Source organism: Macrotis lagotis, chromosome 1, assembly GCF_037893015.1.
Source record: "Macrotis lagotis isolate mMagLag1 chromosome 1, bilby.v1.9.chrom.fasta, whole genome shotgun sequence".
NCBI lineage: Eukaryota > Metazoa > Chordata > Mammalia > Peramelemorphia > Peramelidae > Macrotis > Macrotis lagotis.
Genome location: NC_133658.1, coordinates 850,281,522 through 850,350,588, shown reverse-complemented (window position 1 = coordinate 850,350,588; position 69,067 = coordinate 850,281,522). Strand labels below are relative to the sequence as shown.

At 38.8% G+C, this 69,067-nt stretch overlaps 2 protein-coding genes across 2 annotated transcripts; one reads left to right on the top strand and one right to left on the bottom strand.

Moving 5' to 3' along the window:
* The first annotated feature begins 24,685 nt into the window (after nt 1-24,685).
* Nucleotides 24,686-52,553, top strand: GNL2 (G protein nucleolar 2). Its single transcript, XM_074217567.1, has 16 exons — nt 24,686-24,917; nt 29,736-29,820; nt 30,738-30,832; nt 33,506-33,645; nt 40,826-41,010; nt 42,455-42,521; nt 43,963-44,121; nt 44,861-44,974; nt 45,836-45,964; nt 46,905-47,009; nt 48,643-48,801; nt 49,012-49,125; nt 50,603-51,045; nt 51,368-51,447; nt 51,945-52,027; nt 52,364-52,553. Exons 1-16 carry the CDS (start codon nt 24,854-24,856, stop codon nt 52,514-52,516), a joined length of 2,175 nt encoding a protein of 724 aa, XP_074073668.1. The 5' UTR covers nt 24,686-24,853; the 3' UTR covers nt 52,517-52,553.
* Nucleotides 52,554-53,251: 698 nt separating this feature from the next.
* DNALI1 (dynein axonemal light intermediate chain 1) lies at nt 53,252-68,501 on the bottom strand. Its single transcript, XM_074217568.1, has 6 exons — nt 68,305-68,501; nt 67,507-67,655; nt 60,603-60,772; nt 56,489-56,667; nt 55,760-55,924; nt 53,252-54,198 (listed from the first exon to the last, which is right to left on the bottom strand). Exons 1-6 carry the CDS (start codon nt 68,383-68,385, stop codon nt 54,163-54,165), a joined length of 780 nt encoding a protein of 259 aa, XP_074073669.1. The 5' UTR covers nt 68,386-68,501; the 3' UTR covers nt 53,252-54,162.
* Between the last annotated feature and the right edge of the window lie 566 nt (nt 68,502-69,067).

Genomic DNA, 69,067 nt, shown 5'->3' with positions numbered 1-69,067 from the left:
GATACAGACAGTTTATTAGATATAGTGGTCAGGGAAGGAAAGAATTGAGGGGAACTTCTATGTGGCACAACTGAGTCACTGGAAGAATAATCCCCCTGGATAAAAGAGATATTAGGAGAAGGAGAGAGTGTGTGGGTTTGGACAAGCTGTATTTGAAATGCTTATTCCAGGTTGGAGATCTCTAGTACTCAGTTGGAGATGCAGGCCTGGAGCCCCAGGGAAAGATAGATAAATCTGGGAGTCCATCTGCCTAAAGATGATCTTTGAATTAATGGAAATCCCTTAGATCACTTGGCTTTCTGCCTGTGTCTCCTATGTCTGGCATTAAGGAACAATCTTGGAGTCAGGAAGATCTATATTCAATTATTCCCTCTAGAGTGTATTATCTGTTTATTCATGTTTTTCTATTTGTATGTATATATGTGTGTGTGTATATAAGCTTGTATTATATATATATGCATATATATATATATATGCTTGTTTCTTCATCTGTAAAATGAGAATAATAGTTTCATCTGCTTTGTAAATACAGGGATCAAAATGAGATATGGAAGTTTTGTAAAACTCAAAGCACTAAATATATCCCTGTTGTGATTGTCATCCTGACTGTGATTCTCCCTAGTGGGGTGGCCTATGACTCTCGTGGAAGGCTGAAAGCCAAAGAAGTGCCCAAGTGGAAGATGGATCAGAGACCTAGAAATATTCATCTACTTCCTCTGTTGAGTCCAACTCAACTTCATGAGCATGCTAATTATGCCACTGAGTCAAGGTCCTCTGTCTTTATTCAGCCTGCTTTGGGCTGTGAGCACTGAGGTGCCAGGACTCAAACAAGGGGAAATAGGGAAAGACTTAAGCCTCGAAAAAATAAAACTACTTCCCTTTTGGAGTCCATTATTTTATTTTATAGATCTGCCAAATTAGAATTTAGGTTAATTGGAATTGCCAGGATGTGGGAAAGCACTCTGATTTTTTGTCTATAGTAAACAGTAGAAAGAACGTTGTATTTGGAGTCAAAGGACCCTTCAGATCCTAGCTCTGACACTCAATTGCCTTGGGCATGTCATTCAAAGTCCCAGTTGCCTCAGTTCCTTCCTATGTAAAAGGAGGGGATTAGACAAGATGCCTCTGAGGTCCATTCCAGCTTTAGATCAATTCCCCTGGCATATAGCATACACTTAATTAATAATAAGAATAAAGACTAACATTTGCATAGCACCTACTATGTTTCAGATACTGTGTCAAGAGACCCTCTATTATTTTCTCATTTGACCCTCACAAAAACCCTGGGTGATTGTTGTTCTATCATTTTTCAATGCTATACAACTCTTCATGATCCCATTTGGGGTTCTATGGCAAAGATACTGGAGTGATTTGCCATTTCCTTCTCTAGGTCATTTTACAGATGAGGAAATTGAGGTAGACAGGGTTAAGTGTTTCCCCGAGTCATCCCTAGAAAATGCCTGAGGCCAGATTTGAACTCTGGAAGATGAGTTCCTGACTTTCTGACTCTGGGCTCAGCCCTATGGGTACCCTTAGCTGCTTACCCTGGGAAGTAGGTGCTCTTAATTCTCCCATTTTACAGATGAAGAAACTGAAGCAAACAAAGGTTCAGTGACTTTGCCTAGGATCCCCCAGCTGATAAGTGTCTGAGGCAGATTTGAACTTGGGTCTTCTTGACTTGTTCCCTTGGCAATTTGGATAGAGAACCAGCTTCAAAGTCAGGAAGATGAGTTCAAATACTCCCTCTGATACGTATTGACTGTGATTAAGGGCATGTTGCTTAATCTCACAGTGACCTAGGCAGTAAAAAGATAATTATCAGAGAAGGTGCTGACTTAACATGATAGAATGAATTTCCTCACTTGGAAGTGTATACTGATGAAATTATCAATCCAGTCCTCCACTATTTGCTAATCTATTTGCTTTCTGTTGCCTCTCATGAAAGACTCCCAAATTCTATGTACTCCAGAATGATTGGATGTCAGGTATTATGGTCCTCTAAAAAGAGAGGCCAGCGGTGCCCATTTTCTCAGGCCTCATAACAGCTTATGATGTGAGGAAGGGCTAGAGCAAGATCCTCAGCTGTCCACACCAGGGTGGGCAAGGATGGAGAAAAACAAGGAAGCATATTAATACCCAAGAAACTGGAGGAGGCAAGAAGTAGCATGGCCTAAAGGAATGATCTATTGATGGCTAACCAGAGGATCTGATTCTGCTAATTTATTACTCCTTCTGTAGCAAAGATCTCAGTTAATATCTAGTCCACTGAAATCTTGGGAAAGAGCGATGATGGATGATACTTCAAGGAGCCAGAATTTTATTGGTGTGGATACAACTTCCAATGATGCAGATAGCAACCTTTCTGTAGCCTAGTAGATGGTCTTTGATGGTACATGATCAATATATATGTAAGTTTATATACAAATATATATGAATATATATGTCTGTATGTGTATGTATACATATACACATATATGTATGTGTGATCACCTTGGACACCATCTTGCTTTTTGGTATTAGGGGAATACACATTAGATTGTGATTTCATTGGTAGAAAGGAAATTCTCTCTATCAATATAGTTCATTCTCTGCAACATATAGGCTGTTGCCTAACTGACTTGTCCAGGGTCACTCAGCCAGAATGTGTCAGAAGCAAAAATTTGGATCCATGTCTTCTTAGATTCAAACCTAGCTCTCTACTCACTAAGCCATACTGCTTCTTTTATTTTAATAGCTCACATTTATATATTTCTTCAGATTTTTCAATGTTCCTTAAAGCAAGTCTGTGAAATCAGTCAGGTAGGATAAGTATGCTTAGGTCTATCACAGAGAACAGAAGTAATATTCAGAGGACAGCTCCAAATCTAACTAGGACCTATGGAGCACTAGGCATATGGTCAGGGAGATATGAGTTCAAATTCCTCCTCAGACATTTACTTAGCTGGGTGACCCAGGACAAGTCATTTAATCTCTCTGTGCCTCAGTTTCCTCCTCTGTAAAAATGGAAAAATAATAGCACTTACCTCCTTGGCTTATAAAGATCAAATGAGATATTATAGGTGAAGCATTTTGCAAACCTTAAAGCACAATATAAATGCTAACTCTCACCAACAACCTGTGTTTCTTTAGAGAACCTAAGTGATCTGGAGATTTACCATTGCCCAACCCTCCTATAGAACTGTGAGGAAATGGAGGCTGGTAGACATTAAATGACTTGCCCAGGGTTCCACCACTAGTAGGTGTTTGAAAATAGATCTGAACTCAGATCTTCCTAATTTTATATCTAGACCTCTTTCCCCTGTACCACCTAGCAGCCTATACTTTGAGGGGGGAGATATCCAGGGAGACTGGGATATAAGAAGATGGCAATTAGGGATTGTGATAGGTTCCCCAGGAGAGTGACTACTTAATTGAACCTAGAAGGAAGTTATGGGATTCTAAGACATGAAAATGAAGAGTTTAAATCCCAGTTATGATGGACAGTCTATGCAAAGTCTCAGAGAAGGAACTTCGGATACCCTTTACTAGATTAGTTTAGATGGAGGAAGTACATAAAGGGAATGACTAGGAAATAAATTTGAAAAGATAAGTGGGAGTCAGACTGTGGAGGAGGAGTTTGTGTTTTATATTCTGGGTGCAGAAGGGAATTAGTACAGGCTCTTGAATTGGGCAGTAGCAAATCCGTATTTGACTCTTTAACTGGAGCAGCTAGGTGGATAGAGCATCTACCTGGAATCAGGAGGACCTGAGTTCAAAAGATATAGTATTCAACAGCTGGGTATGGAGGATGAAAGAAGAGAACAGCTGCAGAGACTATTTAGTCAATAGGAGACTAATACAATAACCCAAGAAAGAGGTGATGAAGTACTGAATTGAGGTGGTGATGGCCAAATGAGTGAAGACATGTGGAGATAAAATTCACAGAACTTGGCAATAGATTGGATTGAGGGGGTAAGGAAGAAGGGAAAAGTTAAGAGATGCTCTGAAGTTGTAAATCTGGGTTAAGGATGGTGGAACTCTCTAAAGAAATAACAATGTTTAGAGGAGGAGTAAGTTGGAGTGTGCAGCGGCTAATGATATGTTTCATTTGGATGTGATGATTTTGAGATCCTAACGGGAAATCTCAGTAAAGATTTCTAATAGATTATTGGTGAAGTTCAGAGGGGGAAAAGATTAAAGTTGGATATTAAGATAAAGTTGATCATTGAGCCAATGGAAGTTGCTAGAATCCCTAAGAGTAAATGGGGTGGGGAGAGAAAGAAAAAAAAGAGAAAGAGGGAGGAGAGAGAGAAAAAAGAGAAAGAAAGAGAGAAAAGAAAGAAGGAAGGAAGGAAGGAAGGAAGGAAGGAGAGGAGGAGGAAGAGGAGGAGGAGGAAGAGGAGGGGAGGGGAGGGAAGGGAAGGGGAGGAGAGGGGAAGGGAGATCCATAAGGAATGCCCATCCATAGTGAGTAGAATATGTGTAATGGTAATGTCACCCTAACCTGAAATGATCTCCTTCCTCTCTGTCTTTTGGAATTCCTAGCTTCATTCAAGGCTTAGCTCAAGTGTCAACCGTCCTACCCAAATCAATTGTTCATGAGTAGGCTTATCTAATATAATAAAAATGACAATTCTATCTAAATTAAATATCTTATTTAGTGCCATATCAATCAAACTACCAAAATTATTTTATGGAGATTGAAAAAAAATAGTAACAAAATTTATCTGGAGGAACAAAAGGTCAAGAATATCAAGAGAACTAATTTAAAAAATGCAAAGGAAGGAGGTTTAACCACTCCAGATCTAAAACTGTATTATAAAGCAACAATCATCAAAACTGTCCGGTACTGGCTACGAAATAAAAAAGTGGATCAGTGGAATAGATTGAGTATGAAAGAAACAGTAGCAAATAACTATAGTAATGTACTTGATAAACCCAAAGATTCTAGCTTCTGGGATAAGTACTCACTACTAGACTAAAACTGCTGGGGAGAACTGTAAAATAGTGGGGCAAAAATGAGGCCTAGACCAAAATCTCACACCCTTTACTACAATAAGATTGGAATGGATAACGAATTTAGACATAGTGATACCATAAACCAAATAAGAGAATAAGGAAAAGTCTATCTGTCAGATCTATAGAGAAAAGAAGAGATTATGACCAAACTAGAGATAGAGAACATTATAAATTACAAAATGAATAATTCCCCTACATTAAATTAATTTTTGCACATATAAAACCAATGCAACCAAAATTTAGAAGGAATACAGAAAACTAGGAAAAAATTTTCATAACTAGAATTTCTGACAAAGGGCTTCTTTTTTTTTCTATTTCTACTTCTACTCTTGTTCTAGAATGTCCTGGTAATTTTCCTTATTTGTTATATCAGGATTCTTTTTTAAATCATAACTTTCAGGTAGTCTGATGATTTTTATATTTGTTTGGGGGTTTTTTTGGGGGGGGGGTTGAAAGGCAGTGGGGTTGAGTGACTTGCCCTAGATCACACAGCTAGGTAATTATTATTAAAGTCTAAGGTCAGATCTGAACTCAGGTCCTCCTGACTCCAGGGCTGGTACTCTATCCGCTGCACCACCTAGCTGAACCCAAAGGACTCATTTCTAAAATATATAGAGAACTAAGCTGAATTTATAAGAATACAAGTCATTCTCCAATTGATAAATGGTCAAAGTCTATGAACAGTTTTCAGATGAAAAAATTAAAGCTATTTATAGTCATATAAAAAATGCTCCAAATTATTATTAATCAGAGAAATACAAATTAAAATAACTCTGAGGTACCATCTCATATCCATCAGTTTGGCTAAAATGATAAAAATGGGAAAATAATCAATGTTGGAGAGGATATGAGAAAATTGGGATACTAATGCACTGTTGGTAGAATTGTGAACCAATCCAGCCATTCTGGAGAGCAATTTGGAACTATTTCAAAGGGATCCAGCAATACCACTATTAGATGTATATGTCAAAGAGATAATTTTTTTCTTTTTTAGGTTTTTTTTTTTGTAGGGAAAATGGGGTTAAGTGGTTTGCCCAAGGTCACACAGCTAGGTAATTATTAAGTGTCTGAGACGGGATTTGAACCCAGGTACTCCTGACTCCAAGGCCTGTGCTTTATCCACTACGCCACCTAGCCGCCCCCAATAATTTTTAAAAAAGGGTAGAAATCCACATGTACAAAAAATATTTATAACAACTTTCTTTGTAGTGGCAAATAATTGGAAATTGAAACGATGCCCATCAATTGGGAAATAATTAACCAAGTTATGGTATATGAATGAGATGTAGTAACATTGTAGAAAATCATGAGTGACCAGATTTTAGAAAATCATGTAAAGACTTACATGTACTGATGCTGAGTGAAGTAAGAAGAACCTAAAGAACACTGTACATATTAACAACAACATTGTGAAATGATGAATTCAAGCTCCTGTCAGCAGTTCAGTGATTAAGGACAATCCTGAGAGATTTGTTATGGAAAATGCCATCCACATCCAGAATAAAAACCATGGAGTCTAAATGCAAAGCAAAGCATACTATGCTCAATTTTTTAAACTTCTTTTATATCTTTTCTTTCTTTCTCATGTTTTTTCCCCTTAATTCTAGTTCTCCTTTCCCAACATGACTAAAAGGGAATATGTTAAATAAGATTGCACATGTACAAGTTATAACTCCCATGAAGAGGTAGGGAGGGAAAGTAGGGTGGTAGAAAAATTCAGAACTCAAAAACTTGCAAAAGGATGAATACTGAAAACTATTTTACATGTAATTAGAAAAAATGAAAAATAATTTTAAAATAAAATTAAATATATGCATTTTGTATAGACTAAGAAGGATTGCTTGTCTTTTCAATGAGGGGAAGGGCAGAAAGAATAGTAGGGGAGAAAAAATGTTAGAAACTGTTTTTAAATGTAATGGGGGAAATAAAATCTTAAATTGTAAAAAATAAAATACAGCTGCGGCTAGGTGGCGTAGTGGATAAAGCACTGGCCTTGGAGTCAGGAGTACCTCTGTTCAAATCCAGTCTCAGACACTTAATAATTACCTAGCTGTGTGGTCTTGGGCAAGCCACTTAACCCCATTTGCCTTGCAAAAAACTACAAAAATAAAATACATATATTTTCCTAATGTAATCATAGGATCATAGATGAAGATCTTTAATGGACCTTGGAAGTTATTGAACAACTTAAACATGATTGTTAATATAGTTCAGTTGTTTCAATTGTATCAGATTTTTTGTGAATCCACTCAGAAATTTCTTAACAGAGATACTGAAGATGTTTGCCATTTCCTTCTCCAGCTCATTTTACAGATGAGGAAACTAAGGCAGACATAGTTAATTGACTTGTCCAGAGTTTCGCAGCTAGTAAATGTCTGAGATTTGAATTCAGGTCTTTCTGATTCCAAGACAGACACTCTATCTACTTCATCACCTAGCTGCCCCTAAGTTACTAAATATAATCCTCTATTTAGGAGAGTAACTGAATTTGAGAGAAGTTAAATTACTTGCCCAGCATCATGCAGCAGTGTCAGATAAAGAATTTAAACCAGGTCTTCTTGAATCGACATCCAGTAATCTACCCACACATACACTCCCAGGCATGCACTGGATCAATTCTTTGTAATAAAGAAAAACAATTAAGCAAAATCAATAGAAAAACATTCATGTCAATCAACAAGCATTTGCCAAATGCTTTCTCTGTATCAAGGACTATGCTAAGTGCTGAGGATATAAAAAGAGGCAAATGATAGTCCCTGCCCTCAAAGATCTTACAATCTAATGGGGAAGAAAATAAGCAAATAAATAAATAGAAATAAGTTATAATGCAAGATAAATAAGAAATAATAAACAGAGGGAAGACTCTAGAATTAAGAAGGGCTGGGAAAGACTTCCTGTAGAAAACAGGATTTTAGTTGGGATTTAAAAGAATTCATGGAGTCCAGTAGGCTGAAATGAGGAGGGAGAGCATTCCAGGTAGGGGCGATAGTCAATGAAAATTCCTGAAACCAAGATGGAATGTCTTTTGTTTTTACATTTATAACCATACTTAATATAGCTCCATAGTGATCATGTTGTGAGAGAAGAATCAGATCCAGATGAAAGGAAACATTAAAGAGAAAAAAAAAGACATAATATGTGCAACAACTTTTAAAAACTGAAGATAATAAGCTTTGGTCTTCATTTAAACTCTACAATTCCTTCTCTGGATATGGATGCTATTGTCTTTGATTATTGTACTGCTAAAATGAACAAGTTCATCACAGTTGATCATCACCCAATGTTGTTGTTAGTGTATACAATGGTTCTGCTCATTTCACTCAGCATCAATTCATGCAAGTCTTTCCAGGCTTTTCGGAAATTCTGTCCCTCATAATTTCTTATAGAACAATAGTGTTCCATCACATACACGTACTACGATTTGTTCAGTCATTCCCCAATTGATGGGCATACCCTCAATTAGATGGTCATAACTAAAAAATGACTCAGCTCAACATTTATTATTTAAAAGTAGAGTGAGTTCTAGATTGGGAGGCCTAGAAGGCCTAAATTTGAGACTTGAAGCTCATGTTCTCTAATTGTTCTGAGTCTTGGATTATTGTGATGATCAGAACTTGAGCTTTGATCTGAACTCATGTTGAGTGGTTTTCCTGCCGTCCCAAAATGAAGGGAAGACATCCAGGACATTGAGCAAGCTCTTTATCCTCTTTGGACCTCCATTTCCTCATCTACAAAACAGGGGTAATAAGTTCTGCACTATCTAGCTCTTCTAAAAACCAAATGTAAAATCTGCTGTAAAAATCAAATAATATAGGAGCGGCTAGGTAGCACAGTGGATAGAGCACCGGCCCTGGAGTCAGGAGTACCTGAGTTCAAATCTGGCCTCAGACACTTAATTACCTAGCCGTGTGGCCTTGGGCAAGCCACTTAACCCCACTGTCTTTCAAAAAACCCCAAATAATATAGATTAAATGATGTATAAATATCATATTTCTCTAATTATTATAATGACATCCACTAGAGGTCAAAGTTGTTATAATTCATTTCTCTCACACCCCATTTATTTTTAAAGAGTTTGGTGGTATCAGAGTCAGACAAGAGGATACATCAGCATTCATGTGGAATGTGTACATACGTGTGAGGGGAGGACTCAAGGATTCCCAAGGTTCATAAAGCAAAAACCCAGGATGTGGAAATAACTTGCTGCTGACAGTTTTCTAGATGGACAAGGGAAGCAGGTGCTGCTGAAGTCCATGAGTACTATATCCATAGGCTCCTAGAATCCCATGATCTACAACTGAGAGGTTTCCTCAAGCCGAGATTTCCTAGGTTTTGCATGAATGGGGACCCCTTTTAATGTCAAAACAATGTCTCTAACCTTCACATAATAGTCCTTGCACTATTTGTAGTTATTGGCTGAGAAAATGGATATTGGTGAAAAGCTACAATGAATTCAATAATGCTTTTAATGAAGTTTTATTTTAGCCAAGTGTTTCAATGAATAAAACGCTAGAATTGGAATCAAGAAGACTCAATTACTTATTAAAGACAAATTACATTGCCTTTTTCAATCCTAGTTTCCTCTTTGTAAAAATAAGGGATAGGGGGTGAAGGAAGAAGTCAAATTTTACTGATTGAGAAAATAGATAACTTTAATAGTATTTTTTCAAATTACATGTAAAGAAAATTTATGACATTCATTTTTAAAAGTTTTGAGTTCATGGGGCGGCTAGGTGGCATAGTGGATAAAGCACTGGCCCTGGAGTCAAGAGTACCTGGGTTCAAATCCAGTCTCAGACACTTAATAATTACCTAGATGTGTGGCCTTGTGCAAGCCACTTAACCCCGTTTGCCTTGCCAAAAAACCTAAAAAAAAGTTTTGAGTTCCAAATTTTCTCCCTCCCTCCCCTTATTCTGCCTTCCTCCCTTTACTCTTTCCTAAAATGGAAAACAATTTGATATAAGTAATATATGTGCAACCATATAAAGCAGAAAATAAATGATTTTTAAGAATAAAAATAATATCGGGGGCTGAACTCAAGGACTTTTAAGGTCACTGTCAGCTCAAAATCTTTGATCCTATGACAATTACAATAGTATCCACATTCATTTGCCAAATAGTCATTTATGCCTATGTGAGATAATATTCAATCCACAAAATCGGTATTTGCTTATTTATCCTACTGTCTTGCTGTAGATTTTGTTAATAATAATTTAAATAATTATGATTAAATCACCTGTAGATTAACCCTCTAACCCTGAAATAACACTGTGAGCCCACAGTGGTCTGCTGATTGGGAACACAGTAAATAGAGTACTAGACTTGGAGTAAGGTTGATCAGAATTAAAATCCAGATTCAGATACCTATTGATAGTGTGACCATAGGCAAGTCACTTATCCTCTGTTTGCCTCAGTTTTCCTCATCCATAAAATGGGGACAAAAATAGCATCTACCTCCTAGTCTCTCTCAGTCTGTCTCTCTCAGTCTCTCTGTCTCTGAGTCTGGCTGTCTATCCATCTTTTGTTTCTGTCACTTTCTCTTCTCTAGTTCTATCACTCTGAACCTAGAAAGTCTTTCCGCTAGTTAACAGGAGGTTAGAGCTAGTAGCAATCTACTAGAGCTCCAACCCAGGGCAAACCTATAGTTGTGTTGCCCAGACCCAAATTGGCATCAGACCTAAAGGGGAGCATTCAGGCTTTGCCTTGGACCAGACATCTGAAAACCTGCAGGTACTCAGCCTACACCTTCCCTGAAATCTTTGAAGAACACATAGAAAGCAACATAGGACCTCAGAGAATATAAATTTGGATCAAATAAGACCAGACATTCCATCCAGAAATGGACAGAACTTGGACCCAACACAAAGTAAGGTAGGAAGGTGGGAAAAATGAGTAAACCAAAAAAACTCACCATGAGGAACTATGTTGCTGACAGAGAAATCCAAGACAGGAACCCAGAAGAAAAGATCTATTACAAAACATCTACAAGCAAAACCTCAATGAACAACCTAGCTTGGATACAAATTCAAGTAAAATTCCTGGAAGAAATAAAGCAAGAATTTTAAAATGACTTTATAAATGAAATGAGTGGACTAGAGGAAAGCTTTTGGGGGGAATGAAAAAATTGGAGGAAAGATTCAAACAGAACAATTAACTAATAGAGTAATACAAGATGTAAAAAAAATCTTACCTATTCAAAAGACTCCTTGAAAATTATAATGGATCAAATAGAAGTTAATGACTCCATGATACAAAAATAAATATTTTTTAAAAAATCAAATAGCTGGGTGGCTAGGTGGCGAAGTGGATAAAGCACCGGCCCTGGATTCAGGAGTATGTGGCTTCAAATCCGGTCTCAGACACTTAATAATTACCCAGCTGTGTGGCCTTGGGCAAGCCACTTAACCCCATTTGCCTTGCAAAAACCTAAAAAAATCAAATAGCTACAGAGGTAAAAGACATCAATAAACTTTAATTTACTTTCCTTGAGCCAGAGAAAGTAGAGAAATTTTTCTGTGTAATATGAAGCAAATCAAAATTCTTGGTCAGAAATCTCTCTGCTAACGAAGAGATCATTGCACACATTAACAACACTGTTGTGAGTTGATCAATTTTGATGGCTACAAGTTCTCTCAGCAATTCAGAGAACTAGGACAACCCTAGGAGACTTGTTATGGACAATGCCATACTCATCCAGATGAAGAAAAAAAAAAGCAAAACAAAACAAACAAAAAAAACTGCACAATCTAGATAAACACTATGCTCACTTTTTAAAAATTTCTCTTATGTTTTTCCTTCCTATCCCAGGGTTTTCTTTCTTTTCCTTTAGCCCTAATTCCTCATATAGAAAATGACTAATATGTAAACATGTTAAACATAAATGTAAGGGGGCGGCTAGGTGGCATAGTGGATAAAGCACTGGCCCTGGAGTCAGGAGTACCTGGGTTCAAATCCGGTGTCAGACACTTAATAATGACCTAGCTGTGTGGCCTTGGGCAAGCCACTTAACCCCATTTGCCTTGCAAAAATCCTAAAAAAATAAAATAAAATAAATGTACATACATAATGTTCATTACTGTTCATTGATGAGAGGAGGGGGATGGGAAGGAAGAGTGGAAGAAAATTATATAACATAAATATGCATGTGAATGAATACTGAAAAACTTTCATAACATGTAATTGGAAAAATAAAATATCAATAAGAAAAGATTCTCTTTGCTACTTGGGAACACAGGTTATCCATCCACTCCCCTCCTCCACATCCCAGTCTTTGTCTAGGGTAGGATTTCATCTTTATCCTAAACCAGCATAGAAACATAAGGGAAGCAGAAGGCCCCTTTAAACCCCTGCATCTTGCTGGGTAGAATCTACCCCCAAGGCAGGACTGACCCTTCTGACAGAAGGCTCTTACTTGCTGGGTATGATTTGAGATCTGGTTTCTGAAACTCACTTTCAGGTCCTTTAAAATCACATTGTTCTCTGGTAAGTCTCCAAGTTATTTTGTTAACTACTAAGTGTTTTCCTAAGGAAAGGAGTAGAAAGAGGTGGGCAGAAGTGCCAGGGGGTAAAAAAAAATTACACAACAATTTTAAAAATCAAAAGGATGATTTAACAGATTAATATCAATTGTAATAGGAAACACACTGATACTGGGAGAGACAGCTTCAAGTGGCCCTCCAGCCCTAATACAAGCTTAAACAATTACCTACAATTTGGACCTCTTTTTTGAGTTCTCACATCAGTGTGTGTTCTGGACCAACTTTCCTAAACCCAAGCCAGGAACCTTAGCTTACACAAACTAGACCCAAAATTAGAGAGCTCTCTAATAGCGCCTTGGAGAACTCATATGTTGGATTTTACTGTGCTCAGAAGGGCCACAGGGATTCTGAGATATCTCATAGTCAGTGAGAGTGCTGCTGGTTATTTTGTCAAAATTTGATCTTAGGAATCTTTTTAAAGAGCTCCTTAGCCGTCATGCAAAGCTGGCCAACACTAATAGAGGCTATTTTCCTCTCAACTTCACAAGCCTTACCAGACCAAATAATAAACTTTGGGAAAAAAAGTCTCAAAAGTCCAGGGTTGAACTCTCTAGTATGTCTTCCTCATAAGTAGAACGAGTATCCCCATGGCTTGACATAGCCTTGTACACAAACACCCCAGTGGCGTGGAAAAACTCAAACGTCCTTGACAGAAAATCAAGGGATGCTGGCCCATGAAGCCCCGATTTACCAGCACCTTGTTATTCTTGTATCTGTTTGCAAATGTAAACTCTTGCCACTTAGCTTTCCTGACAAAGGTTTCTCTCCTCTATTCTCCTAGGGATAAGAAAGAAAAGGGAGGGGGAAAAAAAGAGAGCCCTGTAAACAGATACTGAATATCAGCTTCTCAGCTCTGCAAGGGCCTCAGAGTCTCCTGCCATGGGGTTGGGAAAGTTTCTCAGGGGCATGGCTCCAAGCCCCAGCAGGAAGGGGTCAGTTCATCATCAAATTGCTAAAGGAGAACCATAAGGGGAATATACTGTATGAGTCTAAGCTCCCAGCTACATTGGAGATGTGCACACCAACAAGCTGTCCCTAATTAAGGGCTAATACCCTGATTGTGGAACTCTGCTGCCTAGGAATAAAGACTCTCTAGCTGCAACATAAACATCAAGGCTTTTGGGACAAAGCCAAAACATTTATTTTTTCAAAGTCAGCATGTATGTATTTTAGTCACTACCACAGTCTTCCTCTCTAAGGATTCCAAGACCCTCCAGAGAAAACAAAAGGGGAGATAATTCTCTGGTTTCCCTATTACAGTGTGCTAGTTGTAAGGGTTCAAGTTATTAGAATTACCCAGGGCGGCTAGGTGGCACAGTGGATACAGCACTAGCCCTGGAGTCAGGAGTACCTGAGTTCAAATTCGGCCTGACACTTAATAATTACCTAGCTGTGCAGCCTTGTGCAAGCCACTTAACCCCATTGCCTTGCAAAAAAAAAAAAAAAGGAAAGAAAGAAAGAAAAAAGAATTACCCAAGAGATGCTAGTCATCTACTGCTACTATTGCTGAAACATAATCATGGTCGCTATGGTTGAAGGAATAATAAAAGAAACAATTATAAGAATAATGATAGGGGCACAGTGGATAGAGCACCAGCCCTGGAGTCAGGAGGACCTGAGTTCAAAATCTGACCGCAGACACTTAATAACTACCTGTGTGACCTTAGGCAAATCACTAAACCCCATTGCTTTGCAAAAACTAAAGAAAAAAAGAATAATGATAGCCACTATTTATATAGGGGCAGCTAGATAGAGAGCTAGGCTGGAGTCAGGAAGATCTGAGTTCAAATTCAGCCTCAGACACTAACTGTGTGAACCTGAGCAAGTCATTTAACTCTGCCTCAGTTTCCTCATCTGTCAAATGAGCTGGAGAAGGAAGTCAAGCAAGTCACTCCAGTATCTGCCAAGAATACTACAAGGGTGGTCATGAGGAGTTGGATACAACTAAAATGACTGAAAAATGAACAATAACATTTACATAAGCATAAACTTTCAAGTTTTCTAAATGCTTTAGATATGTGGCATTCAAGGAACACATTGATTCTGACTCTCATTTTGCAGATCATGTGTCTTAGGAGTTGACTACCCCAGAAGATACACTCCTGCATAAACATTCCTCAAACTCTAGTTTAGGAGCCCCCATTAATGTATTTACTAATCAGTAAATCAGTCAAGAGGACATAATTATTTCAATGCAAAGGCATATCATGAAATAATGTAATCAGAAGATGTTACAATAAAATATTATCCCTAGAAACTTAGGGAGCATTCTCTCAAAAACTCATCCTTTGTAAAGGGGAGAGAGAGTAGTAGGCATATATAGAAGTCATAAGTAAAGAGGCACACAAATAGTAAATATGCATAACTTAGGCATCAGCAAGGAAGATATACATATATATATATATCTGTGTATATATATATATATCTGTATATGTATATATATATACATATATATATATATCATCTTGCAGCCTCAAGCCAATGAAGTCCTGGTACTACTTCTCCTGCCTTGGATCTTATAGTCTCTATTTGACGCTGTTCCATGGGTTGCTACTGGGCACTGCTTCGTTGCTTTTCTTTATTTCTTATCCTTCTAGGTAAAGTTTCAATTAAAATCTCAATAAGTGTGTATAGTGGTGGGATTCAAATAAATTAACAACTGATTCTCTGTCCTAATAACCATTTTAAGTATAAAAAATATATACCAAAAGGTAGTTTAATATTTCATGCATTTAATACTCAAATAAAAAAACAATAAAAGTGGTACTAGATTATGTTATATTACTCACAGTAAGCAAACATATCCTTATGGAGCAAAAGTAAATGTGTGACCCCAGCAGCCCAATGTTGTAACATATGCAGAACTAAAACTCATTCTACCTATTGTAACTACTTTTTTTTTCCTATTTCTGGCTTATAAAATGGGCAATAAGATAATCCTCAAAATCTATATTTCTGTAGGTTCACTGTGTCCCAGCTTCCTATTGGTTCACCATTCAGGGAACACCAGCACACTCATAATATCTTGGGGGAATTTTGGGCATAACACAAAGTGGAAACAAATAACTTGTCACCCCCTGATTCTTTGGCAGTTTTTCTCTTTATGCTACATGGTTTTTTTTACTGAAGTTGCAAAAACAAGGGAATCAAAATGTAGTATTTCATCAAAGATATGAGTTTTAAGAAATGAATAACTAAATATTACCAGCATAGTTCAGTCAATTTTTTTTCTCACCTATGGATGGAATGAACATTACTGCAGGAAGTTAGAAAACATTGTTGAGCAGAAGAACATTAAAAGAGTAGGAAATGTAAATTTGTGATTGCCATATTGGGTAGCTGCACTCATTGGGTGAACTGTACTCACCTTGGAGAGAACCTTGTTTACAAGTGCCATTTTAATAACTGGTTTGCCAAACTCAACCTAAAATTAGGTATTGGTTCTACTAAACCAGCATGAACCAGCTGAACTATGAACTATCTTTTCTTACTCTAGGAAACAAGGAACAGATAATTTTCTGTCTCTAAAAGATGCAATGTTTTAGAAAACTCAAATCCATAAATTCTTTACACTGAAATTAGACATAAGGCAACTCTCAAAGTTGCCACTGACCCAGAAATCTCCTTTCTTTGCTAGCAGGTTAGATTCTAAGATCATTCCATATAAGAGATTAAGAATCTTTCATTCTCTAGAAAGAAGGTTGAGATTCAAACAATAATGTCTTGAATACATGCAAGCTTACATATGCTATGGCCAGGTGCTTTTGCTGCAAGATGCCATTGTTAATAGTGAAAAGAAGAGAGACATCCTCTTTCCTACTGGTGTACTCTGCAAAAGGCCCAAGAGAAACAATAAAGAGTGAGTCCTCAGTGACTCAGTTCTTCCAAAATTGACTGCCTTATGCTTAATTTAGACTAAGATTTGCTATCTCCCAAGAACCAGGATCAAATTCTCTTCTCAAATCTCTCCACTAGAGTTGGTTCCCCTGTATTTAAACTCTCATTTTCTCTCATTCATCCATATAAAGGAGTAGGCAAAGTCCCATAACCAGTTTATAACTCTAATCTCTGCCAACCATCAGACATATTTCCTGACCCTAATTATATAAACATAATTACTCAAAGTCTGACAGCCTTAAAGCTACAAATGTACCATTCAAGGAATGGCAAAGTCTAAAAAAGGGGTTTTGCTCCAAACTCTTACATGATCTTACATGCATGATACTTGGACTTGTTTGATCCTCATAATAACCTTGTGATATGAATACCTTTGATATAGTGGAAAAAATAATGAATTCATAGTCAGAGGCCTGAGGTTTTAAATACTGCCTCTGTCACTACCTAGATGACCTTGGGCTAGTCACTTTGTAGGCTTTAATTTCCTTCTCTGCAAAATGAGAGAATAGAATGGCGTCTAAGGTCCCTCCCTGTCCCAAATCCATGGGATTATCTACAACCATCCTTATTTTAGAGATGGGGACACCATCTCCATTAAAATTAAAAGACTTGCTCAGAGTCATAGAATAATAACAAATGCCCGAGAAAGAATCGAATTCCAATTCCAGGTCTCAATGTGCTATGATTCACTGAGTGAGGCAAAAATGATGCTTTGGTCTCTGTAGAAATACTCCATATTTTGTTCTGATCAACCTTTAGCTTTGGGTTTCCTCAAAAAAATAGTGTCTATCTAGTTAAAGTTGAATCATTTTCAATGAGTAGTATTTTATTTTTCAATTACATGTAAAGATAGTTTTCACCATTTAGTTTTTGGCTAGGCAATGAGGTTAAGTGACTTGCCCAAGGTTATACAGCTAAGTAACTATTAAATGTCTGAGGAGGAATTTGAACTCAGTGTCCCCCTCATTCCAGGGCCAGTGTTCTATCCATTGAACCACATAGCTGCCCCAAATTGAATTATTTTCATCCAGACTGAATTCTATTTTATGTGATCATCAGGGCAAACTGGGATGAGGGTCTAAAAAGTGTGGAATATTGCAATTAGCACCAGACTTTTGTGATGTGTTTATTGGTTTTTGCTAAGTTCTTTTCCTTCTTCTCTTCTTCCTTTTAGGAATTCTTTGTCATAAGAAATGACTTTCTGGGAGTGTGTAGGAAAAGACATATGGGGGGGATTTTAAGCAATCTAAAAACAAAATATATTATATATATTTAAAATTATAGTTTCTTGCTACAGAATTATAGGAAATCAAGGAATTGGCATTAGGGCAAAAGGAAAGATTTTAGGGCAAGAACATATTAAATGATGAAAACAAATAGCTAGCATTTGTAGAAGGCAGCTAGGTGGTTACAGTGGATACTTGTTCTGGAGTCAGGAAGATTTGTCTTCCTGAGTTCAAATCCAGGCTCAGACACTTACAAACTAGGTGACCAGCAAGTCACTTACACTTGTTTACCTCAGTTTCCTCATCTGTCAAATATTTGGAGGAGAAAATGGCAAACTACTACAATATTTCTGCCTTGAAAACCCTAAATGGGGCTCTGAGGAGTGAGACATGACTGAAAAACAACTGAACCTGAAGTTTTAGGTTTGTAAAAACACTTTACATATATTATTTCTTGTGATTCTTTCAACAGACCTATTCTCTTCATTTTATAGAAAAGAAAAATTAGGCTGATAGTGCTTACATAGGATTACATACCTAGTAGAACTACAACTGGAAGGGGTCTTAGGTGGGAAGCAACTTGACCAATGGAATAAGTATCCAAAGTCTGAATTTCAAATGAGAATCTTGATTTAGACATCCAGATAGCAGGAAATACTATCAAAAAAAATTTTTTAATTGTGTTAGGTACTACGCCCAAAGGGCAACATAAATGTTCATACCCTTTGATCCAGCAATATCACTCCGGGGTCTATACCCTGAAGAGATGATGAAAAAGGGTAAAAACATCACTTGTACAAAAATATTCACCGCAGCAGCCCTGTTTGTGGTGGCAAAGAATTGGAAATTAAGTAGATGTCCTTCAGTTGGGGAATGGCTTAGCAAACCGTTGGTATATGTATGTCATGGAACACTGTTGTTCTATTAGAAACCAGGAGGGATGGGAATTCAGGGAAGCCTGGAGGGATTTGCATGAATTGATACTGAATAAGATGAGTAGAACCAAAAAAAACACTGTACACCATAACAGCGATATGGGGGCAATGATCAACCTTGATGGACTTGCTCATTTCATCAGTGCAACAATCAGGAACAACTTGGGGCTCTCTGCAATGGAGAATACCATCTGTATCCAGAGAAACAACTGTGGAGTTTGAACAAAGCCCAAGGACTATTACCTTAAATTTAGGGGAAAAAAACTGATATCTTATTGTCTGATCCTGCTATCTCTTTATATACTTTATAGTCTTCCTTAAGGATATGATTTCTCTCTCATTACACTCAATTTGGATCAGTGTACAACATGGAAACAATGTAAAGACTGACAAATTGCCTTCTGTGGGGGGTGGGGTGGGGGAGGGAGTAAGATTAAGGGAAAAATTGTAAAACTCAAAATAAATAAAATCTTTAATAAATTGTGTTAGGTAAAAAAGTGGTTCAATTCCTAAAGAATGTAAACTTCCTGAGAGCAATTAAATCTTTAGCTTTGTGGCCTAAGCCCAGCTCTAGGAATAGAGTTGAGACTTATATAATGCTTATTAATTAATTGATTGAGAAGAATAGGGGGCCAGACCCACAGCCATACCACAAATTGAGCATTATTAATTTTGGCTGATTGCTAACTTGGTTCAAAATTGAAGACAATTCCTAGAGTTCAGAAGAAGCCATTGCAAAGGACTGGGCATTATAAAGGAGAAAGTTAATATGGTAAACCCAAATAGACTACGAAAGAGGAGAGAAATAACCCGCCATATCATCTGGGAAAATGAAACTCCTTGGCAGGACTTCACAACAGCCTGATTCAAAATTTCATAATGAAATTATGTCTCTGATCAAAGACCATATGAGCTCATGAGCTGATTTTTGCCATCCGTGTTTATTCTGTTTTTCTACCAATTTGCAGCATTGGACAATACTTTAACCTTTCATCTTTCTGGGGCTAATCTGTACTTCTGATTCTGGGGTTCAAAAAAGCATTTTGGGGGAGCTTGAGAAAGTACCATCAATCCCTTACAGACCATGAAGGAGTTTTCACAATAATTTTTAAAGGTCTTCTCAATATCAGCATTGGGGCTAGAACCTTTGCATTAGGGTTGAGTTTCATCTCAGCTCTGTCCTTGACCTTGGGGGAACAAGAGAAGGGAATATCTTTCCAGCTTATGTCTGGGATTTGGTCTGGTTTTGCTCTAGGAGGAATGTTTCTGAGCTCGGGTACTAGGTTTATTTATTTTCTTTTGGACACAGGAAAACAAATAAAGCACCAAATCCCCCGAAATGAGGTGCCTCCCTTCATAAAAAGTTATTTGTTTTTACTAAATAAGCTGTAACATAGGCCCAAATTTGCCCTCACCCTGGCCCCTTTCTCCTGCTCAAAAGTTTTATCTCTACCCTGACAAAACACAGGGAATACTGAAAGGTGACTCACCTTTTAGTTTAGGATACAGGGAACAAAGACATGATACTTTCTCAAGAAAAGGCAGAAGGGAGTCAAACTAGGAAGGGCTTTAAATTTCAGACTGAGAATTGGAGGTGCCAGGGATAAAATTCTGAGCCCTCAACAGTTTTTGCTTTGGCTATTGGAACCACCAACTTCAGAACCAGACTTTGCTAGGGCATCTCTTGGTGTGCAGCTTTAAAGAATATCACGTTTTAAAGAATTTGAACTGGAAAGGACCTGATACAGTGCCTCCATTTTATGGATGGGTAAACTGAGTCCCAGAAAATGTCCATGATTTGCCTGTTTCCTAACTTCCTTTGAAGCCTCCGATCTGTGGAGGCAGGATTCTGTTTTACACAGAAAAGGAATGACCTAAGATTCTCTGGTAGAAAGTAGTTTCACACTCATGTAATCCACTTGCCTTTTTCAAATTCAATTCAAAGAGCATGCATTAAGCACTTCCTATATACAAGATATTGTGTCAGATACTGGGAATACAATGCTGCCACCTCTGGCAGCTGTGGTTTTACAACCTTCATGTAGCCGCTGATTTGTTTCTTAGGTTCAATTCTGCACTGTGAAGAATTGCAACTCAGACTCAGGAATGCAGGTTTTGGAAAGAAAATAGAGGTTTATTAAAGGAAGTTACAGTATACTAAGAAAGGGATAGAAAAATTAGAAAGTTTTAAGAGAAGACCACAGGGATTGCTGATTGAATTTGGCCAGGCCAGCTGGCTAGGGTTCAGCAGGAGACTGGAAGGTCGAAGAGGGTGGAGCTCCTCCTCCTCCTTAAGTTCTCTCCCAGAGTCCATGGGAGGGGGTGGTGAAGTGGGAGTGACCCAAGTCCCTCATTGGATATTTTGCCTTTTGGGGAGGGGTCTTTTTTGGCTGCTCTTCCAGGTCTCCCCCGCCCCAAAAAATGAAGCCATATCATACCTTCAAGAAATGTGTGGTCCATATTTTGTTACTATGTCTGTGTTTGTGTGTGGTGGTGGTGGGGAGTGGTAGGTGGATGAGTGGAAGGGAATACAGTGGGTATACAAGTAAATTCTAAATATCAGAGTTTAAGTCTAAAGTAAAAATTAAGTAATACAGAGTAATTTCCAGAGGGTGAGGGTGATAATAGTAGGGAAGAAGTAAGAACCGAAAATGTTTTGTGTAGGTAGCTGTAACTGTTCTATGTTTTGAAAGAAGCTACAGATTCAGAGATAGAAGAAAGTAAGTAAAGCATTCCCTGTCTCAGAGATCATTTGGGGTAAGAAGTAGGAAGATGGGATGTCATAGACTGGGGTGGGCGATCAGTTGAGTTTGATTAAAATAGAGAATGTATGATAGAAAGGAAAAATCAAATAAGAATGAAAAGGTAGGTGGCAACTAAATTGCGAATGGACATCTTGGTGATAGTAGCAAATATTCAAATGCGAACTTTGAAGTAGAGAAAGGTTCCATGTGAACAATAGTTGAACATGGGTCAGTTGGTCCTGAGAGAGAAGCAAGCACCATTCCAGAGGAACAGTGATTGCCTTCATTGCCCCAGGATGATCAAGAGGATAACCCGGATCACAAACAGCATCCAGTGTGGTAAGGCAACTGATCCTGGAGAAGTGGCCATAACTTTGGGAGAGTTCTTTTTACTTTGTGAAGGGCAAGGCCATTCGGGAATGACTTACAAATAAAAATGGAAATGATTCATTCATTGAGTGACAGGGTGTATGAGGATGTTGCATCCTGCTACCTGATGACTACTGTCTGATGTTGGTAGTATGCCATGGTTATTCATTGATATAGAGGAAAAGAAGCCAAGGAAGGTCTTTGAGGATCAAGAGACAGGTTAGAATGTACCTGATTGTGGAATTCTGTTGCCCGATAACACATGCTAGTGCTTACCCAGCATTGATGAAGTGCTGTAGTGCCTTGCTGATATTGGAGGATTCCAAACCAATTTAAGGCCAAGAGACTCCTGCAGCAACCAGATCATCCCCAACAATTCTGTTTAATATAAATCAGGTCCTGGGAGGGAACAATCCTGGTAAATGCATACCCCTTGCTATAATAAATGTTATTTGTTCAACTCATGCCTCTAATCATTTAGTTGGTTGAGGTTGTCCTCTTTGATACTGAAGGACTGATAGTTGTAGTGGTTTTACATATTCAACTGAAGATTTTGCATCTTCTCCTGGAAGGAGTAGAGTCCCTGGCAATGTAGTCATGGGAAAGAAGGCTGGATTTGAAATTAGAGAATTTAGACTCAAATATTGATCCTAACTCTTACTATTTGTCTCAGGAATGTCCTTTGTTGTCACTGTTTCCTTGGTCATGGGTTTCTTTTCTGTAAAATGAAGGTGCTTCACATTGACAAAGGTGATACAAGTTGAAGATAATCAGTGTTGTGTTGTCTGTAAGAAAGGAACATTAACACACTGTTGTTTATGATATGACTTAGTCTAGACATTCTGAAAAGTCACTTGGAATCATGCATGAAAAGTTTCTAAACTTTCCATGTATACTTTGTTCCTGGAATCCTCCCCATAGGCATTTGCTCACAAAGAGTTCAAAGACAGAAAAAAAGTTTCTAGATATTCATAGCAACATTTTATCTGGAAATAATGTTGCTGCTGATTGGTGGAGAAGATTGATGGAAGAAAATGAATGTAATAGAATACTATTATACCTTAAGAAATGTCAAATAAGAATTCAGAAAAGTCTGTGGAAGAATTTTATTACTTGATGAGTGAAGTAAGAAAAATCAAGAGAACAACTCAGTACCTGTCACCTAGTAAATGCTTATATTTATGGATTAACTGGTTAGTGTACACTTCAATTGTAAATGAATACAAAACTAAAAGACAAAAGAATTTGGATCAAATATAATGAACAAGGTGGGTTCTGGAATGATGATGGATGTTAAAAACATATTTCTGTCCTAAAACAGTGAATTAAAATGTATACTTCATGTTCTTTCAGTTATGAACAATGTATCAGATAGTATTGTTTAACTTATTCTCTTTTATATGTGTGTGAATGTCTCGAAAAGTCCTCTTGTATCACAAGTGTCCAGCATTGAGAAGTAACTGCTCTATAAAAACCTAATGTGTCAATGATTTTTTTATTTTTATTTTTCATTTATTTTTCTAACAACTTACAAAGTAGTATTCACCAATCATTTTTTTTTTTGCAAGGTTTTGAGTTTTACATTTTTCTCCCTCCTTCCCTTTTCCCCTCTCCCCAACAGAAATCCAATATAGGTTCTATATGTACAATTATGCTAAACATTTTATATATATATATATATATATATATATGTATGTATGTATGTATTAGTGATTCTTTTTAAAAAGGAAGGAATTGGAAGTGATAATCTCTGAAGTTTTTTGGGCTCTCAGGTCCCTTCCACTTTGGTGTTCTCATTAGTCCCTGCCAGCTAAATTCTTTAAGACTGCCACCTCTGCTAGCTGTGGTTTTAGATCTCTTCTATTACTGTTATCCACCAGTACAGCCTTCATGTAGCCACTGATTTGTTTCTTGGGTTCAGTTCTGCCCTGCAAAGAATCGCGATTCAGACTCAGGAATGCAGGTTTTGGAAAGAAAATAGAGATTTATTAAAGTAGGGGAGCAGCTCCTGCAGAAAAACGGCCAGTGAACCCTATCCAGTTGCTCATAGTGGGAACAGGCCAGCTGAACTGGAGTGGGGAGGGGAGGAGCACCTGGAAAAAGAGACAAGAGGCAGTAGCATGTGTCAGAGAAGTCAAATCAAAACTGCCACCTTGACCACCATCTCTCTTCACAACAGACTTCCCCTGTTGGGGACAGCCCAGTATCCTGAACCCAAAAGAAGAATAGCAAACTTTCAGAAGTAAACCCTGTGGAGGTGTTGCCTGGCAATTGTTTCCATAGGATGCTACAGGTATAGCTACTAAAGATTTGGGAAATACCTTTGTCACCAACCTTGGCATTGTCAAATGTTCCAACATTATAAACTGATACAGTTTTTATTTGTGGAAATGCTGTTAAAAAAGGGTATTACCATCAACTTTGCTACCACACCCTAAGGACCATGAGACCTTCGGTTTTGCAAAGGAAACCTCCTTTGCTCTCTTCCCTCTAGAATGTGAGCACCATGAGAGCAGTCTTTCTATTTGTATCTTGTAACTAGCTCTGTGCTTTATCTGTAGTAAGCACTTAACAGATGCTTTATCCATTCATTCATTCATTCATTCACTCATTCATACATTCGGCATCTGTTAAGCTCCTGCCCTGGGTGAGCCCCTCTGCCGCACAGAGCGGAAGAACAAGGAGCAAAGCGCGCGGCTCCAGCCCTCGCCAGCTCGAGGGGGGTCCAAGGGGGGCGCCCGGATGGAGAAATACACAAATGTGGGAGAAGGCGTGAGGAGCGCCCAGAGTTTGGGTCTGATTTGTCCAACCCGCAAGGGGGAACGTGGCCCGCGGGGGCGGAGCGTGGCCGGGGGCGGGGCGGCGGCTCCGGAGGCTGCGCAGTCGTCAGGTGCGGGGGCGCGCCCGGAGGCGCGGAAAGGAGCGCGATCTGCGCGTGCGCGCGCGTGTGTGCTCTGGCCGGAAGTAGCCGCGAGGAGGAGAGGTTCGGGAAGGCGTCGCGGGCACGCCGGAAGTGACGCCTTTCCCGGCGCGCGGGGGCCGTCGTAGTAGTTGCCAAGTTCCTCACGCCGTCGCCGTTGCAGACCCGGAACCCCAACTTTGAATCTTACTTCCCTCAGGCCCCGGACCCCGACCCGCTGCCACGATGGTGAAGCCCAAGTACAAAGGACGGAGCTCCATCAACCCGTCCAACTCTAGCACCAACCCGGGTACGGGGGAGGAGGGGCGAGGAAGGGAAAGGGAGGCTGGGGGGGGCACCCCGAGATGTCCCAAGCCGGGGGGGGGCAGCGTGGTATTTTGGGAAAGGCCCTGGGCCTCCTGGATGAGCGACCCCGACCTTGGACAAGTCCCTTGCCATGGGGGGCGAGCGCGTGGGGGTTTAGGAGCCCGAGGCCCTGCCTTGGGCACTGTAAAACGGGGGAAGGTGGCTTCAACCTTGTCAGCCCTAAAGCTATGTGCCCCGTAGACCTCTGCTTACACTTCTGTTCCATGAGAGAGCTTGGGCTTGGTGATGTCCAAGATTCTGTGGGAATGATAGTTGGTATCGATTATGTATTAAAGTTTTGGGGGCGGCTAGGTGGCTCAGTGGATAGAGCACCGGCCCTGGAGTCAGGAGTACCTGGGTTCAAATCCGGTCTCAGACACTTAATAATTACCTAGCTGTGTGGCCTTGGGCTAGCCAATTAACCCTATTGCCTTGAAAAAAAAAGTAAAGAAATAAAAAAAAATCATATGTTTAGACTCTAGGAAGCCACCACATTTGCATCAACAGTGACATATTCGGACATCTCTAGATTATGAACTGAACTGAGTAGATTTGCAGAGGGCAGGGCTTTGGAAGTGGTGACCAAACTCTCTAGCTTCCTTCTTGTCGAATATTAAAGGATGGATTGTTTAATATAGTCGCTTAAGTTTCCAACTCAAGGATTTAATAGCAGAAGTAGGAGCAGTATGTGCAAATTGGGAAGGTAGGTTTTGGCTGGGAAAACTTCCTAACAAGAGCTGTCCAAAAGTAAAATAGTCTGTCTCAAGTGGTAGTATTCCTCTTCAGTGGAGATCCTTAAGCAGTGATTTGACGAGCTTGGATCACTGAAGTAAAATTGTATGATAGTCTGTTGAAGATGCTATAGAATAAATTCCTGTTCAGATACAGGTGGGACTAGATGATCTCTGAGACTTCTTCAAACCCCCAAGATTCTCAATTTTTGTGACTTCTAATATGCAAAGTTAGATGGACATCTAAGCAGGATAGGCTGAAGTTTTAGCCCCTTACATTTGACAACATCTTGTACTTACTTTTGATTTAAATTACTCCATGGGAAAAGTACAGTAGATCTGGTCCCTAGCATCATCTCCTTTTTTAGTACCCTTAAAAAAACAACTCAGAAGTTATGGAAACCTGGATCATTTAAAGCAAGAGATTATGATGTTTACAATTGTAGTAAACTTGGTGGTTTTCACTTTTCATATTAAATTTGTTTATTCTGAAGTCAATAGAAACTGTAATTGAAGCATGGCTCTCTCTTTGGAAGAGTTTGTCCAGAAGTGCAGCTTCATTTCCAGTTACAAAATCTTGAATAAGCACTGGAAAGGAACTTAAAGACCTCCTACCTTAAACCACCTCATTTTTATACATAAAATGGATATTCAGTATAATAGACTTGAGCATTTTCAGATCTAAAATGTCAGTACATTCTTGACTTTAAGAAAAACTGTGTAATTTGGAACCATGCCCTAAAAATTTCTAAACTGCATACTTTTTTTTGCACCAAAAAAAGTTTTATTTTCTCTTGGTATTGTGAAGATATCAATAGAGCATGTGGTCTGTCCATCAGTTATCCCTCACTCTTATTACATAACCAGTCCATTTTCTTTTACCTTCATCTGTTTCTTTGATGATACTCTTTTTTTAATTAAAGATTTTATTTATTTTGAGTTTTACAATTTTTCACCCAATCTTACTTTCCTCCCCCACAGAAAGCAATTTGTCAGTCTTTACATTGTTTCTGTGTTGTACATTGATCCAAATTGAGTGTGATGAGAGAAATCATATCCTTAAAGAAGAAACATAAAGTATGAGAGATAACAAGATCAGATAGTAAGATATCAGTTATTTCATCATTGCAACAATCAGGGACAAGTTGGGGCTGTCTGCAATGGAGAATACCATCTGTATCCAAATAAAGAACTGTGGCGTTTGAACAAAGTTCAAGGACTATTTCCTTTAATTTAGGGGTGGGGGGAAACTGAACTTATGCTGAGTGAGATGAGCAGAACCAGAAAAACACTGTACACCCTAACAGCAACATGGGGGTGATGACTAACCTTGGTTCTGCTCATTTCACTCAGCATCAGTTCATGCAAATCCCTCCAGGCTTCCCTGAATTCCCATTCCTCCTTTCTAATAAAACAATAGTGTTGTATGACATACATATACCACAGTTTGCTAAGTCATTCCCCAATTGAAGGACATTTACTTGATTCCCAATTCTTTGCCACCACAAACAGGGCTGCTTTGAATATTTTTGTACAAGTGATGTTTTTACCCTTTTATCATCATCTCTTCAGGGTATAGACCCAGTAGTGGTATTGCTGGATCAAAGGGTATGCACATTTTTGTTGCCCTTTGGGTGTATAAACTGCATACCTTTTGACCTAGCAACACCACTCTTAGTCCTGTGCTCCAAAGACTTCAAAAGAAAAGGTTTTGTAAGTAGAAAAATATTTATGGTAGTGCTTTTTGAAAGAATTAGAAAATAAAAGATAACCTATTACCTGGAGAATGACTGAATAAATTATGGAATATAAATATAACTGCTATAAGAAAGAAAGAAACTGATGGTTTTCGTGAAACTTGCTAAGTTTTATGTGGACTGATGCTGAGTTAAGTGACCAGAAACTAATAAATCAGAATTATAACATCAGCATTGTAAAAACGAGCAATTTGTAAAGGCTTCAGAATTCTAATCAACAGAATAATTGATCATGATTCCAGTAAAAATATAATGAGGAACACTATCTACCTCCTGACAGAGCAGTGATGGATGGATAGCCAAAATAAGACAAACCACTTTGGACATGGCCATTTTGAAAATTTGCTTTGCTTGACTATACTTGTTTGTTTTTCTTTCCCATGGGAAGAGATAAAAAGTAAATGATTGATATTTGAAAAAAGTAAAATTTAATGAAGAAAAGGGTTCTTTAAGAGTCTGGGAATGAAGTAAGAGAGATGGTAATGTGTTTTTTTTTGGAGATTTTAGAGGGAACAGGTGTTTTAATTTCAATACTAACTGAAGACAAAGTGATGATCTTTTGACAGTCTGTTTCTTCAAAGTGTTATATTTCATTGTAAAACTAGCAATGTTTAATGACTGGAAATCCCTGATTTCTCATTGTCTTGAGGAAATTATGTAAGCTAGGGGTGACCAGGCAGAAAATAGTAGAAAGAAATAGTATTCTAAAGTATTTAAAAGCAAATTAACCTCTGATTACATTAAAGAACCTTTGGGAGTTGTCATCAAATGTTAAAAATTCAGTTGTTGAAGCCAGAGTCATTTAATATTAGAGTGGAAAAGAATCATAGAGATCATATAGCCCAGCTCCCTCATTACATGGTTGAGAAAACAGAGATCTGTTTAGGGTAAAGGTTTTTCTAATTCTGGGTGCCGGGCACCACTTTGATAATTTAGTGAAACCTAGGAACCCTTACTTAGAATTATGTAATATTTGTTTTTAATCCCAGTAGAAGGAATTGCTCAATTGAAGTTAAAATACAACGAAAATAAATGTGTAATTTTTTTTCCCATTCATGTTTATAGTGACCCCCCTTTACCCCCCCTCCAAAATAGCAAATGATTGGTGTATCCCAAGTTAAAAATCTATAAGAGAACTAACTGATTTGCATGAGAGAGATTACACAGCTAGTTAATGGGGGGAGAGGAAAGGGTAAAAGCATTTCCACAGTTGCTGCTATATGCTTCACAACAAACCTAGGTGGGTGCTGTTATTATCCCCATTTTATAGTTGGCAAAAGTTAAGTGACATTAGAGCAATTAGAACTGACAGGTCTTCTAATTTTTCGATTCAGTGATCTTGGGAAATTTTCCTCAAATACTATTATTTAATTCAGTCTAGTTTTGGGATGCAAGATCTTAATTCTACCTCTATTGAAGGATAAGAAGGTGATTTAAAACTAGTAGCAATGGAATTTAAGATTACCTTGAAAGGACCAAGTTGCATCAGTTATCAATGTACTTTTTAAAAATTCATATGGTGAAGACAATGGATTGTAGGATGAAAATTTTTATTTCAAAGGAAAGTTGTGTGTGTGTGTGTGTGTGTATCTGTTTAATTGAAGTGCCTGATTGTTCAAGTTACAGAGATGATTGCCAAGCTAGAATTTGCCTTACTTATCATTACCTAAACGGAGGGATTTAAATGGTAGTATTAAACAGCAGATCATGGTTTGAAGCAAAAGTTGTTTCAGTTCATGTGGCTCTAAATAATTATCCTTTCATGATAATATATTTTTAAACTAAAAAGAAGGCTTATTTTTTATTATTTTTGTTTTTAGGGGCAGCTAGGTGGCATAGTGGATAAAGCACTGGCCCTGGAGTCAGGAGTACCTGGGTTCAAATCCGGTCTCAGACACTTAATAATTACCTAGCTGTGTGGCCTTGGGCAAGCCACTTAACCCCATTGCCTTGCAAAAAAACCTAAAAAAAAATCAGGATCTTATTTTTGTTTTTAGGTTTTTGCAAGGCAAATGGGGTTAAGTGGCTTGCCCAAGGCCACACAGTTAGGTAATTAATAATTAAAGTGTCTGAGACCAGATTTGAACCCAGGTACTCCTGACTCCAGGGCCAGTGCTTTATCCACTGCCACCTAGCCACCCCAAGGCTTATTTTTTAAAAGGGTTTAGGCTGCTGTTTCACCAACATCTTCAATTCACTTATCTGGTTGTCATTGGAGTATAAGAAGTGACTTGTCAATTGGACTGTCTGCCATCTAACTTTTTTATGTTGTAGATCGGGTAAAAGGAGCTGGGGGTCAAAACATGCGGGACCGTGCAACAATTCGGCGTCTTAATATGTATCGGCAAAAGGAACGCAGGTGAGCTTGGATGTTACTATATACCTTATCCTTATCTAACCTTAGTGCTTTATGTAAGCCATGCTTTGACATAAATAAAATCTGTATGTTTTCAAAAATTGCTTTGAAGCTTTTCCAGATTTATACTATTATGGTATTAAGTTGAAAGGCAATAAATATTTTTGCTAATTGTCCTGTAGCTGAGAGTTTTTTAACTACCAGATTGAAAAATGGTTTTCTTGAGGCAGAGAATATGGAGGTATTGGTTTAGAACAGCCGAAAGACTTACTCCTTTCTACTCTCTTAATGTCAAATTTTAAAATGAAAAAATTCTGACAATTGGAAAACAGTGGCTGTGATTCTGCTGAGACAGCCTTTTCTACAGTGACTTGCTGAGGGTGGCATTTTACTAGCTGGTCCTAATTTGTTTGGTAATTAGATTCTCTGTCCATTCTTAAAAAATGTATTATAACTAAAATTTTGATTAAATCAATCTGCCTTAGTCATTTATTTTGCAATTTTGTTTAGAATTTTGAATTTTAGAATAAGTCAGCCACTGCTTAAAATTCATTTAAACCAGCCCAGCCTGTACCAAAAACATTCAAGTACATGATCCTCTTCTGCCCCCCAGTACACAGTTTATAAATCAGCATCATTTACTATTCATCCAAGAGAAATCAGTTACTGCTTTTCACAAATGGGTGTGTAAATTGTTTTATGGTCATCTGATTCAGCTGAATGGGACACTTTTTTTGTATTTATGAGTCCATCAGTGAAGTTACTTCATTATTTTTCCACAGTTGCTATTGCTGATTATAATTCTGAAATCTTTATTCATTTAGCTTTCAAAATCAAAGTTTCTTGGGTCATCAGTAATCAAACTTTTTCATTGTCATTTGACTTTATATCACTAACCAAAACATATTTCTTCAATTTAGAAACCGACGTGGTAAGGTAATTAAACCTCTACAGTATCAGTCGTCAGTGGCTTCTGGCACAGTGGCAAGAGTGGAACCCAATATTAAATGGTTTGGTGAGTATTTGTATTGTCTACCTATTTATTCCATTTATTTTATGAATAATATTCAGTGCTAGATGGAGTAAAATATTCAGGGTCTTTGATAGCAGTATTTAGGTCTTTGATAGCAGTATTTAGTTAGAGAATAGTGACCAGGGCAGCTAAAGAACCGGCCCTGGAGTCAGGAGGACCTGACTTCAAATCCGGCCTCAGACACTTAATAATTGCCTAGCAGGGTGATCTTGGGCCAGTCACTCTTTTTTTTTTTTTGGTTTGTTTGTTTGTTTTTTGCAAGGCAAATGGGGTTAAGTGGCTTGCCCAAGGCCACACAGCTAGGTAATTAAGTGTCTGAGACCAGATTTGAACCCAGGTACTCCTGATTCCAGGGCTGGTGCTTTATCCACTATGACACCTAGCCGCCCCTGGGCCAGTCACTCTTAACCCCATTGCCTTAAATGAATAAGAATTTTTTTAAAAAAGAAAGAGAACAGGTATCCACAACTATGTAGGATAGTGATTTTTTTTCCCCTCTTCCCCTTCAAAGTACTCAGATTATAAATCAGTGTTGTTTACTCATCCAAGAAAAATTATTTGCTGCTTTCTCATAAATGGGTGTGATGGTAGTATTTCAACTGCAGCTTATTTTAATTTGTAATTGTTACTAATTACTTAAGTCTTCTAGAAACACATCTTTAATGACATAAAAAGCCTTTAAAAACTTTCTGGTTTTTGGTTGACTGGAGAGGTTGTTGTTGTTGATGTAGGTCCATAGGCACAGTATTTAACAAACAGACTTTGACCATGTTAGTCAAAAAAATTTTTAAATACCTTCAAAACTCCCTTTTTTTTTTGATTGGCCATATGGAAATAATGTTGGCAATAGCATCTCATTGATGGCTTTCAGGAAAAGGATAGTCTTAGTCTTATGTTTCAAAGCTTCATACAGGTTCCATCTTGAAACTCTACCCTTATTATCATGCTTTTAACCTACTAGTAGTGTCTTTTAAGCCATATCTAAGCAAATGGGATATTACTGACATAACCAGACTTCCTCATGTGTGGAAAAAGCAAATTATCCCTACTGATTCCTTTGCTTGAGGTCCAGCAACCTTCAGATTTAGAAGAATCTTGGTTTCTTGTAATGAAGTATCTTTTTTAATTTAATTTAATTTTTAATTTAATCTTTTTGACTTTGTCCTATACTTTACTCAAATCTAGGTAAATTATATCATTTCACTATATGCAAAACTAATAACCCTTTAACATACAGAAATAAGATTATTCTGAAAATCATCATCATCATTCCTTTTTTTCAACAATCTTTTTTTTGCGAGGTTTTGAGTTTTTACATTTTTCTCCATAAAGCAATCTAATATAGTCTATATATGTATAGCCATGCCAAACATAGATCCATATTAATCATGTTGTGAAAGAAGAATCAAATCAAAATGGACAAAAAAAATTAGGGAGAAAAGAAAAACAATACATAAAATAACTTGTAAAAATTGAAGATAGTAAGTTTTGTCTGCGTTTAAATTCCTTGGTTCCTTCTCTGGATATGGATGGTATTTTCCATCACAAGTCTTTTAGAATTGTGTTTGATTATTGTACTGCTGAAATGAACAAGTCCATCATTGATCATCACTCAAAGTTGCTTGCTAGTGGGTATATTATAGTGGGTTCTTCTTGTGCTGCTCATGCTTCATAACACTCTTTCCATGTCAGAGCAGGTTGTAGAAAATTTTTTTCTGGGACCTGAATTCTCTAGATATGCATTTACATTGTAGAACATAGTTTAATTGCATGGAATTCCTTAGCATTTAAGACTTATATGATATCTATCCAAAGGATATTCAGTGTTTGTTTTTCTTTGTTCCCTTGCATGAATATATTGATTTAAAACATCCTGTTAACAGTACTCAGCAATTCTTGCAAGGCTTCCCCTACTTAGGGATAGTAAACATGACATTGTACTGAGCCTCTATTTATTTCATACTTGTTCACTTACTTCTGATTGAGTGCCAGTTCCCTTGCCAAATCTATCAGAAAGGGAATTCATCAACTCCAACTCCATTCAAAAGTATGTTTATTTTCTTATTTCATCCCTACTGATGTCTTCCTCTAATGCCTCATCATAGTGTGGAGAGGATGGGTTTCTTTAAGGCTGTGCCAACAGAAATTAAGTTCTGGCAGGGTGTTTACTAAACTTAAAGTCTTATATGAGCCCAGTGACAGACATTTGTTCCAGCATGAACCTGGTTAGGAGAAGTTCCACTACCAGGTTGTCAACCAGGGTAATGAATGTTTTGTCACAACAATTCAGATCTTTTAACCTTGGAGTTATAAACCCAGTTAGTAAAGGAAGTATCCACAGGAGGAGAATTGCAGGTCTTTTGAAATGTTGAGGTCAGGAGGTTAAACTCATTATTTGACCAATTAATGGGTGAGCTATTGTTAGGAATGAGTGGAGGAAAGTCTTTTAAAAAACAAAATTTTCTTAGGGCTAAAAGTAGAAGTAAATGGACACATTTTTTTCTTACTCTAGCATTTTTTTGTTCCTATTAGGTTTTCCATGTGTAGTCATTTAGTTTATTGAATGGCAGGTATTTAAGAAATGGGAAGTTAAAAATCTGCCATTCACAGTAACATAGTTATATTAAATTGAACCATCCTTCATTTATAAAACAGGAAATACACGTGTGATTAAGCAGTCATCATTACAGAAATTCCAAGAAGAAATGGATAAAGTTATGAAGGATCCATATCAAGTTGTCATGAAGCAAAGCAAATTACCAATGTCTCTCCTCCATGACCGAATCCAGCCTCATGTAAGAATGTGATCAGCATCTTGTGTGGAAATTAATTAGGTCTGATAAATCATTTTTTCCAGATTTTTTTCCCCTCTTATGGGATAGAGGAATTTGATTTAAATAGGAATATTTCCACTCTTCTTTTCTTTTCACCCTCAGGACTAGATTTTGTGAGTGTGGTGTTCTTTTTGTCATCTTGTTTGAAATGAAACCTTGTTTCATTCAGAGGATAATTCTATCAAATGTCCAGAAGTAAGTAAAGTGAGCTTGGTTTGGATAGGATTTGGACTTTTTGTTTGTTTTTAAAGAAAACAAAATTTGATGGAGAAAATTATGTTGAATTGGATTGAATATATTCATGTTCAGTAAGTTTTGAATTAATGACTTGGGCTGCATTCAGATGAAGATACTCCCTTTTAAATGGGTAGGTAATTATGCAATAATGTGGAATACAGTAAAAACCTAAATTGGCACTTAGATATCACTGATTTGTCACTGAACAGGAGAAATGGACTAATGTTTACACATTTGTACTTGCTTTGAATAATAGTTCCTAGAAATGTAGTTAATACCTACAGTTTCAATTCTAGCATAAGCTGGGGGAGAGTATAGTAGGGGGTGGCAGAAAAGTTCAGAAAAGTGTCTCTTATTAGGCAAAATTAGAATCAAAGTTTGATTATTCTTTCAGATTAATGGAATGACTTCCTTCAGAGAAACATATCAGTGTAATTCATGAACCATAGACAAGTTGCTATTTCCCTTGTTCTATTTTCTGGTATCTTAAAGCTAGTCATTTAAAATTAGGTTCAGGGTGGCTAGGTGGTGCAGTGGATAGAGAACTGGCCTTGGAGTCAGGAGTACCTGGGTTCAAATCTGGCCTCAGACATTTAATAATAATTACCTAGCTGTGTGGCCTTGGGCAAGCCACTTAACCCCATTTGCCTTGCAAAAACCTAAAAAATAAAATAAAATTAGGTTCAGTCTAGTTTATGGGGAAGGAACAAAGAGGTTTTATCATAGGCTAATGGCTTTTTCTCAATCCTTATCTTTCTTGTAGCTTTTGACACTGCTGACCATCCCTGTGATTTAAGAAGTCTTTCCTTCTTGGTTTTTCATGACATAGTTCTTCTCTGATTTTCCAAACTCTTGTCTGATGATTCTTATTCTTCTTTTCTGTGTCTTTTATTTTATTTTTCCCAGTTACATGCAAAAGCAAGTTTCAACATTTATTTTTAGAACCTTGATTTCTGAATTCTCTCCCTCCCACCCCAATCCCCTTTATTGGGAAAGTAAGTTATTTGATAGAGGTTAGAAATATGTAGTCAAGGTCAGCTAGGTGGCATGGTGGATAGAGCACTGACCCTAGAGTCAGAAGGACCTGAGTCCAAATCTGGCTCTGACACTTAATAATAATTACCTATCTGTGTGACTCTTAACCCCATTGCCTGCCTTGCTAAAACAAAAAAAAAATGTAGTCGTGAAAATCATTACCACAATAAATCAAGAAAAAGTAAACATAACCCCCCAAGAAAAGGGAAACCTCAAGAAAAATACAGTTAAAAAAATTATGCATCAATCTGTTCATCAGTTCTGTCTGGTATGGATGGTATTCTTTGCCATTAGACCTTTAGAGTTCTCTTGGGTCACAGATTGCTGAGAAAAGACAAGTCATTCACAGCTTATCATCCTACAACATTGCTGTTACTGTGTATATATAGTACATTACCCATTGCATCTGCTCATGTAAGTTTTTTACTGAGAGCATCTTGTATGCTCTATTTCTTATAAAAGAATAGCATTTCTTCATAATCACTTAGCACAATTTTTTCAGCCATTCCTCAACTGATGGGCATCTCCTCAATCTCCAGTTCCTTAATACTAGAAAAGAGTTGCTATAAATATCCTTATGTGTATAGGTCCTTTTCGTTTTTGTTTTTCATCTCTTCCAGTATATAGACCTAATAGTGGGATTGCTAGGTCAAGGGGTAGGCTTGGTTTTATAAGCCTTTGGGTGTAGTTCCAAATTACTCTACAGAATTTTTGTTTCACTTCATAACTCCTCATTTTCCCTTATACCCTCCACCATTTTTCACTTTTTCTTTATGTCCCATTAGCAAATCTAATAGGTATAGGGTAGTATCTCAGAATTGTCCCAACCCACATTTCATCTTTCAGTAGTGAGTTAGGACATTTTTTAAGTGATTTAAATAGATAGCATTGATAATATTATGTAAAAACTTCATACTTTTTGATCATTTATTAATTGGAGAATGACTTTTTTATAAATTTGACTCAGTTCTCTATGTTTGAGAATTGAAGTCTTTATCAGAGAAATTTGTTTCAATATTTTCCAACAGTTACTATAGCTAACTGTACTTCCCTCCATACTATTACCCCATCCCCATTTATTTTCTCTCTCTTTTCACCCTGTCCATCTTCAAAAGTGTTTTGCATCTGACTACCCCCCTTCCACAATCTTCCCTCCCTTCTATCACCTTCCTACCTCTTTTTTCCTATCCCTTTCCTCTGTAGATTAAGATATATTTTCCTCTGGGGTAAGATATATTTCTACACCCAGTTGAGTTTGTATGTTATTCCCTCTCTGAGCCATTTTCTATAAGAGTAAGTTTCACTCAATCCCTCTCACCTCCTCCCCTTCCACTTCATTGTAAAACCTTTTTCATACCTCTTTTATGTGAAATAGCTTACTGCCTTCCACCTCCCCCTTTCCCTTCCCAGTACATTTCTCACTCACCTATAACTTTTTAATATATTGTTTTTTATATATAGTATATATTTTATTGTAATATATTATTCCTTCAAATTCAATTCAATGCCCTGTCTATATATGCTCCTAACTGCTGTAATAAATGAGGAAAGTTCTTATGAGTTATCAACATCATCTTCCCAAACAGGATTATAAGCAGTTCAGTATCATTAAACCCCTTATGATATGCCTTTCTGATATCCCTTTTTATGCCTCATTTGAGTCTTATATTTGAAGATCACATTTTCCATTCAGCTCTGATCATTTCATCAGGAAAGTTTGAAAGTCCCCTATTTCATTAAATTTCCATCTTTTCCCCTAAAAGAGTATGTTCCGTTTTGCTGGGTAGTTGATTCTTGGTTGTAACCCAAGCTCTTTTGCAATTACAGAATATCATATACAAAGCCCTGTGATCCCTTAATGTAGAAGCTGCTAAATCTTATGTTAATCTGACTCCCATTTTCTTTCCCTTAACTCTTTCTTTGTAATCTTATGAGTTTCCATGGGTTAATCATCTCTATGTAGATGAATCCCAAATATCCTTGATATTTGAATTGTTTGTTTCTGACTGCTTGCAATATTTTCTCCTTGACCTGGAAGTTCTGAAGTTGGACTATAACATTCCTGGCAGTTTTTATTTTGGAATCTCAGGAAGTAATTGGGGGAGTTTTTCAATTTCTATTTTACTCTGCTTCTGGTATTTCTGGGCAGATTTCCTTGATAATTTCTTAAAAGATGACTATTTTTTGATCCTGGCTTTCAGGTAGTTCAATAATTTTTAAATTATCTTTTCTAGATCTGTTTTCCAGATCAGTTGTTATCCCAGTAAGATATTTCACATTTTCTTCTAATGTTTCATTCTTTTGGTTTTATTTTATTGTTTCTTGGTTTCTTACAAAGTCATCAACTTCCCTTAGCTCCAGACTATATTTTAAGAGAATTATTTTCTTCAATGAGCTTTTGTATTTCCTTTTTTGATTTGCCCAATTCTGCTTTTTTAAGGCATTCTTCTCATAGGCTTTTTGGACCTCTTTTTCCCACTTTGCCAATCTGGTTTTTAAAATGTTATTTTCTTCATTATTTTTTGGTATCTCCATGAAGCTGCTTAGTTATCATGATTTTCTTGCTTCAGTCTCACTTATTTCTCTTTATAATTTTTCCTCTACCTCTGGTACTTTTTTAAAGTTTTTCCATGGCCTGAGACCAATTCATATATTTCTTGAAGGCTTTGGATATAGAAACTTTGATTTTGTTATCTTCTTCTGAATGTGTTTGTTTTGATCTTCCACGTCACTATAGTAACTGCCCATGGTTGGATTTTTTCTTCTTCTCAATGTCACTTGATTTTAATTCTTTGTTAAGTTGGGGCTCTGCTTCCAGGATGGAGGATATACTATCCCAAGTTTTTGAGGGTTTTTGCAGCTGTTTTCAGAGATACTTCTAGGGCCTGCAAGTTTTCAGTTCTTCTAAGACCTTATGAGCTTGTCTGTGCCTGGTCTGTGGGTGACCACAAGCACTCCTTTCCGCTCTGGAAATGTGAGGAGAGTCCCTGCTCCACTGTGGCAGGAAGCTCTATTATGCTACTGTTCTTCTTTCTCAGACTGGTACTCAGATCTAAGTAAGGGCAAAGCAACAGAGTCCTACCTCAATGATAGCAAAGGGACTCCAGGAATCTCCTTCCAACCCCCTTACCATCCATAGACTGCTGCTGATTCAATAGCTCCTGATCTGGTCTGCTGGGGTTGAATCTGCACTGCTGAGACACTGAACCATGTTCCATTCTCATCCTTGTGTGATTCCAAATTGTCCTTGGCAATCTTTGGGCTGAGAGGTCTGGAAGGTGCAACCAATGTCACTAACCCAGGTACCCTGCTGTTACTTTCTAGATTGTTTGATTCTGGCTGTAAGTTCTGTCACTCTAGAATTTTGTTAGAATCATTATTTAAAGGTATTTGGAGGGCAGCTAGGTGGCGCAGTGAATAGAGCACCGGCCTTGGGGTTAGGAGTACCTGGGTTCAAATCCAACCTCAGACACTTAATAATTACCTAGCCGTGTGGCCTTGGGAAAGCCTCTTAACCCCATTGCCTTGAAAAATCCAAAAAAATAAAAAGGTATTTGGAGTAGTTTAGGGGAGAGCTCAGGGGAGTCCCTACCTTTACTCCACCATCTTGGCTCTGTTTGGTTCTTTCTTATTCTTAGTTTGACTTGGGTATAACCCAGAGCTCTGTCATCTTTTTTTCCATAATTCTTTCTTTATAATCATATCAGTTCCCATGGGTTTATCATCTCTATGCAGATGAATCCCAAATCTATTCAAATTCCTGAGTTCTAGTATTAAATCATAAATTGCTTCCTGGATATTGTTTTCTGAATGACTCATAAGCACCTCAAATTATGCAAATCCAAAATAGAACCTCATGATATTTCTCCCTAAATTTGCCCTTTCTCCTAACTGCTATTTTTATTAAGGACATCACTGTATTTGTTATCACTCAGATTTATAACCTAGAAACCATTCTCAACCTCTTTACTCCCCTCATTGCCCATATCCAACTTTGTAAATTCTGCCTTCGCAATATGACTTGCATCTTTCTCCTTCTCTCAACTCAGACTCATAGATCCACCACCTTCATCACCTCTTGCCTGGATTATAGTAGGAACCTCTTGTTTGGTATCCCCACTTCATACCTCTCTAATCCAAGTTACCTACTTGATGTTTTTAAAACTCGAATCTGGTCATGTCACCCTCCCTCCTGCACAGGAGGCTTCCATGGTTTCTGGTTGCCTCTATGATAATGTTGAAATCCTCTGTTTGCTCTTTAGAACCCTTCACAGGCTAACTTCAACCTGTATTTTTGTAGTTCACGTTGTCCCTGTCACATACTCCAGCCTCCTTTCTGTTCCTTGTGACATTCTATATCCTTCATAGAAGACTCCACATAGTTTTTCCCTCCACATTTGGAATCACTAATTTCATTCAGAGCTCAACTCAAATGCTAAGTCACATCCTTCCCTCTCCCCCAGCCCGAGAAAGAGAAAGGGTGACATGATTAGATTTACCTTAGGAGTATTAGTTGGATAGCTCTATGTAAAATTGGATTGGAAAGGAGAAATATGAGATGGGGAACACCAAACAAGGTTATTGCAATACCCAGGAAAGGGGTAATAAAGGGTGGTGGATATCTATGTTGAATAGGAGAATTGATTATTTGGATATTGGATTTAATGAGAAGTAAAGAGACTGAGGATGGCTCTTAGGCTTTGGGAGGCCTGGATGATCTTGCATTAGCCGAAACAAATACTATTTTCTTATTTTTCTTAAAAAACAAAACAAAAACCCCGGCATATCTTCAATTTACAATTTAGTCAAGCTAAGATAGGTGTTTTTTTGGAGCATGGATTTCTTTCAGAATTCTGTATCTAATTCAGATTTACATAAAGTGAAAACTCTCTGTATGAGAAACACTGCTAGGCTTTTGGGAGACCAATATGAAATAGGAAGCAGATTGCTGTCAATGAAAATGTTCTAATGCTTCAATTTCCAAATGATTACAATTAAGGAACTAAAAACACGGAAGGTGCCCCCCACAATTTAGCAGTATTTATTGTTTGGTGCTTCTAAAAGAACTTTTAAGTGATTGGCAGAAGACATTCTGTGAGGTTATGTGCTCCCTGCTGTGAACATCCTGTTACGTGATAGATCCCAACCAAAACAGTCACTTTCATCCTGCTTCAAAAATTCCTATGCCTGTAACTCCTTTACAGGCACATCAAGTTTTAGTTAGTATCAGGTTTCTTTTATCACATCTAAACTATTATTTTGGACTTTTGCTAGATGTTTTTCATCTGAAAAACTTTCCATGTGTATTTAATAAAAATGTTACCTAAATTAGGGAAAATGTTATCTGAAACTAAAATGCATCTTACAAAACAAGCAATTCCTTTTAGCCATGAAAGAAATGAACTTCCAAGAAAAAGTTGGCATTTACAGTTGGTTTAAAAAAAACACAAATTTGAGTATGATTGTCCTTGACAAAATCTGTGAATTTGGCGAGTTTTGTGCACTTGTTTTTAAAAAACCCACAAAAGTGATCAGAAAGATAAGTTAATTTTCATCATTGTAGCCTTAATTACATTTGACTAAAGTTTATGATAAGTGAAATAAAGCAGAATTTTTGGCTGATCTTCAAAACAAGTCATATTTACTTTGATTATTTGTGTTACTTTGGTATTTCTCCAATGAAATGAAGCGGACTTCAGAATAGAAGAACAAGTGCTCACTCTACTTAATTAAGCAGTTCTGATTTAAAGTCATGTTAAAGCTGCACTCTTGTAAATGAATGCAGAAAACCTTTTTGAGATAGTATGCAATTTTTTTGCTCTTTCCTCTAATTTTCATTAGTTTTTAACTATGATTTGTTTCTTTTTAGCATTCCAAAGTACATATTCTTGATACAGAAACTTTTGAAACTACATTTGGCCCAAAGTCACAGAGGAAGAAACCTACTCTCTTTGCCAGTGACATGCAATCTCTTATAGAAAATGCAGAAGCCTCAACTGAAACTTATGACCAAAAGAAAGATCGTGACCTTGTAACAGAAGATACTGGTGAAAGGTAAGGCACTGTAAGAAGGAATCAAAAATGGGATCTAATGGATGCGTTGGGTTGGATTTTTTTCCTTTTATTCATTTGAAACTTGGGCAGTACCTCTTTGAAAATCTCATTTGCTTTTCTCAACACAAATTCACTACTTGTTTTCAACAATTTTGCATTTTTAAGAAGTTTTGAGTGGAAAGAATGCTGAACCTGAAATTGAGTTCTCCCTACAGACATTAGTTTTTCCACCTATAAAATAGAAATAATCCTACTGAGGCATCTTAGTGTAGAGGAAAGAACAATAGATTGGGACTTAGAGCATCTTGGGTTGAATCCCAGCTCTGCTACTTACTTGTATAACCTCTTATATAACATATATAACTTTTAAAAATACTTGAACTCTCTTGGCCCTATTTTCTAAATTTCTCTGTAAAATGAGGAGCTTGGGCTAGATAACCTTTAGGGTTTATTTACTGTGACCCTACCTCAGGATTGTTGTAGCTCTAACATTTCTAGAGCAGGGACCCACTTTTTTGTCACCACCAAGTATCAGTTGCTAACGGTTACCTATGAACTGGTAAGTCCAAGATTCCTGGGAATGTGACAGCATCTTGCTTCCATCTTTGTCCTTATTTAGGGAAACAATCCTTTGGACATGTAGCTACAGCCATAAGTATGGCAGACCCAGGAAAGAAAGTTCTTGTCATTATCAAGTGATTCAACATGGAAAACTGCTAGAATTTAAAAACTGAAAAAGACTACAGTTTACACATTACTGTCTATTTGGTCATTGGGACCATGGCATCTTTCCATCTGACTTGGAGCAGAAACTTTCCATTTATGTTGTATCCCCCATTAGAATGTGAGCTCCTTGATAAGTAGGCATTATCTTTTCTATTTATTGTATTCCTAGAATTTAGCACAGTGCGTATTATTTTTTTCATTCATTTATGGACAGCCCATGTGCTCCATTGGTATGGATACAATGCCAAGTGTTTTAGGGGAAGGGTCTTCCCGTCCCCCCCAACACCTTCAGTAAACCCCTGTGGGGAACATATAGGAGGGCACAAAGAATTACACAGGATAAAAGAGCATGATTGGATTAATCCTTTAGAGGGAGTTATCCACAAAAGTATCTGATAACTTGCCCCTATGTACTGTGAAGCTCAGATAAAATAATGGTCATTATAAGCTGTATTTGCTTTCCAAATATAAAGTGATAGTATTAATAATATTAGAAATATGTGGTAAAGATGTAAATTCAGGCCCTGCCAGTTTTATATCATTTTACTGGTCCTGTTTGCATTTAGTCTGTCATCACTGATTGACAAACATCAGATCAATGGTTTTGATCTCTTTTTCCTTTTGGTATGTAATTAGCATGTCCTAAACTTTATTTTCATTAAGTTGAAAGCTCTATTTCACTAAGAACTATTGCTTAACTATGTCCTTTTTTATTTAGGAGTGAAGCCCAAGAGGAGATATTTAAAAAGGGACAGTCCAAACGAATCTGGGGAGAGCTCTATAAGGTAAGATATTAATTTCAAAGCTTACCCAGTGCTAAGTTTCTTTGACATACCAATGTTTAGGAAATGTGATTTTAATTTATTGAAACACTGCCATGGGGAACATACCCCTCCCCTACTTAAATTTCCAATCCCCTTATGAATTTGAGTACAGCCAGGTAAGTGAAAGCTATATTAATTGTTCCAGGCAAATGTAGCTCTTTTTCTTTTTGGTGTTATGTTACTTGTAAACTGCTTACAGTCATCATCTAGGAGAATTGGAGGTATGCCATGACCAAGATTTGATCGGAATATCTGCTGTAGTCCTTTTGTTTGGATTTATCTGATCATAGAATTTTACATTAGAACTGGAAAGGATTTTAGAGATTGTCTAGTCTAGTCCCTTCATCATAAATGAATAAACTGAGTCCTTGGGAGGTAAAGTTTACCTAGTGGTAAAACTTGAAGTCAGATACCCTGTGCAGATGGTTGATTGCATCTTCTTACCCAGAATGTGCACATGTTTATATGTATATATGTATATATACACAGGTCATAGATACATGTGTATTGGCATGTTCAAACAGATCTGATATACTATCCAAGAGCTTAGATATTAGAAACTATTTTGGAGTAACACTGGCTCCCTTAATTTAAATTCATTATTGGGGTTTTAAGAACTTTTATAGAGTTCTCAGACTCAAAGTATAAATTTAGTAATGAACCATTTTAAGAAATTAAGATAAGGGGCTCTGGTGGTAATACACTAGAATCATACAGTAAGACTAATTACAGATTAATTTTATTTTTAAAACTCTTCTTCTGGGTGGCTAGGTGGCACAGTGGATAGAGCATTGGCCCTGGACTCAGGAGTACCTGAGTTCAAATCCAGCCTCAGACACTTAATAATTACCTAGCTATGTGACCTTGGGCAAGCCACTTAACCCCATTGTCTTGCAAACAAAAAAATAAAATAAAATAAAAATAAATAAAGGCTCTTCTACTGACATCTTGTTTTTATATCCCCTTCATTTCCCTCTTCCCACCTGTCCTCAAAGAACCACATATTACATCAAAGAATAAAAGAGTAAAAAAGAATATAAAATATAGCTATTATTTAACATTATATGAAATATCATATAATTTTCAAAGAAAAAATTTTGTTTTTTTATTTGTATTGTTGTAATCATAGTGTCTGTTGTTTCCCCTGTTCTCTTCAGTTTGTCAGATTAATCCATTTCCATTAATCCTGAGAGAACTATTTAGTAGACTATAAAAAGGGAAAAATTCTTTGAGGAATTCTTTGATTGTGAGAAAAAGTGTCAGTTATATGTGTGCTGGTTATCCACCCTGCCTCCTCACAGAGCCATTGCAGTTTTGCTTGTGGATGCAAAAATATCACTTTTCCCAACTGAATGTGGTTGTTACTCTTTGTTAAATCCTTTTTGCCTTTCTGGATTTTCAGGTGATTGACTCATCAGATGTTGTAGTGCAGGTTCTTGATGCCAGAGATCCAATGGGCACACGATCTCCTCACATTGAAGCTTACCTCAAAAAAGAAAAACCCTGGAAACATCTCATTTTTGTTCTTAATAAATGTGATCTTGTCCCAACTTGGGCAACAGTAAGTATACCCATCCCTCTATCCAGGGACTTTATAGTGATTCTTCCCTTAGCAATAAGTAATTTTTGAAGAGGCTATGTGGTTTGGGGCATTTGTTGGAAGTATTATTAGTTTACTATGCATCTGTTCTCTAATAGTCCATGGAGTAATGCTATTATAAATATAACCAATTTGTGACTACATTGATAGATCAGACTTGTACTGTTTTCCTGGGGGAGTTATAAGACTAGTAACAGTAAAAGAGTCACCACAATATCTTACATTGTTATAAAGTTTTTTACAGATGAACTCTCTGTGGAACTTGAAAGTCAGATGCTATCAATCCCATTTTGTATATGAGGAAATTGATAAAGAAGTGACAAACCCAGGTCCAACTACATTGGAGCTCCAGTATCCTTATTCCTAATAAAATACTCCTTCCGTTATCCCATGCTGACTCTCTTTTGTGATGGGACAACAAGCTCTGGTGTTCTCAGAGAGTGGTAGATAGGCCTTTTCAGGACACATCCATCACAATCATTGGTCTGTTTCATATTTTGTTGATTACATTCAGCAAACGGGGCATTTCTAGAGTATTGTTTGCAGTTATAAAACAGTAGACAAAACATGAACTATATATTTGAAAAATAGTCCTGTGATTCAAGCTCTGATCTTGCCCATTGCTATAAATAATTCAGAGTTTAGGGTTTTCTGTGTGAGTCTGCTAATTTACCAGCATTTTTTTTTTTTTTTTTTTTAGAAACGATGGGTTGCAGTCCTCTCCCAAGATTATCCAACACTTGCTTTTCATGCAAGTCTCACCAACCCATTTGGCAAAGGAGCATTCATACAGCTTTTACGTCAATTTGGAAAGGTATTAAGATGTGATCTGTTTCTCTTGGAGGTTTTGGGGGGTTTTTTTTTTTGGATACCCGTTTATCTAAATTTCTCAGATCTCATTTGCTTTGAGAGGTAGCATGGTCTAGAAATTCCAAAGCTCTGTGGAGTTGTTTTTCTTCGGTGTGGAGGACCAGAGTTGAATGTGTTAAGTACTGAGAGGGAAGTCTAGTGAATTGATAGTAGGATAGATATGATAGCCTCTAAGGATTCTCTGTCAGGCCCAATGAAAGAAATCTTTTTCTCTCCTTATGTTGATGACTAATCCTTTCTCTGTGGTGTCATGTTGGATTTTTTAAAGTAAATTTTTAACTAACCATAGAGATTTCCTATTTATTCCTGGGTTTCACGACCTACATATTTTTTAACTTAAGACATAGATGTAATTTCACAAAGAAGACAAAGCAAATTCAAATGTGTTTCCATTTGGCCATCTACAAATGCTTTTCAGTGTGGCTGTACTCTCTAATTCTGAACAGACTAATTTTATGAGTTCTTGTGACTGAAAAAAAATGTATCACCTAGTGTCCAGCACCCTGGTGATAGTCCTTTTCAGGCTGTTTGAGCCTCATTTATCTGACCCCAATTCTGTTGACCTTTTCCCCTCACCCCGTGCCATATTTTATTGTTATAATAGGATCTTGGATTGAAAGCTAGATGGTTCTTCCAAGGGCAATCAGTCCAATCCTCTCATTACCTGTAGGAATCTTATTTTACCTCTGCAGTGATAATATAATAGGATAGGTCTTTGATGGAGCAGAGTTAATAAGTAAAAAAATCACTGCTGTATTAAGATTTTTTTTAATTGTGTATATAATTGATTGTGTTTTTCTAATAGTTACACACTGACAAGAAGCAAATCAGTGTGGGGTTTATTGGCTATCCAAATGTTGGCAAGAGCTCTGTGATAAATACTCTGCGTTCTAAGAAAGTTTGTAATGTGGCTCCCATTGCAGGAGAAACTAAGGTAAGTCTGTTTGGAAAGGGGGTCCTGTGATTGTCTACCACAAAAAAAGTGGAGATTGTCTGGATCCCTGGAGATATCTATCATTTCTGAATTAACCTATTTAGGAGCATTTAGCTTTGTAGACTTAGTTTGGGAACAAGAAACAAGGACAGGAGATCCAACTTGTTGGTGTGTTGTAAGATTTTTCATATTTTGATAAAAGTTTCAAGAGCATTTTATAGGCCAACATGAGACTTTGGTATGATCAGGTACATACCATTCATATTTGCCTATTTTTAATTTTTCTTAATCCTACTTTCTTCCTCAAAGAAAATTTAGCCTAAGAGAATGTGATATCTGGATTTGAGAAAAAAAAATGTTGTCATTCCTTGTCTAGCTTCTGGCCATTGGGAGTATTGGCCTTGTACTCAGGGTGTTTGGAGAGTGGCTTTCTTTTGTGTGGAGGGAGAAAAGGTAGGTTTGATGATAAGATTTCAGCACTCTCAAAAAGCTGAAATGTTTTAGAAAGCTCTGTCGGCATCTTTATTCTCTTAAATTATTTACTCAATGGAAGTGCCATGTACATGCCACAAAGTGCAAGAGATAATTTAGTAGATGGGGCAGCCATGTGGTGGCTGTCTAGTGTCTGGAAGGCTCACATTCCTGAGTTTAAATCTACCTTCAGACACTAGTGCTGTGATCCTGGGCAAATCACTTAGCCTCTGTTTGCCTTAATCTACTGGAGAGGGAAATGGCAAACCACTTCCAGGATCTTAGCCAAGAAAATCCTAAATGGGGTCACAAAGAATCAGGCAAGACTGAACAACAACAACAATTGGTAGATCTTGTTACTCAGAAAGTTGCTATTTGGGTCTCACATGAGGGTGTGGCAGGTCAGTTGTTAAGGATAGACTCTCATACTTAGGAGAAGGAAGGTTTCTGACTTTTGGTCTGTCTTTAGGTCTGGCAATACATCACCTTGATGCGTCGAATATTCCTTATTGACTGTCCAGGTGTGGTTTACCCTTCTGGAGACTCTGAAACAGACATTGTGCTGAAAGGAGTGGTGAGTGTTTTTTGGTCACGTTCACTTATTATAACCTTTGGATGAAATTCTTCTGTGGGGAGTACCTTGAATGACTTTTACTTTACTCAAACAAAAGTAGTTTAAGGTCTGTCAATAAACATGATGCTGAGGACAGCTAGGTGGCACAGTGGATAAAGCCCCCGCCCTGGAGTCAGGAGTACCTGGGTTCAAATCCGGTCTCAGACACTTAATAATTACCTAGCTATGTCATGTGGCCTTGGGCAAGCCACTTCACCCCATTGGATGCAGAACCCCCATTGCCTTGCAAAAACCTAAAACAATAAAAAATAAAAAAAAATAAACATGATGCTGAGCAGGACAACCTCTCTACTCCACTTTTCCCTGTTTGAGGAGTGGGTGAAATCCTAGGCATCTCTGGTCAGCGTCATTCCACAAAGGATTTCTTAGTTTATACATAGGTTCCAGAAAGAAGCTGGACCTGTGTTTATTCTGGGCCTGTGTTCATACTTGTGGGTTTGAAGAGTTGAGTCATTTTGGAATCTAGCTGTATCCATTATATTTCTGAATATAACCAAAAACAGTAGGTGGTTTACTTTTAGCCTTTAAAGTTTAATGTTCATGAACTGTACATCCTGTCCCATTTTAAACTGCTGTGTTCCTGCAGAGTTTCCAGGCTGCAGGTGAGTAGCAGGAGGCACTAAGGCATTAAGTGTGTGGGAAAGCCAGATGTTTGTGATGGAATACTCAGTTCATGGCTCTTAGTCCTTAGGGCAGCTCTCAGCAATGTGGGCTCTCAATGGATGGTGTTTTGAAATTGATTTAGCAGCCTCAGCATTAGATAATGTTTGAATGACAGGTCTTACCTTTCCTTTTTCCTTCACCTCATTGCCATACTGTCCACATTGTCAGATGTATTTCTGATTCATGGTTCTGATCATAGCTCATGTAACTGCTTGGCAATCTTCAATCTTATTCTCCGTTGAGTATAGTTCATATTCCTTGCCTAAAATTCAAAAACTTCTCAATTTGGTAGTACCTTAACCTCCCAGCTTTTTTCTCACATGACAGATTCAGGGCAAAAGAATTTGATTTGGAAGTAGAAGACTTGAGTTTAAATCTCTGCTCTACCATTTACTGTTTGTGACCTTGGGCAAGTCATTTAACTTTTCTTAACTCAATTTCTTTATCTGTAAAGTAAAAGATTTGGGATAGTTTACCAAAATCTATAATCATGTATTCTACAGTCCAAACTAAACCACTTACTGTCTGTCCTGTACACCCTCTACTTTGTTGCCACTATGCTTAGAAAATATCCTTTCGGCACCTGTTGAATTCTTATTCATCCTTTAAAGCCCAATTTTAAATTTACCTCCAGAAAACTCTTCCCTAATTAGTGATAATTTCTTTACCCTTTGGACCTCATTTTACTATTTATGAACATATTTTTTTTAAATGTATGGATGCTAATTACTGTAAGATCCATAGATCGGGTATTATATCTTATCTAAACTTTCTTTCCTTTCCAAGGTCTAGCACATGCTTTTTTTCTATAGAGTGTAATGTTGGGGGGGGGGGGGTTAAGTTTAAATGGATAATGTTTTTAAGAACTACAGTGAAGCTTGCAAATTTCAATTTCTTTATCATTTTCTAGGTTCAAGTTGAAAAAATTAAGAGACCTGAAGACCACATAAGTGCTGTTCTTGAACGAGCAAAGCCAGAATATATCAGTAAGACATATAAAATTGATTATTGGGAAAATGCTGAAGACTTTCTAGGAAAGCTAGCCTTCAGGACTGGAAAGCTTTTAAAGGTAAGTAGGAACATCCCAAAGTATAATGTTCTGTATGCTAATAAGACCAACTTATGTATTTAATAATGTGGAATGTTTTTATGAAAAGTAATGTGATCAATAATAATGGAGCTGAAAAATGAAGTCTATGTAGGAGAACTAAAGCACTGCAGTTCTTGGGACCAGTTTTGTTCAGTGTACCTAATGAAAATGTGTTGTATGAACTTTCAGGGTGGAGAGCCTGACTTGCAAACAGTGGGCAAGATGGTTCTCAATGACTGGCAGAGAGGCCGAATTCCTTTCTTTGTCAAACCACCCAATGCAGAGCCCCCATCGGCCTCCCAGGTAAGAATGAGGTAGAGACAACCCTGGGAAATCTTTATACTAATTTAAATGCTAACCTCCTGCTTCATTCACCTGATGGCATTGGATTTCTTGTTATAATTTTACCTGTACAACTGCTGTTGTGCTATGGGGTTCACTGATCTTTCCTAGTTCATTGGGGAATTGGCATTTGGTAAATAATAACCAGCATGTGGCTAAGTTTGGAAAGGGTCTTGAGGGGTTTGTGACATTAAATTTGTATTTACTGAAAAATATAATTTTGTTTGGAAAAAAAACAGCACCAAGCTAGCAATTACATAGTACTCCCAGAATAAAATAATCCTAAATTGGCAATTATATCATGCTCCCAGGCTTGTAAAATGTTTTGCATTCATTATCTCAAACACCACTGAGATGTGTCCAACAGGGACACAAGTGAGAAAAGGGAGTCACAAGAGCATAAGGGACTCAGTTGTGCTCAAAGAACCATGAAGTGGCTGAGTGCATGTTCAACCTTAAGTTTTTCACTGCAAGGACAGCCCTGCTTCCTTTGCATCACACTCACATTGCCTCAGTTAGGGTGAAGATGTGAATGTAGCCACCTATGTTCGTATGACAGGTTTAGATGGGAAACTTCTTTGATTGGGCTGACAGAAGACAATTTTAGATGCTCTTGATCTTTTCTCTTGAAGGACTTCATGTTTATTCCCTTTCTTTCTCAGCTGTTTATTATCTTTTATTTTCATAAGCACTTTGCCCTTCAGACATATACATGTACATTTCTTAATCTTCTCCCTTCAGGCTGATAATGTTCTTGTCAAGTCATAGACTTGACTTTTAAGTTAAAGGGTCCTTAGTGATCATCTGGGACAGTTAGGTGGTACAGGGGATTGAACATCAACCCTGGAGTCAGGAGGACCTGAGTTCAAATTTGGACTGAGATACTTCCTATCTGGGTGACCCTGGGCAAGTCACTTCACCTTATTTCCCTCAGTTTCTCATCTGTAAAATGAACTAGAGAAGGAAATAGCAAACCAGTCTTTTATCTTTGCCCAAGAACACCCCACATGGGGTCATGGAGAGTCAGATACTACTGAACAGTAGCAACAACAAAAAAATATACTCACACTGTTGCCATAACTTTCTTCCCAGGCATTTATCTTTCTCTCTCTGCATTCTGTCTCTGAGCCTGTATTTCCAATGTCAAAAACATAGCTTTCATGGTTGTGATTATTGTTGAATGTGTTCTCCATAAGAATTTGAGGTCCTTGAGGGGAAGGACCATGTTTTTACTTTTCTGGCCCCAGCCCTTAGCACATTGTCTAGCACTCTGGAAGCACTTGATACATGCTTGTTGACTGGTATTGGGTATCTGGGCAATGACTTGGGATTTAGGATGTTTGCGTTGTCTTGAGCATCCAAGGAAAAGATGGATTTTAGATAGAGACCCTGAAGGAATAGTCTTAGTTCTTAGCTTTTGCTTTTCCTTTTTCAATAGTTCCCAGCATCCTCGGTTGTTTCAACAGCATCACCCCATGAAACCAAGGAAGAAGAAGAAGAGAAAACCGAAGGTCAAGAAGCCACACTTGTGACTGAAAGGAAAGAAGAGGAGAAAGAGAGTAATGACACAAATGCTGAAATGAGAGAGCTCCTGGCACGTGTTCGACAGAATTTTGGCAAGATCAATGTTGTGCCTCAGTTTACAGAAGAAGATCTGGTGCCTGTGGAGATCTCAGATAGTGAAGGAGAATTTGATGACTCCTTTGAAGAGGAGGAAGAGGAAAACGAACAGCCCATGGAAGAGGATGAGGAATTAAACCAGGCATCCCGAGGAGATGTGGCAATTGGCACCAAAGCAGTTATTAAAGCTCTGGACGAAAAAATTATCAAATATAAAAAGTTCTTAGACAAAGCAAAAGCTAAAAAGTTTTCAGCAATCAGGTAAAACGTCATTATATATGACTATTGCAGTTTGGGAATAAGGTCTGTTTTCTTCCCATGTTAAATGTTAAAGGGTCCTGAGACATTTTATAGAGTTCACTTATCTCCAAATAATAGCAACTATTCAGTTAGCTGAGTTGCGGAAATTTCTTCAGTTCTTCAAGTATAGAAGGATATAGGGTATTTCTCTTTATTGACATTGAGCTTTCTTAACAGGTTTTTCTTAAGCCAGATGAGATTGTGTATAGCTCAGGATTGTCTTTATTATATGGTGAGAGGCTCTAGCCTCTGAATCATTTCAATGCTTTTGTTTCTCTTTTAGAATTCCCAAAGGACTTAGTGAAAAGGTGTTTTCCAAATCTGAGCCCAAGACCAAAGAGCAAGATGATGTAGAAGAAAAAGGTAAAAGTAAAAGTCATTTAAACATGGTTTTCAAATTGAATTTAGCCTCATAGAGTGATAGATTGAACATTGATTTTATAGTAAGAAAGCATCCTTTGTTGTCTCTCTGGCTTTGACTTGAGTGAGGCTCTTGCACACACTTACTGGGCAACTCTGTGGAAGTCATTTAATTTCTCAGAATTGTTCATTTTCATTTTGTAAAATTTTGGTAAATTTTAAAGAAGTATGGAAATTTGAGTTAGTAAAGTTAGCCTCTGTATTTTGTCACTGAATTTTTTTCCTTGTGCACTTTGAAATTTCCTTGAATGTTTGTAACTGATACCAATCTTCTCATCCAAGGATATTATCTCAATTTCAATAGCATATTCATTGAGATTAAATGGAAAATACAAAGAAAGTTTTCTAATTTCCTTTGGGAAGAAGTGTTTTTCTCAAGCCAGTCATTTAGTCCACAGCCCTGTAGCTTGTATATTCAATTTACCATTCCTTTTTTTCAGGACATACCAAGAAAGGAAAAAAGAGAAAGTCATATGAAGAAGAGGAACCTGAAAATAAGTCTCAAAAGCTTACATCAAAGGCAGTAAGTTTTCTCTTATCTTCCTCCAACCCAAGTGCATGTTATAGACACCAGCTATAATGTGACTTTTAGAAGTTATTGTCAGGGAGCCAGTGGTCTGTCTTGCGACCATAGTCTTATAAGATATTACACTTTAAAGGATGAATAAGCTTGGGGGATAATTGATATGTCCTAAAAGTAGGTTAAATTGCCAAAATAAAGGCATGGTTATGGAATAGACTTCTGTATTAAACTCACATCTTCTAGCTATCAAAGGCTGCTCAGGAACTTTCCCATTGACCAGAAGGAGGTGTCTTTTTTGTAGCTTTTCTGATTTCACTCTTGACTTCATTCTTGCAGCGACGGCGAGCAGACCGGCAGAAGAGAGCTAAGAAGGTTGGAGTTCGCTACTATGACACTCACAACGTGAAAAACAAGAATAGGAACAAAAAGAAGACTAATGATTCAGGGGGACAAAAGCAACACCACAAACAGTTCAAACGGAAGCAGTAACTCTTTAATTAGTTTATTAAAATTTACAAAAATAAAAGATTAGTCGTGTTCATTTTCTTCCTACAGAGTTTGCATTTTCAAGACCACATTGCTGCTGTTCTGATCTGACATTAATTCAGATAACACACTGCTATCTTGACTAGTCAGTCATATTTAAATGATGGGAACTTTTAGAATTTTCAGGAATACTTCAGACAACTCGGGTCCTGACAGCAGAAGAAGGATTGTCTAATTACTGTTTTGTTAGATCAGAAGAAGCATGAGAGTCTTGTGAAATGGAAGATTTTCAAGAAATGTTTATGTAGTCTAAACTTGAGGCACAGCAGCATCAGCTTCCTTTCGTGGTGCTGGATGGCAGGTCCAGAATTTGGAATTCAGTTTTCCAGAATCAATAGAGTGCTATCAATACTCAGAGCCTATACATATTCTTGTAGCAGTCAGAATTGTCCAGGGCTAGGGAGGCACACCACCTTTTCTGAGTGAATGTGATGAACATGTAATACCTTCCTTAATGGAAGCAAACAGTTCTGCAGGATGAAGAGCAAGTGCTTGTAGAGCACACTTCTTTGCCATGCTAATTGGGAGAACTGAACAGCTTCCTCCAGACCAAACTCATTTGGCCCTAAATAAAAATGAGTTAATTCTTTTTCCCCTCTTAGCTTTAATTTTTGTTTGCCAAGCAATCAAATAATCTTTAACAGGTACAGTGCTACAAAAACAAAACCAAAGGAAAAATAAAAACCTGATTTAGATTTATTTTACTTAGACTTGAAAGTTTACCCTTCCTGATGACCAGAGTAGAAGCCATCCGTGATCAGTTCTCACTGATTTAACAGTTGTATTAAATCAAGGCTGCTTCCTGGGCTATTGGTCAGCTCTGATCATGGCTATTTAGGGTATAGGTCCTTTTTTCTACAAACACCATAGATATTTTCTGATGTCTTGGTGGCTGTATGTGGCCTCCTGATAGATGTACAAGACTCAGATTTCTTTCTAGCAAACACCTAAACAAAACCATGAATGTTATAATCTTACTGGCCTTTCCTGAAGAGAAATAGTCCCTGGCAGCTTGAAATGGCAGAGGCCTTTGTTAAAGTTGATTGATTAGAAGGGTGGGGTTAACTTGAAGCAGAGCATGAAAACAAGTCCTAAGAACTATAGTTGGGTGGGAAAAGACAGACCCCAGAAAGGCAATTCTTTGGAGGAAGAATAGAAAAGGTAGTAAGCACTGGGAGAAGCACTGATGAAAGGATAAGTACAGAAAACTAGAGAGTTAGAGGGAGAAGGAGCTGCTTCCCTTGACTGTAGAGAAGTAAAGGTGCAACAACTACCTCTTCAACTCCAGAGCTGGACAAACCTTGCTCAGGGTTTACGTGAGCAATGCTAAGTGTGCTTTAGCTAATTCCAAACTTGCCGGCAAGCCAAATATAGAAGATACCTGGGAGGTGAATTCCCATTGTCCAACCTTGGGCATTCCTACCAAATCTTGGTGTTTTCAGGGCATTTAGATAATGGTGTAAATGTTGCATGGTGGTTTTTCTGGAGGCCATGGGCTTGGGCTGGTTCACTCACTAAAAACTGTAGCTTTTTATTACAGGGAACTGTTTATATAGGGATAGTTCTCACTGGGGCCCATGTAGAAATCTTCATTTCTTTGGTGCAATAATGCCTTCCAGTTGGGCCTGAAAAACAAAAATGGAAGCTGTTAATATTTAAAGTGGAGCCTCTTTCCCTGAGTAAAGCATCCCAAGGTGAGAAAGAGCTAGGTGAAATAGTCCACACAGCCAGGTTCAAAGTTTTGGGGCTTTGACTTCCTTTTTTCCATTCCTAATGCCACATTTTCTACATTGTTCCTGGCTTGGCAGCATGGTATTGTTGCATTAGAAGAAATCAGAATTACCTTTGTTTCCATACAATGCCCAGGCTCAGGATATAATGTAAAACTTCGAAGAGGAAATTGAATAAAAATTGAAACAGTGCTTTTCAGGACTCATATTTCAGACTTGATTGCTAATTTAAACATTTGGCCCTCCAGATTTGGAGTTGTGTGCCAGGAGGAGAAGGCCAAATTTTCCATCACAGAAACAACACCCCATTTAAGAAAACTACTAGTGTATAGGACTACCTCCATTTAGTTGATGGTGTCTGAGAAATTTGTTCCGTTCTTTGGACCACTAGTAAATAAGTCTATGGGGTAAGTACATCTATCCTGGGGTGGGGAAGGCAGGTAGTGCATTTGAATCAAGATAGCTTTGAGCTCATAGGGATTAGGTGGTAGCTAGGGTGCCTTAGAAAGATGCTAAGATAGCTTCCTTTGCTTTTGTTATTGCAAACTCCCTGGCAGGTTAAGGTACACCAAAAGTATCTGTTAAAAGGAACAGGTTTACTGAAGATATCTGAATAGATTTCTTTTCTAAAAACAATTTTCTGTCACAATAGCAAATCAATTTTCAGCAACATAAGACTGCTGTTACCCTCCATTAGCAGGAAATATCATCCCTTTTTATCAGATTCTGAGTATTTTTGGTATGTCAAAGCCTATGTCCTTGCCAAACCCAGATCTACAGGCTCCAGCTAGGTCTTCCATTGACACCAAAGAGGAGAGGCAGTGGGAAGATCTTTCTTCCCTTGCTCCCAAAGCCCAGAAAGACCTCTCTCCAAGAGATAATATAGCATTCTCCCCAAAAGAGCATTCAGTGGTGGTTGGGGAAAAGGAGCAGCAGGAACTATTCCACATGGTTAGTGGATGAATCCCACCCTGGTTGGTGTTCCTATCTAGAGAGCACCAGTAAAGAAGGAAGGAAGTAAAAGACCTAATCTTTGGCAGCATACTAGGGGTACACTTTGAATTATAAAGGTTTTTTCTTGCCCATTTCCTCTCCAGGGCCTTCCCTGATCAGGTCATGTTTAGGTCTAAAGAGACGTGTCTCAGACATAGATTTCCATGTGTATCTGAGGTTGGCCCTTCTGAATATGAGTCTCTAACATGTAAGGAAGAGAAAATCATGCATGTGCCAGGGAGTTCTTCTTGGACTCTATTCTGAGCCATCAGATCCACTTAGGGAACACATTTTTCTTGATGAGGGAACTAGCTGAACCCTGGGAAGGAGGAGGGAGCTTCACCATTGCATTCTCCTACCAAACTAGAAGAAAAAATATTAGGCTTTGGTTGAGAATGCACACCCAGTCATCCAGAGAATTAGGCCCATGGCCCCCAAAGTAACTGGCCTCAGTCATCCTCACCTTCAGCTGCTGATTGGTCCGCTTCAGGAACTGAATCTCTTCATTGTGTTTCTTCTCTTCAACCTGTCTCCTCTCAATTTCTCTCTTCTCAGTGGCCTCACACTTAGCCTTCTGCTCATTCACTTGCCTTTCCAAATCTTTCTTCTCTGTTTCCAAATCTGAAATCTGAGCAAAGAGGACATCTAATTTTCCCACAGGGAAGGAAGCTAGGTAAGGATTGTATGAGAGGCAGAGAGAAAGAGGGAGAGAAACAAAGGGTGGGGGTGGGAGAGAGAGAGAGAGAGAGAGAGAGAGAGAGAGAGAGAGAGAGAGAAACAAGTTGAATTAGATCTAAGTTTCTCTGAAACTAAGGGAAAAATTCCATATTCCCAGAATCTTTACTGCCACCCAGTGGAATACCAAATTGTTGACAATGAGGCCTAGGAAAGAAACCAAAAACAATGCCCATTGTATGATTGATTAGAAAGTGATTGTGATTTAAAAAAACAAGCACAACTTATTGAAATGCAAAATAGTAGATTTATAATAGAGGACTATTTGGTATAAAAGATGTGCTTCCTGGTAATAAGAAGTGTGTTCTAAAGGGACTTCAGGAGTCAAGAATGTAAGACCACTTCTGCCACTAGAACTAAATTAAACAAAGGGGCACAGGAGACAGAGGAGACAAGCTTCTATAGGCTTGGCCATTTGAGGTAGAGAGGGCATGCTAAGTTCCCTCATCCCACTCACTTTTCTCTCCATGTCGGACTTCCCTTGCTCAGCCTGGAGAGCCTTCCTCATTCCAAAGGCCACACTGCTTTCATACAGGGTCTGATAGGCTGCGATGGTCATGCGAATCTCATCCCGGACACGCAGCAGCAGCAAGCCCCGCTCTGCACAATTTATGGTCACTTCTCTGATCAGTTCATCTTCCAAGATATAGGGAAACACACACGTACACACACAAAGGTGAGTGAAGACAGCAGGCTAGAAAAGGCAACTTGGATATTATTAACTGTTTTCTCCCTAAGGATTATGCTGAGAAGGGCAATGCTCTCTCTCTCTCTCTCTCTCTCTCTCTCTCTCTCTCTCTCTCTCTCTCTCTCGACTGCTTTTGACTCAAACCAGGGACATTGTCCAAGGTCAAAAAAAAAACAGTTCAGGGAAAACTGGGATGGCAACTGTCTTTCTCCTAGGCAAAGGGGAAGGAATGTGATGACTCACAGAGTCCATTCCTAGACCAAGCACTTCTCTGATGGAGATGGAAGGCCCAAACAGAGGCCAGGACCAGGCAATCATCTTGGGACACCACCCTGATGCAGGCCAGGGTTCACCCACTCCTTTGGAACTGTGGAGTTTCAAGATACATTGAAGATATAAGCCCCATCACTCAGTGTAATTGTTATTCCCATATCTATTCTTTTTAGTTTTCATAGAGTTTTTCTTACAAACACCTGCAAGGTGCTTTTCTACTGAGGGGGAAAAAGAGAGCCTTCTGGAGAGGTTTAAGTGACTTGCCTTCAGTTATACAGCAGTGTGGCCCAGAGTTGGGACTTGAACCCAGATCTTATTTCTCTAAGTCCTCAGCTGATGACTTCAAAGCAGTTTGGAGCACTCCATCATTACAGCCCTCCCCAGTCAGGAGCAGAGAAGCAGATACCAGAAAGCCAACAAATGTTGGAGCTGAAAGGCCCAGAAGAGCATCTCACGGCATCATCCTGGACAGGAGTCCCTTCTCCAGCCCTTGCCTGAGCCCTCCAGGGAAGGCCAGAAGAGCCCCCTGTAGTGATCCTGAGGCTGCTGGTTCCACTTCTGAAACTGTCAACATTTCTTTGGAATTAGCCTCGCTCACTTGTTGTTTTTCTAGGTTATGTCTTAATGCTCTGTTTCTTGATCTCTCCTTTTCTTTTATGTTACTGTGTGTCACCAGAGTTTTTTTCCTCTGAAAACCATGTGAGTCGCATACCCTTTAATTCTGAGTTTGGGGGTTCTCTTTTTCATGGTGATGTACCTTTTGATCCTCCTATTTTAAGTTTAGACATCTTTAATAGTGAGGAGGTTTTCCCTAACTTTGAGCCTAAATTTCTCTCTCTCTTCTCCACTTGCACAATACTATAGGTTCTGTTATCTGACATGAAATAGAAAACTCTAATCCCACTTCCAAATGGCAAATTCACATTATCATCATAGGACTGTCAAGTTCACTCCAAGTCTTCTCCTAAATATTCCTTTTTTTCTATTGATCATTGTGAATTAGCAACTAGTGACATTAAAACCCCCTTATTTAACAGAGGAGAAAACAGGCTCATCTCAGCAAGGGGAAGTGACTTCATCAGATCATACAAAGAGTTAATGACAAAGCAGAGATCTGAACTCTGTACTCCTGCCTCCCAGACCTGCACTCCTTCCAAATGCAATTCAATACTTATTACCCATCTATAACTATATATCAAGCAGATCCTATGCAAAAAGAATCTAATTTTACAGTGTCAGAAAGCCATATTTCTCTGTATGAGTCTATGAAGGAATCCCATATGGCCATCTGATTAAGTAGGCCTGGGTGGGACTGCCGGGCATCCCAGTTCCCCTGGGGTCATGAGGACAGGACTCATAGGCAGGACTGAACAGCAAGCACCCAGCCTGACCCAGAGAAGCTGGGGAGCCGCCAACAAAACCAGTTTTTTAAGGAGAACTCTTGTTGCAACCTCCCGGCGCCAGTCAGTTTATCAAATGGTAAGCAAATTAATCTCTGAAATAAGTTTCTGGACTGTGGTCTGAATGTGGTTGGATTGTATATTTTCAAATCACCAAAGAGTTCTCTTTTCCCATTCTAAGCACTTAAGTCTAAATGTAAGCAGTGATTCCAGTTATAATGAGTTTGCTGATTGGCAAGTTGAGGGGAGGTCAGAAGTAAGAAGGGTTAGTTACTCCAGGAAAGTCCTGGTCACAATGCCAGGGGAAAGGCCACCTGAAGCCACCCAGTGGGGGGGGGGGGATCTCTGAGGGCCTCCAGGGACCAAATACAGAAACATTGCTACTAAGTGGGGTGTCTTAAGGAGATTTGTGTCTATTACCAAAGTGAGTCAAATTATCAAAGGGATACTTTGGAAGGTCCTGTCACTTTTTTTGGTTTTTTTGTTTGTTTTTTAGGTTTTTGCAAGGCAAATGGAGTTAAGTAGCTTGCCCCAGGCCACACAGCTAGGTGATTATTAAGTGTCTGAGGCCCCATTTGAACTCAAGTACTCCTGGCTCCAGGGCCGGTGCTCTATCCACTGTACCACCTAGCCATCCCTGGTCCTGTCTCTTTTTAAAAAATAGTAATTTTCCCACCCTCAGAGAGCATGAGTATTTTAATTAAACAAATGGATGGAGTTTAGTACAAAAATCAATGGTATTGGGGTGGTTAGGTGGCACAGTGGATAGAGCACTGGCCCTGGAGTCAGGAGTACCTGAGTTCAAATCTGACCTCAGACACCTAATAATTTCCTAGCTTTGTGGCCTCAGGCAAGTCACTTAACCCCATTGCCTTGCCAAAAAAAAAAAAAACAAACCTAAAAAGAAATCTGTGGCATTATTTATACACAGATTTTTTTTAAAAAAGGATTTCATGTAACAAAAAGTGATACCTTTAAAGGCAAAGAAACAGATAGGCAGATATCTAAAAGCCTAATACACCCTTCCAGGTGGTCTTGGACCTATCATTATATACCCACCTTATTGAAGAGGGTGCCCTGGCCATATTGTTCAAATGTTAAATGTAGGCTTGCAGAAAGACTATTTTATGGAGAACTCAATACAAGGCAAGCTCTCACAAAGGGGTCAGATAAAATACAGAGACACTCTGAAAATCTCCCTAAGAACACTGGAATTAAAAAAAATTATAAAAAAGAAAAAAGAACTCTTGAATTGGGGTAGCTAGGTGGCACAATGGATAAAGTGCTGGCCCTGGAGTCAGGAAACCCTGAATTTAAATATGACCTCAGACACTCAGCTGTGTGACCTTGAGCTAGTCACTTAACCCCATTGCCTTGCAAAAAAAACAAAACCAAAAAACATATGAACTCTGGAATTGATTATTCAACATGGGAGACATTGGCACAGGACCACCCAGTGTGGTGTGCCCTCATCAGAGAGGGTACTCTGCTCTATGAGCAAGGCAGAGTTGATGTAGCTCAAAGGAAATGAGAGATGTGCAAGTTTAGAGAATCCACCTCAGGTGGGAAGAGCACTCCTAAGCTCATATTGGTTTAATCAGTCACAGGCAACATAGTGATCTTGATTTGGTTTTCTCCAAAAATGAAGGACAAGAACCAACCAACCCACCTTCCAATTCTGCCTTTTTTCTGTTGGTTCCCACCCCTGCCCCCATGATTGGAATATTCTCCTTCCTACCTCTACTTTCTGCCATCCTTTAAGATTCAGTACTAATTCTACCTCCTGAAAGAAACTTTTGCCAGTCTTCACCATGCCCAGCACCATGTTCCCACTGTCACTACCAGTGTCTGTATATGTTTTATATGCATATAATTGTTTGCAAGTTATCTCCTCCATTAAAATATGAGCTCTTTGAAGCCAGAGGCTATTTTTGCCTTTCTGTGTATTTCCATCTGTGCACGGTGCCTGGCCCACAAACTAAATTCTTCACAGATAATTGTTGACTTACTGAAAAGCCTTCTGGGCTTCGGTGGCCCTAACTATGAGAATTCCCATTCTTAAGCTACAGCATCTTCACAGCCAGTGATGCTGGAGGAAGTGGCCTTTAGCACGAGCTGAACCCAGCAGGTTATCACTGTTCCTTCCTGGGCTCTCAGAATCTGCCCCACTCTCCACACAGCCTACCTTACTGCCCCTTGGAAGCACTCACCAAAGCACTGTGAGTACAGCTCCCTGCGTACTGGACAGATTCCTGTCTCCCGAGCCTGTCGCTGCTGAAGTTTCAGGTCCAGCTGCTCCTGGAGATGTACCACATCCATTCTGGTGCTGGGGGTGCTGGACACCTGTTGGATCCATAGCTGAGTGTCTTCCACCCATTCTCTGTAGCACAAACACACAATCCAGGGATAAAGTCAGGAGTCAGAGTGGTGTGCAGGCAGCCACCACAAACTTACTGTGCCTGCAGTGGGCAAGTTGGCAACCCCCTGACCAGCTCCAAGACCCAGGGTTTAAGGAAACCCAGAATCACAGCCTCCCAGCCCTGAAGAATGAAAGCTGGAAGGGATCTCAGAGACTATATGTCAGCCCTTTCATTTCCCAGCTAAGGAGGATGGATTTGCCCATAGTCAGACAGCTAGGGGACAAAGCTCTGATTTGAAGCTAAACTATCTGATACCTAAGGTCAGAAGGTCAGCATTAAGCACTTATTTAGTCCCTACCATGGGTCCGGCACTAGAGACACAAAGGAAGGCAACAGACAGTTCCTACTTTCAAGAATCTCACAGAATGATGGGAGAGACAACATGCCAATAACTGAACAAATAAGCAGCAGAAAATGGCACTCATTGACAGAAGGAAGAGCCAGCATTAAGGGTGAAGTGGAACTTTAGCTGGGGCTTGAAGGAAGCCAGAGAAGCAAGGAAGCAGGGATGAGGAAGGAGAGCTGCCCAGGCATGGGGGGCAACCAACTATGAGGATCAACCAGGAGGCCAGAATCACGGGATCATGGAGTCTGTAAAGAGCAGCAAGGTGAGAAGATAGTAAAGACTGGCAGGGGAGAGGGGAGAGAAGAAAGCAATGAAGGGCTTTGAATGCTATTCAGAGGATTTTATTTTTTTATCCTGGAAGAAATATAAAATAATGGAGTTTATTAAGTGTGTGTGTGTATTTGTGTTTGTCTGTGTTTGTTTTGTGTGTGTGTGTATGTGTGTGTGTGTGTGTGTGTGAGAGAGAGAGAGAGAGAGAGAGAGAGAGAGAGAGAGAGAGATTATTGGACCTGTGCTTTTGGGAAGATCAATTTGACAGCTGAGTGGAAGATTCACTAGAGCCAGAAGAGACTTGAGGGAGGTAGATCCATTCACCAGAAGGTTATGGCAATAGTCCAGGCAGGTATGAAGTGATGAGGGTTTGTAGCAGATTGGGGCAGGGTCAGAGGAGAGAAGGGGATATACACAAGAGATGTTATTAAAGTAAAATCAACAGAAGTTGGCAACAGATTAGATATGGGGGATAAGGGAGAATGAGCAGTCAAGGAGGTTTTAAACCTGTTAAAGATTCTTCCATGATAACCCTCAGGCACCAAAAAGTCATGCACAATGGGGGCTCTCTCCAGCTTCCCAAGATAAAGAACATCAGACCCTGTTACTGGGGGAATCCTGAGCAGTTCCATTTACTATCCATCCATTAGCTACCCTTTCTAGTAGCACCCAGGCTGAACCCAAGTCACAGTACAAAGGAACAAAGCTTATCTGGCACCTTTTTTATGATCCTTTCTTCCTTTCCTTATCTCTTTCTCTCCCTTTAGGTGTTTAGATACCAGAACTTCTGTGGCCATGGACAAGTCTAATGTTTTTCTACTCACTCCTTGGCTGCTGAATGTCATTAAAAAAAAGTCACAAAATTGAATTACTTCCACTCACTATAAATTCATCATCTATAACTTCTGCAGGCCTCCAATTGCTTCTACTCTACTACTACGATGTATAGGGTGATTAGGGAAGACTAGCAAATTTGGTGTGAAGGTTTGCTAAGCCCTTTTCAGAACTACTTATCCATGTTTGGCTTCTGGTTCTTGTCCTTCATTATCAAAGACCAAAATGATATCACTATGTTTGAAACAAGTAATAAGCCCAATATGAGCATGGAATGTTCTATCTCAGGTCAGTCACAAATAGTCCATGTGAACATGGGGTGGGTACTCTAAATTTACATACTCCTTTGAACTGCTTCAATTCTGCCCTTTTCATAGAGTGTAGCACCCTCTCTGATGAGGGCACACCATGCTAGAGTCTGTGCCTATGTCTCCCATGCTATGCAAACAATTCCAAAGTTCTTAAGGGAGACCTTCAGGGTGTCCCAGTATCGCTTCTTCTGACCCCTAGGTGAGCACTTGCCCTGTGTAAGTTCTCCATATAATAGTCTTTTGGCAAGCATACTTCTGGCATTCTAACATGACCAGCCCATTGTAGTTACACTCTCTGTAGTAATGTTTGAATGATTGTCAGTTTACTGTGAGAAAGGACTTCAGACAACTAGGTAGTGCAATAGATATAGTACTAACCGTACTTAACCCATTACCTTGTAAAAAACTGAGAGAGAGAGAGAGAGAGAGAGAGAGAGAGGACCTTAGTCTCTGGTATCTTCTCCTGCAGGGTGATCTTTAGAATCTTCCTAAGACAATTTAAATAGAAGTGATTCAGTTTCCTGATATGGTGCTAGTAGATTATCCAGGTTTCACAGGTATATAGCAATGAGGTCAGCATAAGGGTTCTGTAGACCTTCACTTTGGTAGTCAGTCTAATACCTCTTCTTTCCCACACTTTCTTTCGGAGACTCCCAAATACTGAACTAGCTCTGGCAATGCTTATGTCAACCTCAATGTCAATGTTTATCTCCTTGGAAAGGCCATGGTAGAATTTGTCCACAGTACTCAAAACTTCTCCATTTACTGTTATTGATGATTACACTTATAGATGATGTGGTGCTGGTTTTCTTGGTGTTGTTAGACCAAAATGAGCATAAGGAGCAGAAAAATCAATCCATACTTTGTTGCATCTCAGCTTCATAGATTGCATTGAGTGCACAATCATCTTCAAACAGAAGATCATGCACCAACACTCCCTCACTTTGGATCTTGGCTTTACAAGTTGAAGAATTTGCCATCAAGACAATAGCTGACCTTGATGCCATGTTCCTCCTCAGTGAACGCATTTGATTAACAAGGCTGAAAATATCATGCTAAAAAGCATGGGAGCAAGGACACATCCTCATTTTTCTCCATTGGTGCCTGGGAAATCATAAGAACATCATCCACCATCCAGAACCTGGGTATGCATGGTGTCATGAAACTGATGACCTTCTCTGGGCAGCCAAATTTTGGCATAATTTTCCATAAACTCTCACAACTGATGGTATCAAAGGCCTTGATCAGATCTACAAATGTTGTATATAGACCTCTGTTCTGTTCCTGGCATTTTTCCTGGAATTGTCAGGTAGAAAACACCATATTGACTGTTCCTTGACCCTTTCTGAAGCCACACTGGCTCTCAGGAGAGCGACCATCTTCCCGTGAAGGATCAGCTTATACCTATGGAGAAGAACTCTGACAAGAATCTTACCATCAATGACTAAAAGAGAAATACCCCTATGATTACCACAGGACTTTTACCTTTATAAAGATGGACAGTGGAGGCTTCCTTGAATTCTTGGGGGATAACCTCTTCATGTCATATTAACCTGGAAAATTTCAGTCAACTTTTGAAAGAGCAATGGACCCCCCCCCCCATCTTGTAGATCTCAGCTGGAAAAGAATCAGCACCAGGTTCTTTGCCATGTGAAAGGAGCCTAATGGCTCAAAACCACTTCTTTAGTTGGAACTTCAGCTAGGGACTGAATGACTTCAACTTGATTGATCTTCTGCATTGATTGATGATGGTCAGTTAAGAACACTATGGAAGTGTTCAGTCCATCTCTCTAGGATCATGTCCCTATTGTTAATCAATGTGGATCCATCAGCACTGAGCAGTCGAGATGTACCAATACATTTTCTGGCCCATGGATAGCCTTCAGGGTGTCATAAAAGCATTTTAGTTTGTTACTGTCTGCATAAAACTGAATTTGAGTTGCCTTCTTACTGAGCCAAACTCAGTAATCCTCTAAGTTTCACTTGGTCAGAACCCTGTCACCCACCTCCCACCTATGGTTCCAAGAAACTGTAGCATGCACAGCTGCCATATCCCAAAAGTGAGCTCAGCGGACAGGCTAAACCAGGTTAAATGTAACTAGCATGCAGAAAATCCATCAATGACTTAAGATGATGTTTGCCCCAAGCAAGTGAAAACTTCCCCTGGCAGAATGGGCAGATGAGAATAATTTATTCCAGTGCCTGTGAAGGCAACTGAAGGAAGTGCTGTGGAGTACTTAGAACATGTTCAGACAGGGGCTGCTAGGTGGTGCAGTGGCTAGAGCACTGGCCTTGGAGTCAGGAGGACCTTAGTTCAAATCCAGACTCAGACACTTAATAATTACCTAGTTGTATGGCCTTGGGCAAGCCACTTAGCTCCATTGCCTTGCAAAAACTTAAAAAACCCTAACATGTTCAGACAGCAAAGACGTCAGGATCATTCACTGCATCTCGGACCATTGCAAGTCTTCCTGGTTTTTGTCTTGCCACTAGACCATGATGACTGGAAGAAAGAGTGTGGCTAAGGAGTTTGGGCAGCTCTGCCCAATTCATTTACACATCAAGACATCACCATGTGATGTCATTAGTCCTCTTTTTTTTTAGGTTTTTTTTTTTGCAAGGCAAATGGGGTTAAGTGGCTTGCCCAAAGCCACACAGCTAGGTAATTATTAAGTATCTGAGACAGGATTTGAACTCAGGTCCTCCTGACTCCAAAGCCAGTGCTTTATCCACTACACCACCTAGCTACCCCTGTCATTAGTCCTCTTAAAAAAAAGGACAAATAATAACAACTCTATTATCATTTATCTTTGAATTTCCTACCTTACAGCAAATTTTTCTTCCTTTTTTCCCTTAAGGTTTCTTTCTTTTAAAAAATTGTTTTATTAATGGTCTTTTTCCACTGATCTTTCCCAATGATTTCCCTCCGCTCCCTTCCCTTCTTCCCTTCTCTTGCAATAAAGAATGTAGATAAGCAAAATGAACTGGGGATAGGATTTTACTCTTCTCTCTCTGAATCAATACACTGGCCACGTCTGATAACATATGCCCCAGTCAGCATATCTAGTCCATCACTTCTCCAATAAAAGAGAAGGATCACAGTCAACTTTTTCAAATCTTCCCTTCTCTGCTCTAACCCCCCAGTTGCCATCATGTAACACCAGCCATCACACCCATCACCTGACAACAGTTAATCTAGCCTTTTCCTGAAAAGAGCAGAGGGGATACAATATCAATTTCCTTGGCCTCTCACCTCCTTATTTCTGCTCTCTTTCTCCCATTTCTTTTTCATCATGAAAGCACAGAGATATCACAATACATTCAGATCCTTCAACAGGCACCTTTGAGCATAATCCCTCCCATCTTTCCCAGGACTGTTCGCAATAGCTATCTGCTCCCAACCACATAGTTTTGCATGCATATTTAATCTCTCTCCATCCAAAGTATTTTCATTTGCTCAACTTTCCCCAATCTTGAAAAAATCCTCTTTTGACCCTTCTAGTTCATCTAACTACTGTCTCATTTTACCTAACCACTTTTTCCTCAATCCCCTGAAGTTCTACTCTGCCTCTATCAAAATTGTTCTTTCCAAGATCACCAAGTACCTCCTAATCACCAAAACTATTGATTCAGGCACAAGACAAGCCTCTATCAATGAAACAATAAATCCCTACCCTATCCTGAAAGGATTAAGTCTTTTGAGTTCCTCCTCTACAGATCCCTAGTCATCTCCACCCTTTAAAAGCTTACCCTGGAATCAGGAGTACCTGGGTTCAAATCCAGTCTCAGACACTTAATAATTACCTAGCTGTGTGGCCTTGGGCAAGCCACTTAGCCCCATTTGCCTTACAAAAACCTAAAAAAAAAAAAATCAAACACTTTCCTCAGTTGAGTTGTTTCCTCCTTTTGGGAGTCCAGCCCATTCTTGGGGAGTGTGATCCCCCTAAATAAATGTCCTATGCTTGACTTGAAGAAAGTATGAAGAGAAAAGATATTAGACTACTAAACTGAAGTTCTACAGTCACTGTGCTGACCTCATTGTTGTATGCCTCTGAAACCTGGACAGGCTACCAGCACCATACCAGGAAACTGAATTCCATTTTAGGAAAATTCTGAAGATGACCTGGTAGACTAAGATACCAGACACTGAGGTCCTTTCTCAAATTAAACTGCCAAGCATTCAAGCATTACTACAGAGAGCACAACTCCAATGGGCTGGTCACATATGCCAAACTTAACCCTATCCTATGAGAACTCACAAAAGGCAAGCTCTCACAGTTGGGGTCAGAAAAAACAAGACAAGTCCATCCTCAAGTTCTCTCTTAAGAATTTTGAAATTGATTGTGCAGCAGGGAGTCACTGGCACAGGACTGTCCAGCAAGGAGTGCTCTCATCAATGAGGGGGCTGCACTCTGTGAGCAAAATAGAGTTGAAGCAGCTCAAAGAAAAAGTGAGACATGAAAGGTTAGAGAACCCACTCCAGGTGTTCACATGGACTATTTGTGCCCATCCTGTCACACAGCATTCCGAGCTCATATTGGTCAGAGAAATCTCAATCAGACATACTGTAGCTTGTCTCTAATCTAGCGATGTTGATGTCTTTTAGTCTAAATTGTACTATTCTTCTGGTCACAACCCCCATCTTTTCCACTAGAACAGTATGAGAAACTGTCAGATGGACTGTGGAACTTTCTCTAGGGCTGTTGGCTGGTCTGGTCACAATGTGCTAATATTAGTATTTCAAGGGTCTATTATCTCATCAGTATGGCTCCATGTAGATGAACAATCCCTCTACATCTAAGTAGAATTGTTACAAAATTACTCTGTTGATAAAGTCAGGATAAGCCTTTCCTAACTTGGCCAAGTCAGTTTTTGGACTACCCCCTTATCCCAGGACTTTCCAGCTTGTTTGATTATCACTCAATCTTTTTACCTGGGGGGCAAGATGGAGTTCAAGATCTCTTCAGCCTGCTTGGTGGGATCTGTGGCTGCAGAAGTGGAAGGGGTGGCCTTGGATTTGGGTGGCTGTGGGACTGGTCCTGTAGGCGCTAGCTGTTGAGGGCTGACCTTCAGGGCACGGGCCTGAGGAGGAGGTGACAGAGAAACTCAGAGACCTAACTCTGAGGCAGCCAAAATCCTGGGTTCTTTTCCTGTATCTTTGCTTTCTTTTCCTATCTTGTTTCTCCCATTCTCCTTCTGCTCTCTTCTCATTCCCTTTTCTATGCATCTAACCTCATCTTTCTTTCCTTCCTTTCCTTACCCCACAGATCATTTCCCCTTCTTTTATATCCACTTTTGTGATCCCTCCTTTTGCTTACTTCCTCTCCCCCGCCTTCTCTCATTACCCACTTCCTAACTTCCACATCTTCCTTTCCGTCCTTCCCTTTTGCTCCTCTTTCCTAGACCCCTCTCTCCTTTTGTTTCTTCTACTTTCCTCTCAAGTCTCTTCCCTCCCCTTTCTCATGCTACTTTCTCCTCCCAACAACCCTATCTCCCTTTCTCCTCCTTTCCATTTCTCTTCATGCTTCCTCCTCCTGTTTCCCTTTCCACTTTCACCCCCGCCTCACTGCTTCCACTCTTTCCTCCAACCTCCCTCTCCTCTCCTCCTCCTTCCCCTCCTCCCACACCCTTTCCTCTTCCAGTCCCTCTCTTTCCCCTTTCTCTCTTATTCCCTCCCACATTTTCTTCACCTCGCCTCTCCCCCTCCCCAGTCCCCATGCCTGGATTCTACCTTGGGGCTCTTCTTCTCTGTGTTCCGGCTCACTAGCACCGGGGTATCATACTTGAGCAGTGAATCAACAGGGGGAATCATGGTGGCTGCTGCAGCAGTGGCTCGGCAGCCTTGTTTACTGTCACCATGGAAACCGAGACCCCACCCCAGTCCCTACCACTCGTGCCCAGCTGCCGGCCACTGGGGTGGGGGCGGAGCCGGCCGTGGGCGGGGCTTGTGGTGGGCGTGGTTCTAGGAGAGCCGTAGGAGTGGCTGGCGCCTCTCTAGCCCCAAGTTCGTGAAACGAACCCGGGACTGGACGTCCACTCTGGAGGTGGAACTTCATTTCTGTCTGTTTACGTGCATAGGATGCTTCTGAGAAAAGCTATAAATGAGAGCGCTTACTTATCATGGTGTATTATCAGGCAGGTGCTCTTAACCCTGAGTGTGAATTTATTTAACATTTTGATAACTACATTTCTGTTTTCTTATAAAATTAAATTGCTTTTTTTTTAAAAAAAATAATTCTTTGTGTTTTATTTGAGGCAACTGGGAATGCAGTTCATGGAATCCTAGAATCAAGGAAGACCCGAATTCAAATTCTGATACTGTGTGACCTCGGACAAATTGGGTAACCTCTGTCTTCCTCAGTTTCCTCATTTGTAAAATGGGAATAATAATTATTTCCCAGGGTTGTAGTGAGGATCAAATAAGATAGTTGTAAAACAAAATTTGCAAACCTCAAAGTGCCAAAAAAATGCTACTATTATTTTAAAACAAGCTT

Coding starts and splice junctions, on each gene's coding strand:
- GNL2 (XM_074217567.1), top strand. CDS start 24,854: ATGGTGAAGCCCAAGTACAAAGGACGGAGCTCCATCAACCCGTCCAAC. Junction 29,821..30,737: donor TATCGGCAAAAGGAACGCAG/GTGAGCTTGGAT, acceptor TCTTCAATTTAG/AAACCGACGTGGTAAGGTAA. Junction 33,646..40,825: donor ATGACCGAATCCAGCCTCAT/GTAAGAATGTGA, acceptor GTTTCTTTTTAG/CATTCCAAAGTACATATTCT.
- DNALI1 (XM_074217568.1), bottom strand. CDS start 68,385: ATGATTCCCCCTGTTGATTCACTGCTCAAGTATGATACCCCGGTGCTA. Junction 67,656..68,304: donor CAGAGAAGAAGAGCCCCAAG/GTAGAATCCAGG, acceptor CCTCCTCCTCAG/GCCCGTGCCCTGAAGGTCAG. Junction 56,668..60,602: donor GCTGTACTCACAGTGCTTTG/GTGAGTGCTTCC, acceptor ATATCTTGGAAG/ATGAACTGATCAGAGAAGTG.